Below are 72,089 nucleotides of genomic sequence, written 5' to 3' on the forward strand. Positions count from 1 at the left end.
GGAGGTGACGGTGCAAACACGACCAAGGCTTTAATGGCTGATAACGTTACATTCACGGTGGTTATTTACCGGAGGGTAGTTCATTTTTTAACGAGCTTAAACACAGAAAAACACTGCTCGGTCTTATGCTTATTTTTTAACGAGCATGAACTATGCGCTAAAACTGCTCGATCTTATGTTTATTTTTTAACGAGCATGAACTATGTGCTAAAACTGCTCGATAACATGGTCTAGTTTTGATTTTTTACCATAAATAGCTTTGCTTTTTCAAATATAGTACTGTACCCTCAATTGTTGCATCAAACTAGTTAGAAATGAATAACATTTGCTTGAAAATGAGATTAAAACACTAATATTTTACTTCGAACTACGTAAAAAGCTATTAAAAAGTGTTTTTACCTCTCATTTTACCATTTCATTTGAACTTGGTTTGTTGGAGCTTTGGAGGTGCCTCTTCCCCCTTGATTTTCATCAGCTGATTTCGGGAGATTCTGTGGACGATTCTCGACGCCGTCTGGACTAGGTAGGAGCTAAACCTGAGCTCTTTCATTTCATGGTTTCCTTTCTGCATTCTGTGCTTGATTTCCTGTTTTTCTGAGCCCCTGGGGTTTGATGGGGTCGCTCTGCCATCAGCGCACCTTGTGCACTCGAAACCTGCGCTGAATGTCAAGCAGCATGAAGGCAGTTTGACCTTCAACGCAGGTGGAACACTGTGCAGGTGCGCTGGGCGCAGAAAAGGATTTTGTTGCACAGTTTTTGATGAAAATTTTTGCCTGTTTCTCATCAAAACCAGGATCTAACTCATCTCATGTTTGTTTTTCAGAGATATTGGAGAAAAATGACCCTTACATGGTGAGAACGAGAACATGAAGAAGAGGACATGATTGCCCTACATGATCCGGTTACGGTGAACGCGCTGCGGAACTGTGGTCTGCTGAAGTTCTTCCGCATCTCTAGCATGAGACAGCAGATCAACCTACTGCAGTATTTGCTCGATGCTTGGGATCCTATCAACCAAGTTTTCTAGATTAGGGGCAAATCTATCCCCTTGACCGCAGTAGACATTTACTTCTTGACTGGCTTGTCGAGGTGGGGTGCCCCCATCTCTTTGTCAGGTTCGGCCCGAGGGAGTGACTCTGTGAGAGATTATGTCCACCAGTATTGCAGGGAAGGATCTCAGCCAAGTAAATACGGCAAGATTGTTATCCGTGAGGTTGCTGACAGGTCCCTTAGGTCTATCCTGTACACTATTGGCAGGATGGCCGGTAGTGCGTCTCTTCATGTAGCCAACAGATCTTATATGCAGCATGCCTTGGAGTGCCTCCAACCGAAAATATTCAACTAGTGTGATGCAGTACTTCTTCAGATGAAAAGTCAATTGACCAAGGTAAAGGACGGGAGGTTGAAGAACTTTGGGTTTGGTTCTATTTTGACTGCCTTTGCTTTGGAGAAGATACCACTGATGCAGCCACAGCACATTGCACTCGACTTGCCTTCTCCTACTGAACCACGCATGCAGAGATGGGTTGACCACATGTCTAGGCATGCTGGTCAATCTCAGATTTCTTTTTCTGATACCTTCTTCAGGTGGTTTGAGCGTCAGGAGATGGTCTATTCCGAGTATCCATATGTTGGTATGGACTTCCGGGGTGATCCAGATTTAGTACTGCCGGACGGCGAGCAGTGGGGCGCTATTGGTAAAATCTTCGACCATATCACTGTTTACTATTTTTATTTATAATGTCCTTGTGCTTTATTCTATCAAGACTTTAATCAAACTCATGTGTGCATGAAGATGTTGGTCCTGTTCGTCCAGTAGTTCGCCTGAGAGTGCCAGCCGCTGCCCCAGTAGGAGAGGCCGCCGGGAGGGTTATCCTTCATGACCTTGATGTGGCCGAGACCCTTACAGCTGTGCAGGAGCAGGTTGAGAGCCTTACTCTCGGTATTCCAGATGTGAGGATCGACGAGTTACCTTTACAGTTGCAGCGGCATACTACTGGTGTGCCTAGACGATGGACTCGTCTCTTACGCATGATCGCACAGGCTGTGACGTGCTATCACGAGCATCACTAGACTAGGGTGCCCCCTAGCATTTTGAGTTTTTGGGTCATGTGACCGATTTTGTCTTGGTTACAGAACATTATGTGTAAACCATAAACAGCTTATATATATATATTTTGATTTTCGGGGTTTTATTCTGGTTGAGTTATGTGATCCATATGTACAACATTGATGATGTGTTTTTTTTTTTATAAATGTCGCAAATGTCTATCTAACACATAGTTTGCTAATGAGTCAGTTAATGTGTTAAAGTTTCTGGAAATATGTTGGTATTGAATTAAATCAAATTGTCTTTCCAAAATTTTAACCCTTAGGAACATGCGATAAATGGCTGGATTTCGGACGGAATATATACCATTGAGTTGTAGTATTATGAGTTGTGAGTCTAGCCTGACGATTAGTCGGCGTATACCATGGGTGATGGCATCAGAGAGCAGTTCTATCAACGCGCTATACTCAGCGATGTTATTCGTTGATTGCCCAATACATACACCTCTGAAACTTACTAACTCGCCACTTGGATAAAAAATGGCCCAGGCTGCGGAGGACAGGTTCCGCGAACTACGACTCGCTCCGTCGGCATATCCAACACATGTCTCCAAAAGGTTTGACATCTGCAATAAATGTAAAAAGGTGGATTACTCGACCAAAACAAACACTTTAGCGAAAACAAAATACAACAAAAGCATACTGGTTACTATTAAGCATAGTAACGCTTGAGGTACAACCCATTACGGGGTTGCACCAGTGGAATTCCGTCATAATCCATTAACTCGTAGGCTCCTTTCACTAACACTCGTTTAACAATATAGGGGCCCATCCATAAAGAATTAAATTTACCTTCTCCCAATTTATCGGATTCTTGGTCGTAAAGCAAGACCAAGTCACCTTCTGAGAAGACACGGGGTTTGACATTTTTGCCGAACTACACCTTGACTCGTTTCTTATGGGCTTTGTTAGCCAAAGCGGCATCACGACGGGTTTCATCCAATTGGATTAATTCCAAGAAACGGGCCTCTTCTTCTGAAGTTTCGGGGAGGAGATCAATTGCGAGTTTAAGAGACGAGATTTCACACTGGACTGGTAAGACTGCTTCTAGGCCATATACCAGTTGGAAAGGCATGAACCCGGTCGCATTCCTTACCGACGTTCGGTAAGCCCACAAGGCTGAGTACAGGATTAGGTGCCACCTTCTTTTGTGAACTTCGATCATCCTTTGCAACATATGCTTCAGGACCTTGTTGATCGCTTCAACTTGTCCGTTGGCTTGCGGATAATACGGGGTAGAGCTATCGTGAGATAGCCCTAGCTTGGCAGCTAATTCAACCATCATGTGATTGTGAAAATGCGATCCATGATCCGTAACTATAGCCTGTGGTACGCCGAATCTGGCGACTACATGATTGAAAAAGAAAAGGGCAGCTGTTTCACCAGTGCTATCTAATGTAGGCATCGCCTCGGCCCATTTGGTAAAATAGTCAACGGCGACTATAATATACCCATGCCCCCCGGTCGAGGTGGGGTTACATGTCATGAAATCGATGCCGCATTTGGCAAAAGGCCCAACAGCAACTATTGGCTGTAAAGGTGTGGGTGGTCTTCTGGTTTTGCTATCAAAAATTTGACAAGCATGGCAACTTCTGACTGCGGTTATGCAATCTTTGAACATGGTTGGCCAGAAGTATCCTGCTCGTAAGATTTTTTGTGTTGTAGCATATCCAGATTGATGCCCCCCACACGCGCCTGAATGACACTCATTCAGGGCTTTTTCGGCCTCCTCGTGGGTGAGGCACCTTCTCAGAACTGTATCGATACCACGACGGTAAAGCGTATCACCGACGATCATGTAGTCTTTTGCTTGGTATCGTATACGTTTCTGTTCTGAGTGAGAGGTGTTAGGCCTAAACTTTTGGGTTTGGAGATAAATTATTATATCTCCGTACCACTCATTGCTTGTGGATATCAGAAACAAATTCTCGTCCACGATTGATTCTTCGGATGTTTCATCGTTGGACGACGATGGGAGATCGCACAATAATTCTGCGAAAACTAGAGCTTTCTTTGATTTGGATTTTATGAATTCCAGATCAAACTCTTGAAGGATTGCTATCCATTTTGAATATTTGCCCCCCTGCAACTGTCGCGACAATATATAAGTCATGGGGTTGCAATCAGACAAAATAGTAGTTTTCCGAAAGAGGACATAGTGTCGAAACCTTTGTATCGCTTGAACAGCTGCAAGTGCTAGTTTTTCAACATAAGAATATTTACTTTCTGTATCATTTAAGTTTTTACTTAAATAATATATAGGGTGTTCAATTCCATCGACTTCTTGAACTAAAACCATTGCGATGGTCATATCTGCTGCAGCCAGATACAGGTTAAAGTCTCTTTGATAATCGGGTGCGTACATTAATGATGCTTTTATTAAGGAATCCTTTAAAGCATCAAAGGAAGCTTGCACAACCTGATCCCAGACGAAGGGTACCTCCTTTTTCAAAAGACTTGTATAACCTTTAGCAAGTTCGGCGTAATTTGGAATGAACCTCCTCAGAAAGTTTGCTTTCCCTTGGAGTTTCTGAATCTGAAGCAAATTTGAAGGTGGAGGAAAATTGATGATTGCCTGGACCTTGCAAGGGTCGAGACGAATCCCATCCTTTGAGACTACAAAGCCAAGTAAACGACCAGAACTGACGCAAAATACACATTTGTGCGGATTGAGTCGTATCTTGTAGTGTCGGCAACGTAGAAATATCACTCTTAAATGCTGCGGATGATCAGTCCGCTTTCGCGAATGAGCCGGAAGGTCGTCGAGGTATGGTTGAATGATGTTCTTGATGTCATGGAAGGCATAATTCATTGCCCTCTGAAACGTCGTCCCTGCGTTCTTTAAACCAAAGGGTAATTTTCGATGTGCAAATGTGCCCCACGGACAAATGAATGCAGTCTTTGACTGGTCCTGTGGGCGGATATTTATTTGATTATACCCGGAAAATCCATCCATGAATGAAAAGATTTCACATCCGGCGCATTCATCAATTATCTGGTCGATGAAGGGTGTAGGGTAGTTGTCTTTCGGACAAGCTTGATTTACATCCCTATAATCGACACACACTCTAATTGTCCCTTGTTTCTTCATAACAGGGACAATATTTGATACCCAATCGGTTAGAGGAACCGGGTACATGAAACCAGCATGGAGAAGTTTTTCAACTTCTGCCTTAATGGTAGCAGCTTTCTTGGGGTGCACCTGCCTGAGCCGTTGTCGTACCGGTTTGACATCTGGATACATCTTAATTTCGTGTTCAACGATACTCGAGTCAATGCCTGGCATTTCCTCATATGACCAAGCAAAGACATATCTGAATTCGCGAAAAATAGCGTTATATATTTTCAGTTCTGAAGGAGAAAAACCTTTGCCGACATAAATATTCTCTACAACATCCGTTTTAGTCGAGATATTTATGGCTATAGTCTCTTCAATATTGGATAAGTTTCGCTCGGAATCCACCGTATTTACAGTATTTGATAGGAATTCAAAAATTGAAGGGTGATAAAGGTCATCTTGAGTATCTTCTTCATATTCTGGAAGAAGGGAACGATGGTGGCAATCATTCCATGGTGTCCCTTCAATCAACATTGATTGTAGAATTCCTTGGTCGGTTCCATGCACTCTCGACCAAGGATCTAAAGGGGTACCATATTCTCTAGACCTATCTACCCAAACGCTTGATGAGCGTTGATTTGGGTTCGCCTCCCATGCCAGAAACATTGATTGCTACAATATTTCTATTTGGCTTGGGGGAAAAACCATTGCATGATCCATGTCGATATCGTCTTTTGAGATCTTCGTGGAAGATATCATATTGCAGGTACCTATCGACGCTACTTCCGCCAAGTCGATTGGAGGTGGAAGAGCGAAAGTTCCCTTTAGTATAGGATCTTTTAGTAGGCCTACTCCGATATTCTGAAGCGAATGGGGGCTCCCATGGATCATGGGAATGCTTCCTGTAACTTGTGAACCATTAGGGAGGAAGTTTTGTTGGTTGACGATCCTAATTCCCCCTTGAAAGGGGAATGCAATCTTTCTAAAATAGGTCGACACAACAGCTGCCATGGCATAGATCCACGGTCTTCCTAGTAGGATGTTGTAATCAAGATTCCCATCGATGACTTCAACATCTATTTCTACTGTTTTTCCCCCTAGTTCAACCTTCAAGTTATTTAGGATACCATATGGGGTATATGTTCTTCCGTCGAATGCTTTTAATGTTGTCGAGGATCGCGACAAGGTTGGAGATCCTAAAGTTTTCCAGCACTCATCGACATAATACATGTAGATGCCCCCTCATCAATAATTGTTCGATGAACAGTTTTGTTGAGGGCTTTCACTTGAATAAGGAAAGCTATTTGAGCTGGTAACTGAGGATCGTATCCTTTGTGGTCGAAGGATACAAGATTGGAATCCTTAGGATCAACCCCACCAATGGCTGATAACAAAGCCTGCCTTTGGGATGGGCAATTTTGTAGTACTTCAAGAGTCAACATAACGGATGGCGATTGGGCCAAATCTTCCACTATGTTATAATGCTGCGCTGCTCTGGCGCGAGGATTAAATGTCGACTTGTGTACTACTCCCTTTGGCGGTTTTATTGTTAATTCAGGAATGATGGGTGGTACAACTTCTGTCGAAGTTGTTGTCGAACTACTCGGTTGATCTTTACCTTTGTCGTTCGACAGCTGCGGATTCCCGTAATCTTTGTTTCTTGTCGAAATCAAAGCATCATTTTGTTGCTTCGAAATCGACAACATTAGCACTTGCGACGGGGAAGAATTTCCACTATCAACCAGATTTGTGCCTGGATTTGGAAACGGATCAGTTAACACGGCTGAGTTTTGCGAACTCTTAAAGAATCTTTTAATCTCAGCTTTGTATGGACATTGTGAGGTCCAATGATCCTCATCACATATGTGACATCCCGTTGAGGCTGGTTTCCTATTTCCAAGAGGGTTTGAAGAAGTTTTTTCAGGAGATGGTTCATCCTGTTTCTTCTTCTTCCCTTTGCTTTGTTTCTTCTTGCTTCCTGGTGGTTTGGTTTCTTTGCCTTTATCTGCTGATACGGCGTTTACTTCCGAAGCAAGAATTTCGTCTTTTGCATTTTGATCTGAAATCTTACGGGCCTTCTTGGAGTTGGCCTTTGTCGATTTCGTGTTTGTCGTGCCGATCACGCCGTCACCGACATGAGAGTCATTGTTTGATTTAGGAGGAGGAGGAATTAAGAATTCTGGTCTAGGGGCGTCAGGTATTTTGTCGTAGAGCGTGCCAGACTGAGTATAGACCAAGTCTAGATATTGCGCACGAGCGATAACTTGCTCTTCCGTTACGACTCCCCCCTTCGCCACATCTTCCGTTATGGCAGGAAGTAACGACTTGATAAACCATTCAGCTAATAGCTGATCGGGAACGTACATTTTTACCATCCTACGACGACGTCGCCACTCATGTATATGATCAGATATGTGATTGGCCGTTGTCTGTTTGAAGTTGGTTAAGATTTCTGTTCCCGTTTCATACCTTATCGTTTATTGAAAATGGGTTAAGAAAGTCGTGGCTAAGGTGCTGAAATTGTCGAACGAAGCTCTAGGAAATTCGATATACCATTTTGCCGCTGGACCTGTTAACGTCCTCTGAAAAAGGCGAAGCCTTATCGAATCATCGTTTAGGGTGTTTGATGAACACCATAGATGAAATGTCATCACGTGATTCGATGGGTCCTCACCTGGATTTCCATTGAATTTAGGAATATCTGAAGGAAGTTTGTGAGGAATCGCTGGCCACCAAGGGGCATAAGCAATTGGATCATTTGTTAACCGGTGTAAATCGGGTAACTCTAAAGTTGCCATGAATGGTAACTGTTGATTCAGGTTAGGTGAAGCATACCCAGGATACGATGGGATTGCCTGAGCAGTTGGCCTTTGCATACCAGCATAATGTAATTGATGCTGGTATGACTGATACGGTTGGTGGACATGACCACTGTAAAGTGGTTGATTTTGACCGTTTTGAACGTACGGTTGTCCACTGTTCGCAAAGATCTACTGCTCAGAACCTTGGTATACTTGTTGGAATTGTGGTTGTTGATATTGCACCAACCATGGTTGTGAAGCCATGTTCTGTTGCGCTATACTAACCGTTGGACCAAGGTGTGGGGTAATTGTACCCGTTTGGACCTGTGTCGTCCCACCAGTTGGCGATTGTGGTTGAGTCACAGGGTCAAGGGGCTGTTGCATTACAACCTGAGAAATCTGAGGTTGACATACAACAGGTAACGTTTGAACTTGTGACACTGTTACAATAGCTGGTGTTGTAGGGATGTTCGACATAGGTACACATTGTTGCATAGAATACACAACCCTTGGTTGTTGGGGTAGTATAGGTACCCAACCACTTGATGCAATTCCAGGATAACCTGAATACTGTTGTGAACTCCCGTATGGATATCCTCCCGGAGGGGGTAATGAAAGGGCATACTGCCCCCCATACGGTGGCAATCCGGAACTCAAGGGGATTGTCTGCCCTTGGGGACTGGATTGCCCAAATTGACCTCCAAATGGATCAATTTGGCGAGTCTCAACATAAGAGTTGCCGGATATTATTCCGGAGGAACAAACAGGAACGGACCACACTGTCGAAATAGTCCCTGGATGGACTCCTTCTAGCGGTTGTGAGCTAGTCGGGACAGATGGTATGCCGGCAAACATTGTCGGAGTGACAGCAGGGAGTTCTGCTGTCGCTGTGTCATTCGACACAGTCCTAGATGTTGATGGTTGTTCAGACATTTTGAGTCTATCCAAAAGATTACCTAGCGATTCTACAGGAACTTCCACTGGTGGTAGACTAACTTCTGATGTCGAAGGAAATAGAGTGACCCCGACTCCAAAATGTGTTGGAGTACTTGCTTGCAGATCTTCTACAATTTCCTTTATCGCAATCAAACTAGGTGGAAGGGGAAGACCGTCAGGTCCGTAAAATATTTCTGGTGCCGAAGAAGGGGTTGAACCAACAGCGACAGATGTTTGAGGAACAAGACTCTCTGAACCAGTTACAGATGGAACTGGTTCAGTAACACAAGTGTTTGCTCTCAGACTAGGATCAGTATCACTGTCCCTCTGTGGCTGTCAAACTTCTTTTGTAGAGGCAGGGTTTCCAGAAATGTTTGGAGTAACCGGAATCTCAGATGTTGTTGGAACACTTGTTCTAACTTTAATGGGAGATTTCGAACCGGTTAAACGAGTTCGCTTTGTCTGTACTGTTTTCGATTCCGGAGACAAAGACGATTGACTCGTAAGCCTCCGCGAACGACGGGGTTTCAATTGACTTTCTTCCACGATTGCGGATTACTCGATCAACCAAAATACAAAAAAAGGGGAAAAATGTTTCCGAATTAAATGAATTTTAGACGCTTCAGACACAACTTGCTTTTTCAATTTTAAAGAGTCGAGAAAAAGTAAAAGATGACTCTAGTCTCCTTCGATGTTTTAACGAGCCCGAAGTGACAAATGCTCGGATGGAATTTTTCCGTTATAGAGTCTGAAAAAGGCCAAAAGGAAATGTTCTGGAGTTCTAGGTAGAGGGTGTGCCAAACTTTTCGCAAAACCGCAGAATACTTTTTTAAGGTACAGGCGATCAATCTTCCCGAATGCTGTGTTCAGTGCATTGCGATCAGTAGGGCGGCCGACACGGATTCCTAAGGATAAAGGTTTTATTCCTATAGGGGTCTCCCAATATATACTCGACGGTACGTGGGAGCACAATCCGTACTGGCGCTATCGTCTCTCAGGAGGAATCACCCAACCATCAGCGAGATCGACAGTCACCAGGTTTTACGACGCCGGAACACGTCTCTAGCCTAGACCTCTATGTTGTGCGTTAAGTTACAAAGCGTTGTTAAGTTCATTCAATTTATTTTAGGTTGATCTTTCTTAGAAGTTTTCCTTTTTGGATCACCACGAGATGTATGATACAATTCCTAAATGCAGTCTAAAGATGATAAGCAAGCTTTTATATCTTTTCAACAATGAAAATCCTAGCTACAAGGGGAAAAGGAAGACACAAACTTTTCTCAAAGAGCATAGAGCACACTGTAATGCACTTTTCCCTAAATCAAACCATACAAACTATCAATATGCAAATGCACAAATGCATGTATTTGTTTTCGCTTTCTTAATATTGATGCCTAAAAAGAAAGCTGTTGTACAAATTTGAATTCGATTTCAAGTGAAAACATTAACAAGTTCCTTTTTTGAAATCAAAAAGACGATTACGACACTTTATGATTTACTTGTTTCGACACTAGAAATGCATAAATTCAAACCAAACGACAAAAGTAAAAGCTTAATCAACTGTGAACAGCAAACAAACTCACTCCTAAGATCAAAACGACACTTACGACAGGTCTAGATCTAAGGGCGACAATATGACTAGTTTACTTTTGTAATGGGAAACTGCAAATGATGTAACAAATACACAAAGAACAAATACAGTTTCTTTATACAACTGAGGCAAAATTAAGGCAAAGAAAAAGGGGGTTTCAGATAGGTACACTGACTGATAACAGGCTGCAAAAAACAGAGATAAAACTGAGAAAAAGGAAGCAGGGAACCACAACTGCACAAGGCAAGGGCTGATCAATGCACCCTCAGCACAGAGAAACTGAACTTCAGCGTAGGTATCCTTCACGGGACCTGTGTTGAAATGCAGAACCTCTTCACAGAGTCTGCGCTGAAGCAGAAACGAGAATTGTTTCTGGGTTCTGGGTCACGGTTTGCAGTTAAATCTACAGTTTTTGGCCGGATAAAAGCTATCAATTAGGTACAATTAGGAGGATGATTTAAAGGAGGACTAAGATCTATCACAAAGGGTTGTTAGAGCACTTGTGGATCAGTTTGTTCAGATCATAAAAACAGGCCCAGTGAGCAGACTAGAGTGGCAGATCTCTACTTTGCATTTGAAAATGGCAAATGCATTTTGATTCGGCACTCGTGAGTTTATGAGAAGAACAACAATAGAAACACAAATAAACTAACAAGATCCAGTCCCCAACGGAGTTGCCAATTTGTTGTTGGGAAAAGTATCCAATTCGGAATGCCCCTATCCCACTCTAAGGTGTGATAGTGCCTTAGCAACAAACAAGGTAAACTAATTGAGTATTCTTCTTTATGGAATGTAAATGAGGAGAAAGGATGTAACTAACCTGTGTCTTCCGCTAGTTTGTCGATCCAAATCACTCCTCTCTTCAGTAGCTCCCAGCTTCTTGCTCCTTCACCGTCCCAGCTTCACCGAATTCCTGCAAGATCACAAGAGAGAGAAACTACACGAAGATACAGATATACATTCATAAAAAGCTCAAGATCAGATTAAGCTAAACATGTAAGCATAACAAAACATCATTGGTACACAACATGTAGGAGAAACTCAAATAGTTTATTGATATGATAATAAAGTCCAAGAGGAGATACAACCAAGTGAGTTCCGATCCAGCATCTACCTCCCAGCAAAGGAATCCCTTCCTCTCCTCCAACAAAGCATAAGTCACCCAATGTACTAATCTCAATCTCAAACCAACAGCAATTCTCTGCAAAGTACAAAATTCCAGCCTCCTGAACCTCTGGGTGAGAGATCCATATATAGATGTAAGCAGAGAGGATGATTCAGCTTATGTTTTGACTTGTGGCTTCTCTCTGTCAGTTCTTGCTTCCACTTGGAGGTTGAGAGCCTCTTACTCATCACTAGTCGAATTCATTGAGGCAAGTGTCATTGGAGAAGATTCTGGAAGCTTCCAGGGTCTTTCCACCTCGTTGAATGAGCTTGCCATTTGTCATTTCTCGCTCAGCGCACCCTGGTAGTGCTTCCACCTGCGTTGCATTGCACCTAGCCAGTGTAGTCTCTGCATTTCAACGCAGGCAGCTAGTGGAGCCTCTGAATTGATCCTGAATTGACTGTTTCTGAGTGGTTTTTGGTGGAGAACTTCTGGGAGAAGCTGTCATTGGTTGACCTTGTTCCTTTAGGAGTTGTAACAACATCTTTAGGGACTTTGGATCCCTTGAATTATGGACATTTCATGCTTATAGCTGTAAGGCACAAAAATGTCTATAACAAGGTCCTCTGTGGTCAGGCCATGGAAATGAGGTAGAGTAGAGGGGATTATATTCTTCATCTTAGTGTCCCCATTGGTTTCCCTGATGGGGAAGGCACCCTCAATTCTCTCTCTATTCCCTCTGTCATTTCAGTTTTCAGCCATTGGTTCAGTAGGAATGGGTTCCTCTTCTTCTTCTTCCCCTGTAGGTTCTTCAAATATGTCAAGTTTCTCACCTAAAGGTTCCTCCAGTTCACAACCACCGAAGAAGAGAGAAGGTTGGTTGTTGGATGCAATGGGGGTATTTGGAAAGAATTTCCCTAAATTGTCCCTATTCCTACGAGGCATGAAAGGAAATATTTTTGGGTTGGTTTTTGTAAGATTTTTTTTTAGCTGGAAAGTACTTTGCAGAAATGAAATTTCTGATTGAATGAAAACTACTGACAGAAAGAAAAGTTACTTGTTGAATTGAAATTCTACTTGCAGAATGGAAAGGAAAGCAGATAATGACAACTAAAAGAAAGGAAGTTGCTAGATTACTTTTGCAGAAATAAACTAATGGCATAAAATTGGAGACTAGAAATAGAAGAAAAGAAAGCAGTAATCACATTCTACTCAGACACCTCCCCAGCAATGGCGCCAAAAAGTGATGAGCGCCAGTATTGCAGCAAGGATGCTACAACTCCTGGGCCACCAGCTTTACTTATTAACCCGGTGTTTGTACAATATTGGAGGTGACAGTGCTATATGCACAAGTCGAAGTGAAGGTTCTCCTTGTTGTCACTGTTCATCTAGCGAGAGACCCCAAGGGTTCCAAGCCAGACTTCTATATGGTCAGAAGAATCTTGATTATTTGATGGAAGAAGAGAAAATCTATTCTAAAAGAGCCACTCTACTACAGTAATGAAGAAAACAACATGTAATGCTAAATCACACCATAGTAACCATTTAAATAGCTATGCTAAGCAGAATTGCTAAATCAACACTATCCTAATGCTGCTATCTAAGTTACAGAAGTAAAGAGCATCAAACCAAAGTAATGTGTAAGCAAGGAAACTAAACTAAATCTATTTTCACTCTTTTTTGGTTTTTTTGGTAAAATCAAGCATGCAATGTAAGTGTTCTTGTAGACGTGACATGCGGATGGAAGGTGGTTGAGGATGGCTAAAAGGTCTATGGAGTGGCAGCGTTTAAATGATACACAGAAAAAAGTTCAGGAAGGAGTCAAATGGAAGAGCAATCAAAGATCGAAATCAACGAAAGGAAGATGTAATGAAGTAGCAGTGCACAGGAACCGTTGGATCAGTCGAGAACAGTATGAGCGGTAGAGATCTTATCGCACGAGATTATGTGAATAGATGGACGAACAGGATTAACAAGAGATGAATGGTGGAGATCTTATCACGGGGGATTAAGTGAATAGATGGATGGATCGATCAATGAACAGGGTTAACGAAAGATAAGCAGTGGAGATCCTATTGCGGAGATTAAGTGAATAGATGGATGGATCACATCAAGTCACGTGTCAGCAGAAGGGGGAAAACGTGCGGAATGATGGAGCGGTCTTCGTAGGTGGTAAGCAGTTTCTCGCGTGCCCTCAAAGCTGTGAGTTATATTTCTAAATTTCACGCGATTAGCCTAAGTGAGTGACACGTAGCACGAGAAAACCACTTTTCTCGCGTGTTCTCGGTCAGATATCAGTCGTGCAAGAATTCACACAAGACTGTGCGATAGCCATTGGATCATGCGAGATTGATCAACAGTGGAGATCGGCCAAGCTAGTTGGCGAGCGGGTGACACGATAGCCATTGGATCAAGAGAAACAGATCAACGGTGGAGATGTGGAGTGCCTAAAGTCAAACGTTGAAATGAATATAGGTGGTAAGCAGTATCTCACGCGCCCTAAGAGTTGTAAGCGGAATTCCTAAATTTTACGCGATTAGCCTAAGTGAGTGACACATAGCATGGGAAAACCACTTTTCTCGCGTGCTCTCGATTAGGTATCGGTCGTGCAATAATTCACGCGAGATTGCATGATAGCCATTGGATCATGCGGGATTGATCAACGGTGGAGATCGACCAAGCTAGTTGGTGAGCGAGTTATGCGATAATCATTGGATCAAGCAAAATAGATCAACGGTGGAGATTTGGAGCACCTAAAGTCAAACGTTGAAATGAATATGTGACACGCAGTTAACGACGATTGGTCAGGTTTGTTATGGATCAGACGGTAAGGAGATCTATGAGTATAATCTTATTAAGACGTGATTTATTGGCTTCCGCATATATTATGCATAAAGAAAGTGTTGAAGGAAATGAGAATATGAGTGAGATCTTATTGCAGAAAGATAATGATGAAATGAACCAATTACTGAATCAAGACGACAAACTCCAAAGCTCATGCGAGAACTAGAAATCTGTGTTTTTGGGGCTGCTGAAGGGTTTCTTCCTCAAGTCATGATCCCAGAGGGAGGAGGTGAGGCCGAGACACCTGCTGACAACCTTATGGTGATCTTTTTCTCCTTGCTAACCTGCTAATTGAAATTAAGCACAAATGGAAGAAAACTAAAATGTAACCAATTTACGCTACACTGTTGTAATGGAAATGCAACTACTTAAGCAAATGAACGATTAAACCAAGAATCTATGTGCTACACTGTTGTAATGGAAATGTAGCTATTTAAGAAAATGAATGATTAAACCATGAATCTACGCTAGCATACATGTATAATAAAGAGGAGCCTTGGATACTAGGGTTGGGCCCTAACCCAAGAGCTTCAGCCCTCTGAGTTAACTCAATGCTGGCTCAACACAAAACTCGTTTTTATTATCAAAACAATGGATTACATTAAAAATTGTCACAAGTCTTGCAGCTCGAAAATAGAGTAAAGTTTTACAATCAAAAATCTGAATCCTACTAAGGTCCTAGGCCTCTCTACTTATACGTCTGAATTCTCCAACAACTTCCTTAAAATTAGGGAGGCTTGGCTCCCAAACTCGAGATAAATTGGTGCTTTGACTTTCACTTGCTCGACTGCCTTCTAGTCCTCATGATTTGGTTGTTTGCACTCCAAGCTGATGGAGGAATATTCGAATGGAGGGGTAGTAAATGAGGAGGATTTACCTCCTATAATTCCTCTCCCTTGTCCCATTCAAGTTTTGACCAAGGTCTTTGCCAAAATTCCTTGCTTTTATCCTTTAATCCTGCATTAAATGCACATTAGACCACAAAGCAAAATATCCAACTCTAACTCATCTCATAAACAAAATATAATCAAAAGTATGCAATAAGTTGTGAGAATAGTTGGTTTGACTAAGCTAGGAGGTGAATTAAGGCCCATATAATTACCCAATGATGAGGCTCATCACTAGTGAGCATGAAGACCCTATGTGTTGGTTGTAGAAGAACTTATGGTAAGCTAGAGGGAATATTGGAGAGATGAGTTCAATGGCATAAAGGAGTTGATAAATTTATAGAGGTGATGCTATAAAACAGAAGCGAAAGATCTGCAGTGTGTTCAGGATACGACAAAGTAGTTGTGATTGTCAACTACATGAGCTAGATCGTCATAGTATCATGTTCTTGTATTCTTGTACTAGTGGATGTATGAGGGTCATTATCCATAGTACGAGATATCCTTAGATTTGATACACTTGGATCAAGGTTGATACGATATATGATTTTTTTCTAATGATAGCAGAAGAAAATATGTGTCAGAGGGAGAAATACTAACTGAAAATATTTCTTTAAGAGGGAGCAATTAAAGCTTCTTCATGATTTTTTTTCTTTAGCTTTAAAGGCAATTGATCTCTGGATTCAAAGTAAATGATTTTTCTAGATAGTCAATACACTTTAATAAAATTAGTCGCAAAGGAAGCAACCAGGCTTTCCATGACAGAATCGGCTTCAAAAAGAACATCCAGTTAGGGTAACTTGAAAGTATCCACGATGATGGATCAAGTGAAGGAAGAAAGTCATTTTATGATCATTCCAAGACATGTGAATCAACATATGATGGAATACCAACATGGTACTGTTGGTCATGGCATGATCAATTATGATTTGAGAGATGTATTAAATAAAGAAGTACAACTACAGAGATTCACATTGGGAAAGGTGTGTTGAAGACATAATGAGTTTTCTGAATTTTTGACCGGAGAACCCACAGTAATGGAATTTTTACACCAACGTTTCGAATCCCAAATGGGATCCATCATCAGGGTAAGAGAAAGATGATAGAAGATGATAAAAGAAGAGCCCAGATGGAAGAAATAAATACTGATGAGGGATCAGTATTTATTTCTTCCATCTGGGCTCTTCTTTTATCATCTTCTATCATCTTTCTCTTACCCTGATGATGGATCCCATTTGGGATTCGAAACGTTGGTGTAAAAATTCCATTACTGTGGGTTCTCCGGTCAAAAATTCAGAAAGCTCAAACCACAGATCTCTGAAATCACATAATGAGTTTGTATATCACTTCAGTTTCTCTCCGATCGCATGGATGAGAAAGAAGCATACATATGTTGCACTTACAGGTCGAGTATGTTGCATCTTGAATGGTGATATGTGAAGCAGTATGACTCCAGCTTGCATGATAGTTTGATCAAGTGTAAATGACAACATGATGACATGCCAAGGAACCTTTAGGAGCGTAGTATGGCTCTAGTATTATCAAGAAGATTTTCCTAGGACAAGCTTGAAGTGGTTGAGTATGTCTCTCTCAACAAGAGGGAGTGATGAAACAACAACATTAGAGGAAAACCATTAGTACTATACCTATTAGTAAGAGAGAGTGTTGATATGATAAGCATCAAGGATGATAATTTTTCCTATATCAAATATGTTGACCAGTTGGGAAGAATGTTCCAGTATAGGACAATCAATCTCCCTATGTGAAAGATGTTGACCAATTAGTAAAATGGTTGTAAAATTCTAGGATTACTCAATTGAGTGTGTGGCTTTCAATATCAGGCTCAATCTCCCCAGATAGGATGAGGAGCTCATTTAACATTGACCCTAGTTTCTCATGTAGAGTGTGGACTTTCAAGTTTCACCATGAGTTAGAGATTGACCAAGATGGTGAACCATGACTAGTCTACGTTAGGGGTAACAATCAAGATCATGGGTTAGTGGTATCAGCAAGAGTTATGATGAATAGGTGATGCTAAATGTTATGCCATGTGTCAAGAGTACCGACCAAGATTATGGGTCAGTGGTACTGACTAGTTGTGGCAACTAATTGATGCTAATGATATACCATATGTTAGAGTTGTTGACTAGATTATGGTAATTGGATAATGATGTTATATGTTAGAGTTGCTAAGTTATAGATGATGTTGATAATAATGATGCCAGTGATGAATTGTTATAATTGTTTGTTAGAGAAATTTGTCAACATCAAAACATCTAAATAGTCATAATTAATACCTCCCTAGCTATGAGGGAGTTTTGAAGTTTATAGCTATGGTCAGTCTTCATAATTAACATTGTTAGCCCTTGATATGAATGTAACGATAAATGATAATCACATTATTCATATTGGCTCATGTTACCCACCACTTATGGGTAGTATCTGTAGGATAATTTTTTTCTCCTAGATGGTCCTTAGCCAATAGCCATCAGCCCCTTGCAGCGCCTAGATAGCTCGATGTGCCACTATCTCTACCACCTAAGCTAGCCAGATGCTCCCTCACCCATTTGTTATGATTGTATGTTTGAAGGTGGCCCTTCCAACCCCGAAGGTATGAATTTTCAATGTGTAGTTGGGTATTTTTACTTACTTATCATCGACACTTTTGGGTATGGATTGGTGGGGGGATTCGACAGAAAGAGTGGGCTTGGTTTTTACTCTTGTCTCCTTTGTCCAATTTGATGGTTAACCTTGTACCTTACTCTTGTGGGATCTCCTTTATTGGCTACTAGCTTTATGGTTGGCACTACATGGGAAACCCTGATTTTGGTTGTGTGGTCCCACTTCTCGACACCATATACATCACTCCCCTTCTTCTCATTATAATCTCATTCACCATATTTCCCATCCAGGTTCACATTTATCCATTGGGTCCATAAGGAGTTAGCTTCCACCTCCACCTGGCCACACTTTGGGTTAAGACAGGAATGATGCCCTGGAGGTTGATGTAGCTAAAAAAAGAAGAAGCATAATTTGGCCACTCTCAATAGGAAATGTACCATAAAATGCAAAATACCTCTAGAATATACAAATGAAGCATGTGGAAAAAATCCAAACATAAGCTATACCTCTATTATCATGGCCATCACCCTGGTTCCTAGGGTCCCTTAGATTGACCCATTTCATATTTAAGGAACCCATGATTGTCCCAACCCTGGTGGGCGATGAAATTACCCACATTAAGGGGGTATTCACTGTTATATCTTACATATCATGCTCTCATCCCTCGAAGCCCCAAGAAGTTATTAAATAAAAATCAATAAAAGGAAAAGGCATATGAAGAAGGGTGGAAAAGCAAAGGTCGGTGTAAATTATGTACCACAATTTCTCCCTCCTACATTCATATACCCAGGTGTGGGCTTCCTTTATTTTAGCTACCCCTGTACAATGGCATGTGGCTTGGAGCCTTCCCATAATGAAACACTCCATTCTATCATTATTTCACACACCACCTACCATTTGATGGATGTACCATGGACATGTCACCCCCTTAGAGGTTGAAACCACTAACAGGGTAATTGGTTAACCTTCTTCTTGAACTTGTAGATACTTGAACATTCTGAAGCCCATTCTGGAAGGGCATGCCACTATGAAATCTCCAAGTCTTGGTTCCATGATTTGTAAGTTCATTTACTCAATTTCACTAATGTTTGGTTGTAGTGGAAGGTGAGGGGATGCATTAGATCTTATATAGGATTACAGGTGGGTCTTCATTTGGGTTTTGGTCTCCCTATACAGGGTCGAAGCCCTTCAGAGGGTTATTGGCATTTTTAGGGTGAGCGTTGAGAGCCACGGGTCTAACCATAATAGAGAGAATATTTCCACTTCATGGGATCCTTTAGTCACTCATTGCTTGCTCACGTTGCACCTATTGGATGATGATGATGCACCTGGAGCACCATGCCCAACCAGCTCCGCTCCTGCACCACACACTTGGCAACTGATCCAGGGCCCAGATGGTGATTTGTCTCATCATGGGAGGCAATGGGAGGGATTTCATCATTCTTGCAGCCCTTACAAATGGGATATAGGCTTGTTCGGTCCATTTAGAGACCTAGGAGGATGTTTTGTGCCCCCATAGCTACTTGGGGACACTACAAGTTATTTGCTTGGATACCAAGGGTCCAACCCCTTAATCACTATGCTTGGATTCCATTCATTCATCTTGGAACACATTGGACTCCATTAGGTCCCCTCAATTGCCCTTCAACCTATTGTATCTATTGTTTTTCCCTCTTGGGAGGCTTATTTTGTATTACAAGGTTATCTTGGTGGGCTTGTCACCAAGGAATGTTATTTTTAAAAGTTTTTTTATTGGTTGGGGCATTATTAGGCCTTATTAGGAAAATTGAACCCCTTAGGGAGGATATATGTTGAGGTGATGATCATTTCATTTGATGATCACTTGGTTTTGGAATTGTATCCATTCTCGAGAATTTCGCAAGCCTTATTGATGGAGGAATTGGAATCTTGATGCCTTTAGATGTTTGGAAGAGATTGTCTTTAATCTTGGAGGTTTGATTTTTGTATCTATTGATGATTGGAATATTTCGCTATTCTTGTAAGTGTATTTTCATGGTTTATTTCTCATGGCTTGCACTAGTATAATGTATGGAAAAATTTCGCTCATGAAACTAGTGTAGCTGCCTTAAACAACATGCAAATTTGTTTACCTTGTCTTTGTGAGGGAATTTTCATATGTTCATGCAAAGTATAGTGAATTATTGTCCTAGGGTTATATTATTGTTCATAATTTCCTTGATAAGCAATCAATTGCAGCATCAAAGAAGTATAAATTTCCCTAGTAACCTAGTTGTTGCTTCTAGGGCCATACGAAGTTGTTGGGGAACTCCTTGATTTGGAATAAGCATATATAAATATTGAATCTCATAAACTCCATTATACTAATAGGTTAGGCACTAGTCTAGTCCTAGGTGGTCACCAAAATGAATATCTTTCTCACCTCTTTTTCTATTTATAAGCCCTAACCCTAGTAGGCTTCCTGGTAAATCACACAAAATCCATTGTATCCATCCAAAGATGATGAAACTTCATCAAAAACCTTGTTGGTGTTTCCTTTAGAGGTCCTCCAATTTTCAAGTCATTTCGATGGTGGACTCTCAAGTTATCCAAGACCCTAGCTCAGGAACCATTTCTCCCTATGCTTCCTTTGGTTAGCGACTTCAGTAAGGCTCATTGCATTGAAATCAAAGTCAAATTCTATCTCTTTGATCCTTTTCTCCTCCCTCACTTAGTCAAGTCCATTTGTTTGAAGTTCCATCCCAAACCCTTGACCTCGTTTGGGTCCATTAAGGATTCTTTCTGGTCTCGTAACCTTGTCACTCTAATTTCACAAGGATTGCTTAGAAACCCTATTCTTTTAGGACTCTTTGGTCTAGGGTACTTCTTACCGAAAGGTACTCTACAAACCTTAGTCTAGGTCTCCTTTTAGCCCTTCTTGGAGATCCGTTCATCTTGCTTCAAAATCAAGAAATCCCTATCATTAGAGTTGTTTCGCACATGGTTTTGGGCATGATGGTTTTCAACCCATGGTATTTTGTAGATCCGGTCAAAGGGAACTACAATTATGTTCTAATGCACGGTAAATGGACTAGGGTTTATGAATGCTTCGGTATGTATATATATGTGTTGTAACATTGAAAGGAATATAATGAAAAATCAATTTGGTAGTCCGGGTTTTGGGATACAGGGGAAACTCTCTATGTATTTGATTTGTGTTTCTCGCCATTATATATTTTCTGTTTTTAAGAATTTGTTTGCAGGTAATTTATGTACAGGGTTAAAACCTACCAGAGTCTCTCCTTTGAATAGGCTCTTGGAATCACTACCTTTACACCATTTATATATTTCCCCTAGTGATTTCCCTAATAATAAGACTCCTCCCATTGGTGAAAGTATATAAAGAGAAGGGAGATTTAGCTGAGTTGACAGTGGGCTATTGCTCCATTGTTGCCACTTAACCTAGTAGAGTCTTTATAGGAACCCCTCCTAGGACCCCTACTAGTTTGAGTGGTAACATGTTAGCACCATTGTCGCTGACATGAGATGTGTATCTTGTTCCTCATACAACAATATTGAAATATATATTGGTGACTCCGTTGGAGGAACAAAGTTCTAGTTCCTCATTGAAATTTGAAGTCAATGCTTGTAGGGAGAAACAATCATTAGTCCAGGCAATTTTATTCACCCTAGCGACTCCCACATTATCAATATATAAAGATCAATGGCTATCAAAATACTTCATGAATGGTTCCCTGATTTGGATATCACATGGGTCCCAAGATACCCAAATGGCCTGGATTGGAATTTCATGCGGAAAATGTCACAATTTGATGGTGATCCATGTACAACAATTGACCACATAAAAAAACTAATCGAGCATGCTTCCAAGATGAATGTGGTTCATCTAGACAACCTCATTTAATTATTTATTGCCTCTATTGGATATGAACACCGAAGTTGGCTTGATTCATGTGAGCCTCAAAGCATTTCATCCTTTGTCAACTTGATCAACAAATTCATGAAGTATAAGGGGCCAAAATTCCAATCTAATGAAGCTATTGTGAAATCCTAGAGGTAACCCTCCAAAGAGAAGGTATCATTAGTCAAGATGAATAAGTTTGAGAAAACATTGGGAATCTAAATGATGATCAGGAATATGAGTCTTCCCTGGGTCCACATGATGAAAATGATGATAAAGACAATCTTGAGAACACATGTGATGGGGAGAATGAACCTATGGTAAGTGAAGTTTAGGCCAAGGATATTACTCCTGATGATTCTCCCTTTGATAACCTTGGGGAAGGTGATCCCATTAGTCCCTTGGAATTTTGCATTAGGGATTACATCAACATTGAAAAGGAGAAATGGGAAATTGTTGTTCCTCAATTTTATTGTGCTCCCATTTACAACACCAACAAGGAGGATGAAGTTGACATTGGTCTTCTCTTAGGCATAATTTATGATGACATATTGATCGATACCCTTGGGAAGGAGGATCATTATTTTTCCTTGCATGAAAGAGGGCAAGTAGAAGCAATTGATTCCCATTTTATGGAAGACCCTATTTTTTATACTAATGATTATGAAATCGATAGGACCCTCGATGCTACCTCACTTCCTTATGATTCTAGGAGTATATTCGAATCACTTAAGGACCTTTACCTAAATGTTGATGAACCTTTAGAATGTGATTTTGAGGAAAATAATGTTTCTAAATATAATACTTCACCCTCCCCATCGCCTTCCTTTCTTGTTCATCATTTTAAGTCATCCATAAGCGATTCCCTCACCCCTTTTCGTATGATCTCAAAAAACCATGAGCCATTTTACCCTCCTGAGTATAGTATGAAGTAAGAGCCCCTCATTGGTTATATTTTACTTCCTAAAACACACCCTCAGGATTATGAGCACACCATGATTGCCCCTCTCCAATGTGACCATCACATTGAGCAGCATGTTTCTTGCACTCCTTCCTTCCTTTAGTCTTCTTTCCCCTCCCACCATGACCTTGTGGCATCCACAAAGCATAATATTACAAAAAATGACCATGATATGGAGTTCCTGAGTTTGGTCATACATTCATCCATTTTGTGTCTAAAAGAAAGGATCTTGATCTCTAAAAAGGTGTCCTTCCCCTCATCCAAGAATCATTTCTATGTCATATGGATATCATACTTTCCTCCTCCCACCAGCATCATCCTCCATGTGATTGTGTCTATGTTTGATTTGGGTTTTACCAGATGAGTAATAATTTAGGCAAACATATTTATATTGATCTAATGATATGTTGGTTGCACTGGCTCTATGATTACATTTAGAATTTACCTGAAATGATATGCATGTTAGGGCAAGGTGCGTTAAATATTTATTTTCTCATTAGAAATAACATCATATGATATTATCATGCTAGATTAGATGCATTTAGATTAAATTGTTTTCTTGTTGATTTTATTGCCTAATATTAAGTACGGGTGATCATAAGAAATGACAAAAAGATGCTTCCCTATCTGCTTGGTATTTCATATGCGCATGTAACAGGTTTGCAGCCCCAAGAGATTGTTGGTGTTCTCATGACCTCCCCATTCGAGTATGTTTGTGCACTCTTCTGAGATATCATGTCCCAATAGGAGCTAGATGTTACCCACCACATATAGGTAGTATCCATAGGAGATTTTTTTTCTTCTAGATGGTGCTTAACCGACAACGAGAAACCCCTTGTAGCTTCTAGATAGCTCGATGTGCCACTATCTTTGCCACCTGAGCCAACCATATGCTCCCTTGCCCATATGTTATGATCGTATGTTTGAAGTTGGGCCTACAAACCCCGAAGGTATGAATTTTCATTGTGTAGTTGGGTATTTTTGTTACTTATCATGGACACTTTTGGGCGTGGATTGGTCGGGGGAATTGGCAGAAAGAGTGGGCTTGGTTTGTACTCTTGTCTCCTCTATCCAATTTGATGGTTAACCTTGTATCTTAGTCCCATGGGATCTCCTTTATTGGCTATTAACTTTAGGGGTGGCACTACATGGGAAACCTTGATTTTGGTCGTGTGGTCCTACTTCCCAACACCATATACATAACTCCACTTCTTCTCGTTATAACATCGTTCACCATGTTTACCATCTGGGTGCACATCTATCCATTGGGTCCACAAGGAGTTAGCTTCCCCCTCCCCTTGTCCACACTTTGGGTCGGGCCTGGAACGATGCCTTGGAGTTTGATGTAGCTAAAAATAAAAGGAAAAGCATAATTTGGCCACTCTCAACATAAAATTTACCAAAAAATGCAAAAGATGGCTAGAACATACAAATTTAGCATGTGAAAAAAAGCCAAGCATGAGCTCTAACTCTATCATCATGGCCATCACCCGATTCCTAGAGTCCCTCAAAATGACCCCTTACATCATTAAGGAACCCATGATTGTCCAAACCCCTTTTGGGCGATGAACTGCCCCACCTTAAGGGGTTATTCACGGCTATATATTACATATCATGCTCTCATCCCCTGGATCCCCAAGCAGTGATAAAAGAAAAATCAATAAAAGGAAAAAGGCATATGAAGAATGTTGTAAAAAAAAGGTGGGGGTAACGTATGCACCACAATTTCTCCCTCCTACATTTATATACCCAGGCATGGGCTTCCCTTATTTTAGCTACCCTTGTACTGTGGCATGTGGCTTGTAGCCTTCCCCTAATACCCCACTCCTTTCCATCATTATTTCACATACCACCTTCCATTTGATGGATGTACCATGGACATGTCACCCCCTTAGAGGCTTAAGCCACCTAATAGGGTCCTTAGTTAATCTTCTTCTTGAACTTGGAAACACCTGTACGTTTTGAAGCTCATTATGGAAGGGAATGCTACTATGAAATTTCCACTTGGTACAATTATATTTGTAATCTCATTTACTCAATTGCACTAATGTTTGGTTGTACCAGAAGTTGAGGGGATGCATTGGATCTTATACAGGATTGCAGGTGGGTCTTCATTTAGGACTTGGTCTCCCTATATGGGGTCTAAGCCCTTTAGAGGGTCATATTGGCATTTGTAGGGTGAGCGTTGAGAGCCACAGGTCTCCAACATAGAGGAGATGAGTTACAAGAATGTAAGCATCATTTTGAACTAGTTTTTGTTCAGAACAATCCTTTGTTTGAGTTCAAGACAAACTCCCATGAATTGAAAAATGTAACTAGTATCGGTCTTCATAATTGTGTTTGAGTCACAATGTAATGTATTTGTCAAAAAAAGAAAAGTAAAATTGATTATAAAATAAATTGACTTATTAAAGCATGGGTTTCATGCTTGGGTCAATGATTTTTAGGTTAAATCCTCCATTATAGGTTTCTAGGGTTTATGCCAAGAGTCCTTGTCCTTGTCATCATGTAAAAGACCCTTCTTGGGATTTATCTATTAAGAAAGAGATTTATTTCAATGTAAATTAGGTCATTTAGGCCTCCTCCACCAAGTCAACCTCATCCAGGGACTTCAAGCTCATGGAAGTAGTATAAATAGAGGGAGCTTGATTCATTTGGAGACACACTCACTCAAGTTTGATCTGCAGTAGCTGGAAGCAGTAAAAGGGTGTAAAATTCAAGGAAGAAGGAGGAAATACTAGTGAAGGAGCAAGAAGTCTTTATCAATAAAAAAAGTCAATTTTTTTCTCGTTGTCTCACAAATGCAAAGGAGCTAAAGTTGTAGGAGGGCCAAAGTTGGAGACTTGAAGTTAGGCTGAAATTCTAAAGCAGTAAGGCCAAAATTCTGCCTTTGATACAATGTTGTTGTAGTTGATATTTGAATTTTTGAAGGACAGTTTGAGGGCTGACTTGTTGGAGGAGGAAGGTTATTTGTCTAGTCCAAGGTCTTGCTCTATCCTAATTTAAATTTGTTAGTGGAAGTGTTTGACTGGGTTTTCCCCTATAGAGGGGTTTTATCCCTGGCTAAGTGCCTACATCTAGTGTTGTTGATCTTCATGTTCTGATTTTGTGATTGCTTGATGAAAATAAAATAAAAGAAGAACATAAAAAGTCAATAAGACTATTATAACATCACAAGTAATTATCAACATAAGATAATATTTCTACCTTTCTTATTTTCTAACATGGAATGAGAGCTAAGGTGAAGGAGGAAAGAAAAAGGAAGCTTGAAGGTCTATTGAAAGAAGGGGTTAAGGAGGAAGGAACAAAAGAAGATCATCGAGGAAAGGATCATATAATAAGAAAAGCCTACTATCTATATCAAGTGAAGGAGATAATATAAATTATATGGAAACATCAATGAAGATAGAAAATAAGATAGAAGGAGCCTCCAACTATAGGACATGGAAGAAGACGATATATCTTATTCTTGCTAAGGATAAAGATTTGGATTTTATTTGATGAAAAGTTAAGAATCCTACAGATGATGCAGGAAAGGAGAAGTACCTAGAAACCAACATCTTGGCCATGAATCTAATAGTATATGGACTGAAGGAAAATCTAATCCCATATATTTCCAATATAGATTCTGCACAAGAAATGTATGAAGCCCTCTCAAAGTTATTTACCATTAAGAACATTGGTCATATAATAATAATAATAAAGATGATGAAATATGATATTGCTTCATCATATTTTGTAAGGATATCTAGAATAAGAGATGAACTCCAGGATATTGATGAAGTTGTGATATAGAAAGAACTCGTGATTGCTACACTTCTAGGTCTACCAAAATATTGGAGCTCTTTTGCATTAGGAATTAGCAATTGGAAGGCACACCAACCATTGAACAAATGTGGAATTTGTGCAGTCAAGAAGAAGCCCACATATCATTAGTAAGTGAAAAAAAGGAGGATGAAGAAAACAACACTTCAAATGCCTACTTTCCTCATCATAAAAGGAAGGGTGTTTACAAAAAGTTCAAAGGACCAAAGAAGAATGTTTATATATCAAATATTGAATGCTACAATTGTCATAAGATGGGACACTACAAAAGTCAATGTCCTAAAATTCAAGGAATAAGAAGAGAGAAAGAGAACATGCAATTTTTGCCAATGAGGCTCAACCTAAGAAGAACAAGATATAAGAATCTGACGTCAAATACTTATACTATTGAGTCTTCTCTTACATATCCTTCTAATTCTACTAATTTAAGTTTTGCAATGTTTTCTTTTATGTTTTGATTTCTAGAGTTTGTAGATCTAATATATCTTGTTAGAACTTGTTGGATTGTTTAAGTTGTAGGTATCCCTAAAAAAGACTAGATTAAAATGGAGACTTCACCATTTTACCAAAAGATAAATATATTATTCTTTGTTTCATCTTTCATGTTTGGTTTCCTCCTCACATCAAAATTGTTTGTATTATATACTCAAACATTTTTCTTTATTTTTTACTTGGTGGGAAAGCTTGCAGAATACACAAAGGTTATGGAGGAAAATTCAAAGGATAGACTTGAGTCATGAAAGAATTTTTTTTGCAAAGGAATCCCTTCAAAATGATACTCTACAAGTTTTGTTAAAGAAAAACTCAAGGTATTCCATAGACTACAAGATTTGTTGCAAGGTTTTCTTCATACAAAAGGTATGATCATTATTCTTTTGAAATTTTCTTTACACTACTAACATCTTTATGTCTAAGGTTTTGAATCATAAAGATTCTTGTTAGGGTGATTAATCATTAGATTAAATCTACCCCCATTATTCAATCTCTTGTCATTTTATTATTGTTTTGAAACCTTAACCTTTAGGGTTCACTGTAAAACCCTATCCTCTTGTTGCTAAGGGTATGGAAATGTTAATAATGAAACCCTAGTCTACTTAAGGGTTATTGATAAAGTCTAGAACATATGATGAAATCCTATTCTTTTGAAGTTTATGATTTTGATAAATGTCGTGGTAAAAACCTTAGTCCTTTAGGGTTTGCTTCTAATGTCTAGGTTATATAATGAAACCCTAGATTTTTAGGGTTTGGTGGATTAAGGTTTATGAACAAAACCCTTATAATAGCTAAAGTAAGATCCTAGGAATGAATCCCTAGGTGTATATTCTTCTGTATGATCAAAACCCTTTGCCTGCTTAAAATTGTTGTATATCTACCTTGGATGTTTCGATGTTTGTATATTGGGTTTACATAGTAGATATTGATATTAAATGCTAGTGCATGATAATGAAATCCTAGATATGTATATGCAAGTATGCTAAGTTGATTGTTGATTAATGAAATATAGGGTTTGTAACAAAACCCTAGTAGAATATGTTATGAACTCTAGTACATAATATTGAAGCCGTAGATGTATATTGTTATGATTGGATTGATCTATTGATTAAATTGTTGAGTCCTTCCCGGTCGACATAACCTTCCCCAAACGACTTCCTCTGGTTCAATTCCAGTGAGGAGAGCTTTCCTTGGTTCTTCCTTTGGAATGGTCACTATCACTGAAAGGCTAGGATGTGTTTTTCATTGTCTTAGACTTGTCACTTGAAGACTCTCTTGTCTCTTCCTTTCTGACATAGCCCAATCCTGCATATTGAGGTAATTCCCCCACTTGGATGGGATTCACAATTCCTTGGGCCATTAACACCTAGGCCCTTCCCTTAATACCCCATATTCTTCATTAGCTTCAAACCAATGCCTGTAGTGTGATTTTCAAAAGCACCAAAATAATCATCATAATCAGAACATGAAACTAAAGAATTACTGACACTTTTTACATCAATTGTCGATTTTGGACTGGGTGATGATGGCTTTGATAAGCCTTTGCTGCACTTCAACTTTTCCAATGCCTCTTCTATGGCTTGTAGCTGAAGTTGCAAGCCCTGTTGAGTTTGGTAGCTTAGGAGGTACTCCAATCCTTAGTGTTCGGTATTTTGGAGGAAGGGGCGCCACAAAAGTGGTTTATGTGCTTAGAACTCAAGGTGTGTGCTTTGCACCCAATATTATGGGTGTGAAGCCACAAGGAGTTTCATTTATTTGAAAATTAGAGGATGTAGGGGACACTTAGAGCATTAAGAGATGTCAAGTAGCTTTGGAGTTATTAATTTATTTTAATGTTGGTGAGTTTGCACAAAGAAAGAGTCAATTCGACTAGGGTAAAAGTAGCCTTTGACCAGTTTGTTGGCACCCATGGATTAGCATATAAATATAAGGTATGATGAGGCTCATTTGGCATCCAAGGTGCAACAAAACATAAGGAGTTTACCTCTGAATTGGACACAGGGATTTGCAGCTCAACAAAAGGAGTAAAATAAGACTTTGTATAGGGTTATTGTCTGTGTTTATTGGGAATATTCAAATCAGGTGAAGGGCTGAGTATTTGAGAGAGTTTTGGGATGATTTATGTGCCAATTTTATGGTGTTATTTCTCTAAAATTAGGTTGAGTCCTATTGTTGTATAGGAAAGAAGGTTGAGCCTATAATTCAGTCTTGGACAGGGTCATAAGGTCTAAAATAGGTGTTGGAAGAGGCCTACCAATTAGTAAAGGGAAGGAACTTGGTGAAGAAGAAATGCCACAACTCTAGAAAGGATTTTTGTAGCAGATTTGGGGGGTTGATGTGCATTGCAGGTGTGCCCTAACTAGGCCAAGTTCCAACATCAGAGTCACAATTCCATGAAGTTGTGTAATTTGGTATTCTCAAGTTGCTTTGTTGTTGGTCGATAGGTCCAGATTGGATAGATTGGTATTGGACAATTGTGGACTATTGGAGGGCAGTGAGAAAGTGGTCCAAGAATGTCCTAAGTGTAGAAATAGGAAGGAATATAGGTCTGATACAGGTGGTCTAGAGGAGAAACGTTCAAGGTTCGATCAACTAAGAAGAGCAAAGTAACCAACCCGAATTCAATATGAAAAGAAGGACCTTTGACAGTGATAGGTGGCAACCCTGAGACCAAGGCTTCCAAGACTAGTAACTCAACCCAAGATGTTACAGGGCTTCTAGAAAATTTGTACAACGAGGGCTTCCAAGACTAGTAACTCAACCCAAGCTAAGGAAACATGAGAACCAACCAAAAATAAATAATGAAAGTAAACCCACAAGTACCATGGCTATCTAGAAAATGGAAAGGCTAGGCAATCCACTCTCAATCCCAACCATCCTCCATGGCAATGATAAATCACAACCAAGAAACCACATGCATGTGCCATGCATGCCAAAACTAGTGAAGGAAATATACATGCAACTTAGTACCTGCAAGCAAATCTGATGTAGTTGATGATCCCAATGCCTTCTTGTGCTTTCCTTCTCTTCCTTTGCCTTCTTGCTCCAAGAATACAAATATGCCACACCCTCCAAGAGTGCTCCAAGCAAACTCTAAGTCTCCAAGAGTATGAGAGAGAGAGAGAGAGAGCTCCAACACTAGACTGACCAAGTCTTGTCCACTGATCCTCATAAGCCTTTTTATTAATGAGGCCTCTATTTTCTTCATTTTCCATTATTTTCCTTCAATTTCTTCCTCACATGCAACCTGTGACCTTTCACCTTCCTTTTCTCGTAATTTCCATTATTTTCATAAATAAAATTCTAATAAATGCCTCATGCCTTTCCAAAGTATTTGCCATTGCCTTTGCCAATTTCCTTAGCCATAATAAACCGAATCAACACCCATTAGGATGTTTCCCCCACCATTCGGCTTGGAATACGTGTCTCATCACCGTGGCCTTATATATTTTTACATGGATTTCTAACTAGGGCTATTACAAGTTCGGGGGCAATGCCCACAAAAACAAATTTTAGAGAAAATTTGCCTTGTAAAATATTGTAATTTCGTAGTCAATTTTGGTTGTTCATTAGACGGAAGATATGATGGTAGAAGTTAAGTTGATTTAGGGATTTTTTCGTTAGAAGGCAACCCTCATTTTATATTAGGGAATTGTATTGTGGATATGCATTATTCTATGTGAGGAAAATAGAGGATACAATTTGAGAGGGAAGATAAAGTTACAATGTATTTGTTGTAGGTTGTATCCCTTCACTTTGCCGGATAATATAAAATGAAGGACTAGTTATTTCTCCATGGATGTAAACCAAATTGGGTGAACCACATATATCCATGTCTATCTTGCTTTATTGTTTTCTATGTTTGTGTTCCAACAATATTTTATGTGTTCCACTTCTTTGTTATTTCAATTTTAACAGAGGGTTGATAATATAGATTTAATTAAAATGAACCTGCCTAAAAGGTTTAATCAATGCATTCCCCATTGTTGAAGAGTCCTCTTCATTTTGTCTATAGTCTTTGGCTAGACCTCAGTCTTCATATTTTTCTTGGAGATTATCATTCCCAAATATTTGAAATGTGTCCACTCCAATTTTCAAGGAACCTCGAATATTTGTGAGATGTGTTGGAGGATTATAGAGGAGTATTCCAACCATAAATGCTGCTCTTTAGCATGTTGAGTAGTCCTCCTAGTGCTTCAAGGAACTCATCCAAGGTGGTTTTGGATCTTCTATCCACAATGGGAGAAGCTCATCCTATTAATAAGGTGTCTTCAGCAAACTGAGAACATTTCATACTCTTTACTCCTTTGTTGTACAACATGAGTTGGGAGCTAGTCGTAGGGACATGTAGAGTCCCTTAGGACAAGAAGAAATAACAAATGGGGTAGATGGGAGAAAATCCTGAAAGAGATATAAAATTCCAAGTGAACATACAATGAAATGAGGTACTATACTAGATATTCCAGAGAAGAGGACCAACACCCATGAGCAGCAGCTTGAAGACACTCATAAAAGGCATTATCATCATCATCATCATAGAATAAGGGAAAAAGAATATGTACTAGAGGAATTTAAGAAATTTAAGCCTCCTACATTTGATCATGAGGTAAAGGAAGCATAAGATGTTGAATCATGGTTGTTGGGGATGAAAATGTTCTTCATAATTCATAATTTCTTTAAGAATATGAAAGCAAGGGTGGCAACCTTCAACTTGAAAGGCAAGGTCGATATCTAGTGGGAGAATCTAAATAATGTATAGGGCATAAGAAAAGAGGAGTTATCATGGAAAGAATTTGAGGAACAATTTAGGGATAAATACCTATCTGAAATTTATTTTGACAACAAGGCAAAGAAGTTCTATGAACTCAAAATGGGGCAGATGTTTGATGATAGTATGTCACTAAATTCCTAGAGCTACTTCTGTATATTCCCTACCTAAAGGAAGAAAAGGTAAAATTCCAAATATTTATCAGTGGTTTACCACAGTCCTTCAAATATAGGATTGAATTTGATGAGTCGCATACCTTGGAGGACGTAGTCATAAATCTAAAGCACAGTTACGAACAATCTAGGTACAAGCCAGAGCTTCAAACCGATCTAAATGAAAAATGAAATTTTGGAACTAGAGGAAAAAGGTAAGGAAATTCACGACATCAGCCTGGGAAGAAAGTAAGAAGCTTCACCACCAACAAAGATAAAACTCAACAGAAGTTCAACACAACTTATGAATGCTTCTTTAATTAGGCTAATGAAGGGTATGGGTCTCAAAAGAAGCTCATAGTATGTTGGAAATGTTGGGAGAACCATTTGTGTAGAGACTACCCCTAGATACAAAAAAAATCAACTGGGACTGCACATTGTACAAGAAGCACAGACAATGGAGGACGTAGCTCGAAACATGCCTAGGACCTAAGAAGTTGTGGAAATAGGCACGTTGGTCAGCTAGCATCAAATCACATGGTATGTGATTTGGCAGCCACGTGGGCGCCATGTGGTAGGTTAAGTTGACGTGGCTCAATATGATTGACCAAGACTTTAATCGACCATATCTCTCAATCTAACAGTCGGATTTTAATAAGTCTTATATCACTAGAAAGGTATTGATGATACAAACACAATGATGCTATCTATTTTACGTTTTCAATAAGTCATAAAAGACTGAAAAATTTACACCCCATTTCCATAATAGGACATTGGAGGCCAGGTTAGTTCAGTAATTGCTTCCTACTAACTTTGCTCGGGGTTGGGGTTAGAAGGGGATATGGTACCCCCCCACCCCCTATTGTTTTAGGTGTATACACCATTAATTGTTGGAACATCTATGGTATACATGTCTCTTATGGTATCCTAGAAGAGGGCAAAGTCACTATCCAATTTATGAATCCCTCCCTTTTTTCCTCCAAAGGTACAATCAAATTGAAATCACCTGCTATGATGCAGGGTTCATTAATGCATAGTTTGTGGCTATGAGCTACAATATCCAAAAAAAAAAAATGTGAGGTGTTGTGTTCTAGTCTTGGAACTCTATGTCGTTGGGATTCAATAGGATTGATAATTCCCCTGCTAATCCAATGGCATCTAGAAATCAAACTTGGCATCCCTTCCAGATTAACAAATAGAGGGTTTCCATGTCTTCACTAGTGCATTTTATTTCCTATAAGATTACAATGTTGGGATTTTCCTTTTAAATACAACTTTTAAGGAGAGGAGTGAAGAGAATGTCTCTGAAAGCAAATGAACCTTACTCGAGTGAGCCAAGAAGTTTCTCGCTTGTTGAATGAGTTCTTTGTTGATTTTTATAGTGCAATAGATACAAGCACAATATTTATGAAAACTAGTAATTACTTCTATAATGTTTATGTTCTTTTAATTTTTCCAATATATCGTTAAGTAATTATACATATGAAGACTCAATACTGGTTGTTGAGGGTGGGAGAGCTCGAGACGATTTGGGGGGCGACGCGGCGGAGAACCTAGGTTTTCCTCGGCCTTGATATTTGCCTGAGCCTGCGGCGGCGGGGCATCCGCTGGTGGGGGTCCTGGGGGCCTTCCGGCTGCCATCAGGTGCCTTTGCTTCTTCGTCGGGTGGCCAGCATCTTCATTGTTTTCGATGCAGGGCCGCGCTGCTTCGGGTGGGCGGTTTCGATTGGTTCGGCTTCGGCTCTATTTCCTTGCGCTGTGACTGACTTCAACTTCCTCTGCGGGACTCGTGCCTCGACTGGTGTTCCCGGGGCGGCTGTCTGCACGAATCCTCTGCTCATTATCGGCGGTGTTCCGGAGTATTTCTTAGTGTTTTAAGCAGCGCGGAGGCGGCGTTTCTTCTCTGTTTCATCGGCGGCTTTCTGCACCTCCAGACCCTCTGTCTTGGCGGCTACAACTTGGTTTTTGGCCCTTGCACTGTGCTGTGCCGCCGAACGGGGACTGGGGTTTCGGTCCTTCTGACTTTTTTCATGGGGGCGAGGTGGCTGGCCTAGTCGCCTCTGCCCCCGGAACCGGCCCGCCTCGGCTCTGATTGGGAGACTCCCTTGCTGTTGCGTGGTTTTTTTTTGGTTTTTCGCACGCTACCAAAGCAGCTATGGCGAGTGTTGGGATTCGTGCCGCTTTTCTATGGCTGTTGCTGGATAGCTTCTCTTCTGACTTCTATGGATTTTGGGTGGTTTGCATATACTGCTCATTCCATAGGAGCTTTCGTATGTTTACTGTATACTTTCTGTTATTTATTTAGCTTGTATGGGTAGGGTTTCACCCCTGTTGGGGTTTACATACCCACTATCTGACCCTGTTTCTGGAGGCCCTGTCTGAGGGCTGTATCTGCATACTTCCCAGAAGTATTGGTTATTGTAAGTGGTTTTTTACCACACTACAGCATATGCTTTGGCATCTACAACATGTAATCTCTATTATCTTCTTTTTAATAGAAATTACGAACTCTATTTTCCTCGGAAAAAAGTAATTATACATATGAAATTAAACCATAAAATAGTGGGACAATAAATATCACGATGCACAAAGAAAGTAAAATATTTAGCTTGGGAAAACCCACTTCTGGGAATATCCCAACAACTTTTTCAATAGATAAATTCTTTTTTTAAACAAGAGACACACTTAGACTTCTAGTCAACAACTAGGTCAAATTGAAGTTCAACAATTCTATGGTCAAACCTAGTCAATACCTTCCAAGTCAAGCCTTCGATATGATCCAATGAGTCGGCCTTATTGTTTTGCTCGAGGCCAAATTTCGGCCTCGCAACCCACTCATAATTTTGGCCCTGCAATCTGCCTAAAAAAAAATTGCCTTACAATTGCAACTGCCCAAGAAAATATGCAAATTGGAGAGAGATATTTCCTCCACAGTCCTCCTTAACTAGGGGGTAATTAATAGTGATTGTCTTGGATGTTCTCAAGCTGACAAATTTCTCTATGAAAAGGTTATAACCAATTATCATCATCATCAACCTAGTCAACAATTCTGATATAAGGAAAATCATCAGCCACAATTGGTCGCTACCACTGACCCATAATCTTGGTCAGTACTCTTGACATATGGCACAACATTTAGCATCAACTAGTCATCATAACTTCGGTCAGTACCACCAACCCATAATCTTGGTTGGTACTCCTAACCTAGATTAGTCTTGGTTCACCAACCCAGTCAATCCCTTTGACTTGTGGTGAAACTCTAAAGACCATACTCTACATGAGAAATTGGTCCCGATGCTAAATGAGCTCCTCATCCTATCCAGAGAAACTGAGCCTGATATTTAAAGCCACACACCCAACTGAGTGATTATGGGCTTCTAGGAACATTCTCCCCAACTGGTCAACATCTTTGACATAGAGAGAACGATTTTCCTTTATTGAACCATTCTCCCCAACTAGTCAAAATATTTGACACAGGGAGAATGACCATCCATGATGCTATCATATCAACGCTGCCTCTTAATGAGAGAGGAAATGTCCACAAGCCCAAGCTTGTCCCTTTAGTTTATTCCTCGTTTTCCATTCTTTCCTACACATTTCTAAGTTCTTTTTTAATGTCATTTTTCTCCTGCATTGGCTCTCTATAAATCGATTTTGCCAAGCATTTTTAAGTTGGTTTAATGAGCTTCAACTTTGTCTTCCATACATAGTCAGGAGATCCATTAATTTTAGGCTGCTAAGGAAGATGTATTAGATGTTTGGCCTTTTCATTGATGGATCAAAGGGGATTATATCAAAATGTTAGTGGTCCCAGATTTATGCTTTCACCAAAACTTAAGATAACAGGCTTATGATCACATGCAACTGCTAAAATGTTTTTAGACGAATTCGTTCCAACACCTATGATGAAGCTTGCATATATTAAGAATTGGTCCAACCTTTCCTTTATATTTCCTAGCCCTATTTCACTGTTGCTCAAAGTAAACTTTCCATTCTTCAATTTAATATCCATTAAGTTGTGTTAGGCTATTATGGCCTCAAACTTATCCCTGCTTGGATTTGGAAGAAATAAACCACCTTGATTTTCCCTAATGTTCATTACTAAATCGATATCACCACCTAATATGACATGTTCATTGCCTTTTACTTCTAGTTTGGTTGCTAGTGAGCTCCAACATTAGTCTTTGTATTCGTAATGTACAGGGGCATAAATGTTATATATTGTGAGGCCTTTCCTAGTGTCTTTATTATGAAAATTGGCATTGATCCAATCTTGATCCCTGTAAATACCTTATAGATCCATGATTTTTTGGTTCCAAATAGTGAAAACACCTCCTAATGCTCCTCTTACACTAATTGTTGCTTCTTTGAAGTTCCTTTTTATGTTAACTATCAATGTCATTTCTTCCTTGCTAAGCTTGGCATCCTAGAGTAGAATGATTACCGAGATTTCTGATATGATTAGGTATTTTAATACATTTGTTTTCGATGCATTCCCAAGACCTCTACAATTCCAGGAAACAAAATTCATAATTTACCTTGTGAGGGGGTAGCAGAGCCCTTACCACTCCTTGCCTGGGTTTGTATTTCCTTCATTATTGTTCCTTTGTCTAAATATGTGTCCATTTGTTTTTAAACTCTTATTTCCATATAATTTTGTGTTGCTTCATCTTACATCTCTTTGTTTGACTTTCTTCCATATTTCTTTTGAATCATTTTTGGAGATGCCAAACCCTCTTTAGCTTTAGTACTAGTTATAATACCTGCAAAGGAGGTCGCAAAAAGATTTGAAGGTGCACAAACTGATTAAGTTGGGAGGCTGGAAGGATTTATAGGAGCGAGATCAAATTTTGGAGGATTTGATAATAGAGGGGAGGATGAGATAATGGAATGGTCTAAATCAACAGAGTGAATATTATGTTGGATCGCATTAGGTTGATCTATGAGGGCCTCCTCCTCTTCATGCTCATGAGTGGTAGCATGGGGCTCATTTTGTTCTAGATCAGTGTGCATATTGGCCAGGGATTCAATGGAGTTGATGGAAGAGGATTGAGAGATCCAATTTTGAGGTAAGGGATTGACTAGTGGAGGGTAAGCGAACAGATGGAGAGGACCTGACATAAGTATGCATGGATTGTTTATAGGATTTGTTGGTATTATTGGAACTTTTGCATTTGATAGTTCCCAATATGCTTCTTGAGCCCCTTGTGATTCCTCTAATTATTGCTTTGGGAAATTGTTAGTAAAATTATTGTATTCATGACATACCTTACATTTGAATGGAAGTTTTTCATAGTCTATATACTGGATATGCGTCCAACATTCTACTTTAATATTCACTACCTCTGGTAACCCTTTGGCTAAAATCGACTTCTACGCAGACCCATGTGCATGCCATGTGAATTCTCCTTTGGTTCACTTCTATCAATGTACTTTCCAATTGCATTGCTAAGGGCTCTTACTGAATCATCTCCCCAACAATGAAGAGGGAGTTGGGGAACGCGAACCCAAACCAGGACTGCACTAGGTATGTTAAGTTCAGGATCGAAGTCTAGAGTCCATCGATTTAAATAAATGCCCCTTGAATCCATGAAGTATGGTCCGTTGCTGTAAAGATCGAATCATGATCTTCTTCGAACTTGAAGTAAGAGGTGAAATAACCTCTGCCACATAATTAAACTAAGATTTGGCCTTGAATTTTTGGAGCCCAATTGCCCTTTATCCATTTATGCATTGTTTTTTACAAGGCCAGAATCTCATGAAATGTCTAACCAATCCTTGTTTAGCAAGAGAGAGGGCTAGTTTGCGAGGAATTGTGGGAGGCAGATATATCTTAGGAATTGAATCTAGTCTCTTAACGAACATGGAAACTGAAGGGCGCTCCCGTGGAGGTCCAAGTGCGGTGATGAAGTTAAAGAAAGCACAAGCAGCGGGATTAGGTGGAGGTAGAGGAGAAGGAGCATGGGTTTACATTTAAATGGGATGTAAAAAGTAATAATATTACTAACAATGTTATTACATAATTTTTAGTTTTGCTTTATTGTAATATACTTTTAAGGATATTACATAGTTCATAGAAACTTGTGATATTTGTAGCAATGAATTTTTCTAGTGAAATATCCATGAAAAACTAGATACCAATTTGCTTTGGATTCCCCCTCCCCGGTCCAACCATCCCCCTTCTCTAATGGAGGCATTTGTTGCTAAGATTCTTCCCAAAATTTTGTTGGTTTCCCATCCCATCTATCCCATAAACTATACATTTAAATCAAGTCAAAGTGCTTCCTTTTATTGCCATAGATGTATGATCCCACAACCATTGATTCCATGAAAATGACATCCTCTTCTTTAATTCTCAAAGTCTACTTGCTTCTCTAAACTTGAGCCTAGTTTCCCATTTCTTTATTCAACCAAATATATTTTTATTGTATAAATGTGAACAAAACCACATGTGAGTTGATGCTTTGATATTATTTTGGTTTTTGGGGGGTTTATCTATAATATGTATTAAAACAAACATGGTAATAAAGACCAAATAAATCAAATTGTACTTACATATTCACATTGACAATTGAACTAATTCATATACAAATCACAAAAACACAATGGCACAATGCTTCAACACTAATAAAACAGAAATGCCATTAACAAAAATAGAATAAAATAAAATATTGTATAATATACATAGAACTAGAAATCAAAAGAGGTAAATTGTTCTATAATGGCATTAATATGATTAATATTAAGTTTAAGTAAATCAGTTTGCATTGCCACCTATCAACTTTTCTCTACAATTATATTACTATAAGAGGAGGCAAAGGAAGTGCCAAAGAATATGAAGACAAATTATTTATTGGACTACACCAAATTTCTCTATGATCTTATCTTATTTAAGTAGTTGTTGTAATGTCCAACTGTAACTTAGCACTGAGAACATGTGTAATGGTATACATCATTATGTGATTGAATGTTAGTGTCACCGGGTCATTATGCACTAATTGTGTGATTGAGTTATTATTGCAAATATCGCACAAAGTTTCTACCCACAATTTATGGATGTTAGTGTGAATGGGTCGTAGTGCAATAATGAGGCTACTAAAGTGTCGGTGCAACTATGTTGCAATGCTTTAAATTTACCCACGTATATGTGGAACTGTATAGAAGCTTTTTGTTGTTGACCACGATATGAAATTTCCACATGTTATAGTTTTATTCTTCATCCTTATAAAGTAAGACATAATTTTGTGTTGTTTGATAATTCTACCATCGTAATACCCTAAATCATTAGATCATTCTTAAAAGATAAATCTTAATAGTGACTATTTAAGGATTTTAACCATTTCACCAAAATTATACCATAAATATTAGCTTGTAAATTTCAAGAATGAAATAATGGAATGAGGGTATTATTATTATTATTTTAATTTTGACAGTTTAGACTCCTAGATGTTGAAATCTTAGTTCCACTATTGAAATAGTTTTCTAATAATTGATATAATATCACGGTTATATTCAAACATTTAAGCATAAAAATCTACATAGACGTCAAAGTTTCCAAGTGAAAATGACATTTGTTGTCTCTTGGTGGTGTATGAACTCACTTTTCCAATAAAAATATCAAAACAATATTGTTATTGGCTTCATTTTTGGGGCCAAAAGAAGAAATTGTCAAAACTCTAGGATGCCAAAATAATTCACAAGAAGTTTCTACACAAACTATACATATAACTTCTTGAGAAGTATAATAGAAAACTCCTCATTGATGTGGAAAGTGTGGTAAAAAGAATGCAAGATATGTCCTTCTAGTTGGTACAAATTTATCAAGTGGTGCAGTGACCATTATAAATGTAGTATTTATCCCCTAGGAAAGGCTAATGGATTTTAGGGTTCCTAAACACCATAGATCCAGTAGATTTGGAGAACTTTGAGTTATTTAATATGCTTTTAAGAAAGAGTTGTATGTAGCCAAATCACACAATTGGTTTTATGTCTAGCTAGTTGATCCATTACCAATTTTCATGGTTTTAGCTAAGGATGCTTAAATTGTTGCATTGTTCAAATATGTGTACTAGATCTCAGTCTCTCCAACACACTAAGAATATTCAATTTTCCAATTACAGATGGATTAGGTAATTTTTAAGCCTTGCGACCCTTACGAACGAACTGCCTTCAAGGAATAATCTATGATGATGCGGCGGGGTTGGTGAAAAACGGATGGAGAGATACCTGCCTTGCCGAGGATATCGATGTCATTATAAATTTGTTTTGTTATTCATCCATCTATGTTGATCTATGTTCGAGTTTTTAATTCTTAGCTCGAGGATGTTTTTGGTATACGTGTAATTTTATGACAACAAAAAAATTCAATAAATTATAAGTTTAAGATTATTAATTTTTACAACGATACACAAAAACAAACCTACTTGGACTCCAATTGTTGATTCTACAAGATTTCAATTACTAAATCTATGGGTTCTCGTCACCATCAAATCTTTGATTGCATACTACTTGATTACTTAACCATTATAATAGGAAAATATGACATCTTGATTGATTGTGTTAGAATAACTTAGGTTGATATTTTGGATCCACAATATGTGATCCATCTTTAAGATGCACACGCCTGCGAGAGAGAGAGAAAGAAAAGTGAGATGTTGCTAGTTGAAATTGGAGGAATCTCTCGCTTTCGCATTTCTAATTTCTCTCTCTCTCTCCCTCTCTCTCTCTCTCACACACACACACACACACACACATATGTTATTCTCACATATTGTTCATCTGAAACCATCTAAAATATCCAACACAACATTATGTTTATTTGTCGGCAAATAAATAAAATGGGGAAAAACATAATCACCATTTTTTTTGCCACAATAAAACATTAGCATGATATATTGTACTACAATATATCACGTGTAAGTTTTGTCGAGGTATCACACCATCACCTATATTGTTTTTATGTCCATGTTAACATGAAGAGTAATTAACATGCTAACATCAACATGGTAGTAGATTTGCATTCACATTTGAGATTCACCTTTGTTAATCCTATTTAAACAAAACATGAACACATTTTATAAAAACCATACATATTATTTTGTAGTCATTAAATTAAAATGTGAATATCGAGATCCTATTTTTTTCGAGGAAAGAAATGAGCCTCCTTCTGAGCTCAAGGGCTAGAGTGAGTTGTTGGTACCAAGCCAGCCCATAGGTATATGTAGGTTTTAACCCCGTACAAAAATTACTTGCATACGAATTCTAAAACATAGAAAATAAGCAATGCAAGACCAGAACACATAAAACACATATACATAGAGATTTTCCCCTGGATCCCAAAATCGGGACTACCAGCTTGATTTTTCATTATATTCCTTTCAATGTTACAATAAATATTTATACATGATGAAGCATCCAATACCATGGACCGAAAACCATCGCGTCCAAAACCATGGACCGAAAACCATAGGTAGGTTTGCCCAACCTAATATAGGGTCCAAAAAAAAATTTCCCGGGGTGCTACCCCCCCCCGCTGCGCAATCGGCATGACGAAGGGCGGGCTCCCCCCCCAACCTCTTGGTTCACTACATAGGTTAGTCATGGAAAGAATATAACACAACCCAACATTCTCCCACTTGTTGTTTTCTTTCCATAAGGGGCCACAGGAAAGCTTACTCATTTTTCCAACCCTAAAACTCCCATTGTTTCTCTACACCAGGAGAACTTCTCAGAGCTCACAGATTTTGTCAATGCATCTGCAGTATTCTTCAAAGTGTCCACCTTTACCAGCAACACCTTTTTGTCTTCTATCATATTCCTCACAAAGTGATATTGAACATCGATGTGCTTTGTCTTTGAATGGTGTGCAGGGTTCTTTGCCAAGAAAATTGCACTTTGGCTGTCACAATCTATCCTTATAGCTTCTTGTACTAAACCCATACTTGAACACAATCGCTGCAACCAAACTGCTTCCTTGCTTGCATGAGTGGCTGCCATGTATTCTGCCTCTGTAGTTGATAGTGCCATTACAAATTGTTTCTTACTCATCCAACTGACTATACCTCCAAATAAGTTAAACACATATCCACTTATAGATCTTCTCTGATCCAGATCTCCAGCCCAGTTTGTATCAGGAAAGCCACGAATATCCAACACTCTGTCCAATCCTGGTCTTCCTTGGTAGCACAAGCCATAATCAGTGGTGCCACGCAAATACCTGAAAACCCGCTTCACTGTTGTCCAGCGCTCCTTCCCTGGTTTTGACATAAACCTGCTCAATACTGCCACTACATGTGCAATGTCTAGTCTAGTACAGACCATTGCATACATCAGGCTACCAACTGCACTTGCATATGGATCACAAGACATATCATCTTCCTCTTCTTTTGTCTTGGGACACTGTTTAGCAAATAACTTTACACCTATAGGAATAGGAACCTTCACCAGTTTACTATCCTGCATATTAAACCTCTGTAGTATTGTCTCGACATACTTCCTCTGGTTTAACCAAAGCTTCCTCTTTGCCTGATCTCTTTTAATTTCCATGCCCAAAATATAGTTTGCAGTGCCAAGATCTTTTATGTCGAATTTGGAGTATAATTGGGTCTTCAAATCCTGAATAATTTCTTTGTCATTTCCAACCAACAACATATCATCCACATACTAGACCAGATAAATAACATGGTCACCAATTCATTTAAAATACACACAATAATCTGCTTTTCTTCTGGTGAAGCCAAGTGCCCGTATAAATGTATCAAATTTCTGATACCACATCCTTGGTGACCGTTTTAACCCATACAGAGACTTCTTTAACTTGCATACCAATTCTTTCTTACCCTTCACTGCAAAGCCTTCAGGTTGCTTCATGTAGATCTCCTCTTCCAGATCCCCGTGAAGAAATGTTGTCATCACATCCATCTGTTCTACCTCAAAATCAAAAGCAGCAGCAACAGATAAAAGTAACCTAATAGAAGTTATGTTGGCAACAGGAGAAAAAATATCACCAAAATCAATTCCCGGCACCTGGGAATAACCTTTTGCTACCAACCGAGCTTTGTATTTCTCCACCTTTCCTTCTGCATTTGTCTTCTTCTTGAACACCCATTTGCTACCAATGGGCTTCCTTCCAGCTGGAAACTCCACCAGATCCCAAGCCTCATTTTTGTGCAAAGGTGCCATTTCATCAACCATGGCCTCTTTCCAGAGTTTTGCATCCTCTGAATCTACTGCTTCCTTCACAGTTCTGGGATCATCATCAGTAATAGATAAAGAAAAATTTGAACAGAAAGCAGATGGACTATACCTTTCTGGCTGGCTTCTTTCTCGAATTGATCTTCTTACACACGGAATTTGTGGCTCTTCATCTTCTGATTCCTCCTCTGCTGTAGAGTCTGATTCTTCCTCCTTTAGCTCAAACTCTATCTTCTCAGGTTCCTTTTGTTGGACTTCATGCTTAATAACATCTTTCACCTCTCTGAACACCACATCTTGGTTGTACACAACATTCCTTGTTGCTGGGTTCCAAAGCTTATAACCCTTTAAACCATCCTTATACCCAATAAAGATGCACTTTTCAGATTTACTATCCAACTTGGTTCGTTTCTCCTTTGGAACATGTACATATGCATCACATCCAAATACCCTCAAATGTGAAAGAGAGGGTTTCTTACCAGTCCATACCTCTTGTGGAGTCTTATCCTCCAACACTGATGAAGGTGATCCGTTGACCAGGTAACATGTTGTCTCCACCGCCTCTGCCTAGAATTCCTGTCCTAACCCGGCACCACTAAGCATGCTTCTTGCCCTTTCCATCAACGTCTTGTTCATTCTTTCTGCAACTCCATTTTGTTGAGGTGTATATGGAGTAGCCTTCTGTCATGCTATACCACACTTCTTACAAAATTCTTCAAATTCCTTACTGCAAAACTCTCCACTGTTATCTGTCATCAGCACCTTTATCTTCTTCTCTGTCTAGTTTTCCACCAGAGCCTTAAATTCTTTAAACCTGTCAAAGACTTCAGATTTCTTCTTAAGGAAATATATCCATGTATTCCTTGAGAATTCATCTATAAATGATACATAGTACATAGACTTACCCAGTGATGGAACCTTCACAGGTCCAAACACATCACTGTGCACAAGCTCTAATATCTGTTTCGCCCTCTTACCACCAGAGGGGAAACTCACCCGATTCTGCTTCCCATATACACAATTTTCACAGAAATCAAAGTCTAGAGAGCTATTACTCATACCTTCTACCATACCTTTATCATGAAGTATTCGAAGGCCCTTCTCTCCAATATGTCCAAGCCTTTGATGCCACAGCATGGTCTTCTCTCCAAAGACCACTAGATTTTCTGCTCCACTTTCAGGAACCACAGAACTGTTGCACCCATCAACAACAGTGCTACCTTGCAGCTTGTATAGAGTTCCAGTCCGAACTCCCTGCATCAATACCAGTGCTCCCTGAACCATCTTGCAGGTATCCTTCTCGAACACTATTTTTACACCTGCATCATCCAACTTACTTACAAAAATCAGATTTCTGGCCAATGCAGGAATATGCAGAACACCCGGAAGTGTTCTAACCCTTCCACCTTGCAACTTCAACTTTACTTTTCCACGACCAACGATTCTAGCCTTCCTGTCATCCCCCAAGAAGACATCACCACCATCGTATTTCTCATACTCGCAGAACCACTCTCTATGGGGAGTGAAGTGAAAGGATGCACCTGAGTCAATCAACCATGCCTCATGATCTACATGTGTACTTGAAGAAGCCAAGTACACATCCCCACCTTCATCTGAGGTGGTTTTCGCCTCTACAGAAGGAGCATCATCAGATCCCTTTCCTTTATCAGGAGCTTTAAATTTACAGTCCCTTTTGAAGTGCCCTTCCTTTCCGCATTTCCAGCACACCACCTTTACAAGTTTTCCTAGAGATTTAGATCTCCCTCTAGATTTAGATCTCCCACTCGATGAATTATTTTTGTTTCTGTTCTGGGACCGTCCTCGTACAGACAAGGCATCACCATTCTGGCTCTCCATATCTTTCCGTCTCATCTCCTCCATCAGGAAGGATGAGACTATTTCATCAAAATGCAAGGCAGTTGCATTGCTACCTATTGCAATAACCAGACTATCCCACGAATCTGGTAGAGAACAAAACAAACTAATGCACTTATCTTCATCTGAAATTTTAATATCAACAGATTCTAACTGACTTACCATAGTATTAAATGCGTTCAGATGCTCTGTCACCGAGTCTCCATCTTTCATCCTCAATTTATACAGATTTTTCTGCAAGAACAGTTTATTCACCAGAGACTTAGATTGGTACAAAGTCCCTAACTTGTCCCACAAAGCCTTCATTGTAGCTTCCCCTGATACATTCAACAATACTGAATCTGAGATACACAATTGTATTGTGCTTTTTTCCTTCCGATCCAACTTCTTCCATTCTTCATCGGACACTCCCGTTGGTTTAGTACCCAAATCTACCGCGATCCACTGATCTTTATCCACCAACAGATCCTCCATCTTGAGTTTCTACAACTCAAAACTCTGACCATTAAATTTCTCGATCTCTATCTTTCCACTGCTCGCCATCTTCTTTTACCACCAGAATCGATCTCGCAGATCTCCCACTGAACAGGGTCTACCACAAGCCCGAGCAAAACCCCTCAGCAACAAAGGCGTCCCCTTGAAGCCAAAACAGCTCTGATTCCAAATGTAGGTGTTAACCCCATACAGAAATTACTTGCATACGAATTCTAAAACACAAAAAATAAACAATGCGAGAGCATAACACATAAAACACATATACATATAGATTTTCCCCTGGATCCCAAAACTGGGACTACCAGCTTGATTTTTCATTATATTCCTTTCAATGTTACAATACATATTTATACATGCCGAAGCATCCAAAACCATGGACCGAAAACCATTGCGTCCAAAACCATGGATCGAAAACCATAGGTAGGTTTGCCCAACCTAATATAGGGTCCAAAAAAAAAATTCTCGGGCTGCTGCCCCGAACCCCATAGAGCCTCAAACCCCCCGCTGCGCAATCAGCGCAATGAATGGGGGGCTCTGCCCCCCCTCTAACCCCCCAGTTCACTATGTAGGTTAGTCGTGGAAAGAATATAACACAACCCAACAGTATACACACTTAAGCGTTCACAAGGCTCGAAGCCAATAGAACAATATTTATAAGCACGAAGCCATTACAACAATATTGATCAATGCATTATATCTCTTCATGTCACTAGTAGGGATTTGAACATGGGTGGGGAGGATAATATTCATTCCCCCTAACCACCCGAGATAGCCCCAATTGAAAAATGAATATCTAGATCTACAAAACCACTTTCAATACTTTCTTTAACTTGCAATCACCCAAAAGTTTGAATTAATAATCAATACATTATTTATATTATTGAGTATAAAGTAAAATACAAGTTTATAATGCCACGTTTGAAACTTCTTTATCTTACATTCATTCACAAGTTTAAGTCAACTAGAAAACAACCAATTTGTTATCAATCCTTTATAAAAGATGAGTGGGCCTCGTGGTAAGAACATGTATTTCCTCCTAGGAGGACACTAGTTCAAATCCAGAGTGGGGTGGGGTATGTACACCTTTGTAGACTCTAGCAATCAAATTTCTATGTGGAGGGGGTCCTTACTGCCACAAACAAGGAGGTCGCATACATGAATTTGGTGTTTTGCTCAACCATGACATTAAAATTAAATTACTATTATTATTTATTATATTGCAAAGCTGATAAAAAATATGATTCTAAGATATAACATAGTTTTATCATAGTCAAAGTTTAAGTTTTTTTGTTTGAAGTTCGACATTATATTACTTCGAAAGAGGAATACAATCAACATTTCTTGGTGATCGGTGCTACCTTGCAAGGAAACCAACCCACGAGCACCAATTTAGAGCCTTTAAATTGCATATATTGCGTTTGATGAGAGACAGTATTGAACATATTTTTTGTAAAATTACAAAATGGCCATAGCATTGACTTTCGACCACAGAACTAGCATATACCGAGAAAATCATATTAGAACAAATAGACAAAGAGATGTTTAGGAAAATCAATGAGCTTGTTGGAGGATAGAAGGTCTGTCATTATACATAGGCCACAACCGGTGTTCCGAGGGTGGTCTACCAACAAAGAGTCACTGCTACAGACTCTGCCAAGACCCCAAGACATGGTCACGATCCATGCTTTGACCTTAGATTTCACCCAATAGATGCTACTTACAATGGCCATGCTGCAATCACTAATCACGATCCACGTTATGTACCTAAGTTGTAAGCCCTAAGCTACGACCTTGAACCTCTTCCACAGGACATGCACAATTTGTAGACCACTAATAACACTAATGATCATCTTCAAACCATGGTGAGCCTTCCAATTTGTTTAATATGTAACCACATGACATGGTAGTTAAGAGAATTCATCCTAGGGAAGCCTAGATTGTGAAGAGAGCGACGAACCAAAAGAGGGAGATACCCTATTTCGAGAATTGAAAATAGGCTTGATCCTCCGACAAAGACAAAAGAGTCTACTACAAAACAAAATTTAGTGAGCGCAGAATGCCCAAGAGAAACCACAGTGCTGGACTTGAGTGCTAAGAGGATGGCAAAGCAGTTGTCCCTGAAACTTAATGAATTTTCCCAATTGTAATTACACCTGCCATCAGTAAGATATTCCGGACATGAAAGTAAAATCTGAGTGCAAGGTCTATCTCCCACGGTGACCAAAAGAAGTTGACCGGACTTAGAGAACCCCATGTTTAGTGGACAACGAATCCAATCCTCCAAATGGGAGAGAAACACAATATTCCCAACATCGACGTTGAGGCTGATTGACAAAGGACAGAAACTATTATTGGCATGGTTGCGGATGCCCTCCATTTCCTTATTATATTGAAACCCTTTGTTGATCTCCATGTGGGTGACTCCTTGTAAATCCTTCCCACATGCACCAGCATTAAATCGCCATGAATTAATTTGATTCTGGTTGATCGAATAATAATAACTACCCATGATGAACCAAATATTGATGTACTCGTCGACGAGAGTGAGGAGAGATTGAGGCATAAGTGTATTAGTAGTTGTGTATGCCAAGGTTGGGGTTGACGCATGTCAATCCAACTGGAGCCTTATGCCACTTGAAGTAGTCTCTTCATTGAGACTCCCTAGCATTTGTACCTACAATGGGGGTAGATTCCCGTCTGGCAATTTATTTGCATGAAGATCTTAGATGCAAAGGAATTTACTAGGACCAGTTCATTTCCAATTCCATAAAATGAGAATCTGGTGCATGATTTTCCAGGAGATCGGCGATTTTATTACCTATGCAACGAACATGGGAGAAAATGGGAGCTTTAATCCTAGTAATGATCTCTATGACTCTCTGTAGATGAGATTTAAGCCGCAAATTTGAGGAAGCCCTGGATGGAGGCAATTCATTCTGAACCTTTTTAAGAATAGATATGAGCAGTAAAGAGTCTCCTTCAACAATGAGTTGATGGTAATTCAACTTAGGGAATTTTTGAGATCATGTTTTAGACCCCATAGTTTTACTTCATTGTTGGTTAGAGTAGTTAACAAGCCTACATAAATAAGAATAATACAACCTTCACTATTGTGGAGAGAACCACCATCACTAGCAGGATCAAGGTTTCCTCTTGATGCCCCATCTAAGTTGAGTTTTAAAAATCTAGTTGGGGGAGGGGATCAGGTTAAAGAGTTGGAAACCGAGGGAAAGGGAGTAATGCTAGAGGAAATAGAAGTATGTTGATGGATGTTCAAAGATTGGAGAATTATTTTTTCTTTGGGAGGACAGTCCTAGTCCTGAGAGTTCCAATGAATAGAAGTGATTGCTTCTCCTAGTTGAACAATAATTAGGTTCCAGGCTCTATCAATCGAAGGGGCTTGATTTTTGAAGAGTTGAGCATTATGTTCTTTCCAGGGGATCAAAAGAGTGAAACCAAGAGTAAGCTACTAGATTTTATTAAGGATGGGACTAATATAAGGTGGGGTATTCCATATTTCGATGTTGATGGGGATAAACTAAGGGTGAAGGCTTGATCCTTGAAATACTTGGAGTAAATGATCCCATATATTCATGGCAAAGGTACATTCAAGAAATATATGCTTTAAATTCTTCTCTTGGAAGCTACAAAAGGACACACTAAAGGGCCTATAAATCCTCTCTTTTGCACATACTCTCATGTTAGCATTTTTATTTTTGTGAAGTAACTAAAGAAAGAGGGTCACCTTCGGCCAAAATTTTAATTTCCATAAATCTTCCACACCGGATCGGCTTCCATATGATAGACAGAGATCAAGAGCTTGTATGCCTCTTTTTTATTATAGTTCCCATATTTTCCATATCCCCATCTTAAAATATCAGGCCTATAATAGAAAAATATGTTACGGTTAACCAAGATATGCTCCAGAAGTTGACATTCATCGTCTTGAGCCTGCTAGTGAATAGGGGAGAGGATTTTACAAGAGCGTCATTGAGATTCTGAAGAGGAATGATCCTCCCAAAAATGAGCCACGACATAAATACCTTGAGAAGAATGACAATTTTTTATATGGAGAGAGTGAGGAATAGAAAAAAGACGAGGCCACTAGTTTCAAGAGTCTTCCCAGAAAAGAGTCGTTTTACAATTCTTAACTTCCCAAAAACAATGGTCTTGAATTAAATATTTGTTGTTGTAAGTAGCTTGCCAAAGGTGGGAACCTATAAGATTCTCTTCCATTCGAACATGTTGGAATTCAAGAACACCGGGAGAGTACTTGTTTGTCCACATCCTACCCCAAAGAGTAGTAGGGTTCTTAAGCCATCGCCACCAAACTTTTGCACTTAAATGTTTACTGAGAAGTTCAGGGTCCCATAGTCCAAGTCTTCCTTGAGTTTTGGGAAGGCAGAGAGTGTCCCAAGTTACCAGAGCCCATTTTTTTTGAAGTGAGGCTCATTCCCAAAGAAATAAACGTTGGATACTACTGATTTTATTGACAATGGATTTTGGAGCAACCAGGGTAGAAAGTAGGTATACAAGCATAGATTTCACAACGACTTTTAGAAGAGCGAAGCGACTTGCAATATTGAAGGACCGAAAGGTCCAATTGGATAATTTGGCATCGAACTTCAGAAGAAGGTATTCCCAGACTAAGCATCTTAGGGGATTGAGTTTAAGAGGGGTACCTAGGTATTTGGCTAGAAGGGGGCTCTTTTGGAAACCGAAGAAGCGATAAATGTTTATCTAAACAATAGGAGGGGTATTTAAGAAGAAGATTTGAGATTTTCCTTTGTTGATTTCAGTGCTAGAGGTGAAGCAGAAGGTGTCCAAAAATTCCTTGAATGCCTTAGCTTCATTGATAGAGGGAGTTCCCATTAATAGTGCGTCATCCACAAATTGATGATGGGAAGTGCTTTGATCTTGAGATCCTAAGGAGAGGACTTTGATCTGATGAGAGAAGAGGGCATGAGTGATGGCATGGCTAAGGCCTTTTGCAATGAGGAGGAATATATAAGGAGAGAAAGGGTCCCCTTGCCTAATACCTTTAGAAGAAGCGAAGGTGGGAGATGGAGAGCCATTAATAAGAATGGAAAAGAAGGCTTTCGAAATGAGGGCCATAACCCATGAGATCAGCATTTCGTGAATTCCAAAAGCAGTAAGAGTCTGGTATATGTATTTGCAACTGATTTTATCAAAGGATTTGAGGATCATACCTGGATTTTTAGTTGAGTGGAGGGAGTGCAGTTTCTATTGGATGAGGATGATGTTATCCATCATTTTTCTTCCTTCAACATAGCCCATTTTCTCATGAGAGATGATGCTTGGGAGAAAAGGCTTGAGGTGATTGGTTATTGTTTTGGAGATGATCTTGTAGATCACATTGCATAAAGAAATGGGACGGAAGTCTGAAGGTGTACAGGATTTGCTGGATTTAGGCATGAGGGAGATGAAAGTGACATCAGCGGTAAAAAGAAGAGAGGCAGAGGTTCTTGAGTCTTCAACAACTTTCCAGATATCATTACTTGAGATGGACCAACATGCTTGATAGAATTCTGATGTGAATCCATCTGGACCGGGAGCTTTATTCCTTGGCATGCTCATGACCATCGATTCTACTTCATGCATGGAGATCAGTTTTAAGAGCATGACATTATGTTCAACAGTGATTAGCTTGGGAAAATGCTGAGTAATTTTCGTAATCGTAGGGATTCTATAATGAATGAGCTCAGATAAGAGATTGTTGAAATGTCCATATAGGAGACCATTCATTTCACCGTGATCCTCCACCCACTGATTGTTGTGTCCTAAAAGTTGATGGATTTGATTTTGATGCATGTAGTTGACCTTAGATCTATGAAAAACATTTAGTGTTTCTTTCTCTCTCTTTTAACCATTTGATTCTCGATTTTTGATTATAAAGAATTTCTTATTGTGCAAATATTTCTTGTAGTTGTTGCCAAAGGTTGTTTTCTTGTTCCTTTAATTGGGATGTGTTTCCTTCTGATACTATACTTTGTTGGACTTTTTCCATTTGGGCCTCGAGTGCAAGCTTTTCCTTAAATATGTTACTAAATTCTTGCTTGTTCCATTCTCTAATCTTACTGTTTAATAAATTTCATCCTTTGCTGGAATCGATACACGGATTTTCCTGATATTGAGATTGAATCTTACCACCACGATGGCATATTGTTGAGGAAATTAAGATGTCGCAGCCAAAAAGCTTCAAAGCGAAACAGTTTGTGTCTTCGGGATGTTGACCAGTATAATTGCAAAGTGATGGCCAGTGATCAGAGCCATAACTTGGGAGAATAGAAGCATCTAGCTTGAGACCAGATAATAAAAGCTCCTTTGAGGTTAGGAATAGATCCAGTCGTAAAGCAATCTGGTGTGTTGCTCCTCGTCTGTTATTCCAGGTGGAGGTACCATTTAAAGTCTGGACATCCACCAATTTGCATGCATCAATAAAGGAGTTAAAATAATTTGTCGCCTCCTCCAATTTTTTGATCCCACCTTTATTTTCCTGCAGGGATCTAATTATATTGAAATCCCCAGCCATAATTCAAGGTGCGGAGAAAACATTTGGTGGACTAAATAATGGTTGGAGATAAAGGGCCTATTTTCCTGAGGAAGAATCTGCCCATATACATTTGAGAGAAAACTGAATTGAGAAGAGCCAATTGGTTGGAAAAAAATCGTGAGAATTATTGGGAAAGGGAATCAATCTCAGATAGAAATTGTGGTCAGATTCCAAAGAATGGCTAGACCTCCATAAGTGCCCGAGGCACACTAGGGCACGAAGTCACAATTGTTTTAGATCGAAGGGATGGTCTGAGAGAGGGCTTGATGAGAACATTTGGTTTATTTCAATAAGAGAATGTCTGGTTGATTCACGGTGATTTGATTTTTGAGGACCCGATATTTGGATTTGTCGTTTAATCCTCTCGCATTCCATGAGATGATCTTGATCATTGGGAAGATGGTTGAGGAGGGAAGAGGGTTTTCATTGGGCAACTCATCCTAAATTAACTAGAAATTCTCCAAGACCTTGCAAGAGCTGACTGTTGGATTTTCGACCCTTTTTCTTGGGTTCTTTGAAATTCGAGAGAAATTCCTTAGTGGAATTTCATTTTATTCATTGCATTTAAAAGGATGATGATGGGGAGGTAGTAGTACCTGAATTATTGGCTTGTTGGAGAAGCACATCTTGGTGTCGTAGGAAGGATCAGGCTACTAGTTGTATATGGTCCTCTGAGATTGATGTTGGATATTTGCGTTGCCAGCCTTCTGCAATTTGATGCAGATCCATTTCTTGCAGCTCTGGATCCTGAAGTTCTTCTTGCTCCACTGGGGACGGAGGCTCTTTATTAGGTCCTTGTGCACTTTGAGGCAAATTTGATGGTGTCGTAATTTCTTTGGCCTTATGATATGGAGAGATGGTTGTGTCATTCTTGGTTGGGTCGAAAGTGGGTTCCTCTGCTTCATCAGATTGCAGAACAAAGAATTTGTTGGCATTCTGAATGCTAGAAGGGTTTGAATATTCACCCTTCTTTTTATCAGTTCATTTCTGACCTAAGACAATTTTGAAGCCTTCTCCTATAGGTTTGGTGGTTGCATTGGTGTGATCTGCTTCTAACGATGTGGGTTTCTTGGGACAGTCCTTGAAGAGATGTCCATAGGCATGGAAATGACGACATCTGAATGGGATTTTCTCATAATCATTTGCTTTCTCCCAAACCAAATATTCGTAGCTGAGATGAATGTTGTCTTGGAGGGTATTTGTGAGATCCATGTAGACACACAATCGGGAATAGTAGGTATAACACCTTGTCTTCGTGACATCTGATAGCATCACAAACTGACCCAGTTTGTTTCTGATGTGGGTTAAAATTTCTATATCCAAATACTCGTGCAATAAGGAATATAATCGGATCCAAACCAGAATATAGGAGAAATCCTCTTTCTCAAGGTTGGATATCGGAATCCATGGCTTCATAAAGAGACCAACAGAGTTCATGAATTAAGGTCCTATTTGCAGAGTATTGTCCGTGTCTTCAACATAGTTGAATATAACTATAAAGAAACCCCTTGAGCCTAATTTTAATTTCGCTTCACCTTTAATGGCCCAATTTCTCCTTAACCAATATAGCAGAGTCTTTTAGAGGGCCAAGGGCCAATAAATTTGCAGATCAATGTTTGCTCCATTCGTCCAATAGTGGATCCAAGTTTTTCTTTAGGGATCTCGAGAAGAGGAATGTCTTCAGCTTGAGGATGACATGGGCCATTGTTTTGCGTTGTTTTGGCAAATTTTTCCCGAGTAGATCCATTGGTTGGCTTGTGGAGGGATCCGGCTTGTGCCGCAGAGCCTCACTGCGGAGGGGAGGAGTGAAGAGCACCAATTCGAGCAGATGGATGTGTTGAATGGTTGGCTACAACCGCTTTGAATGAGCGATCTCCATTATCCCCCTAGGGGGTGCCATTTGGGATGCGACAGGATCTGCAGAACATTCCAAAACCAATTAGATCAGATAATTTTATGAACCTTTGGATATTGATGACAGTGAAGCACTTCACCTTATGGTGATGGTTCATAGTCAAAGGTTAAGTTGGAATTTAGACTTTTTACTAGTTTTTCATCTCTTGAACTATACATGTTGCTTCACGTTTTGGAAATCATTTTATTTTATGAGAGATAGGTGGTATTTTGTTTTTGTTTTTTTTGGTGGGTGATGGAGCATAATGATAAGATGGGCTTGTCATGGGCTTGTCATGCCATTTCTTATTTTTTTAATTATATTATTTTTAAATAATTATACTTTATGTATTTTTGGATACACATATGCTTTTGCATAAATAGAAAGACTCTACACATTCTTGGGTTTGAACCTGGGTTGTATGTATGGTGGTGCCCCATACCAAACTTTAAATCACAATATGACATATCAAACTAATCTTATATAATGTCATTATTATTATTTTATTATTTTTGGGGAAGTAATCTTGTCAGGGAAAGGGATGCTTCTTCACATTTGTGGATGGTGTCTCCAGTGAACCTATGGCATAGGCTAGCCCACCTAACCTATATGAATTTGAACCAAGCACTTATCAGCAAAAAACTAGACAAGTGCCCAATGAAATTGGTGACAACCAATTCAAACAAAAGACATCTAACCAACAATTTATCATTTTGAAAAGATTCTCAAGCAAGAATGACACCTTCCTTCATCAATGCTCTCTTACACATTGACACTTTTCTCCCTAAGATGTTGAGAAGTGGCTACACCACTTTGGGTTTTGATTAGTCAAAAACTTGACTTTTATTTATCACATAAAAACTTAGTGATATAAGCATTTGTTTTTCCCCTGTGCACTTACAAATTTGTCTTCCTTGTGTTGATATTTTTCCATTTACACCACCTGTAAGTAGTTATACCACTTTGGACTTTGAACAATTGGTACCTTGACTCACTATATTACTCAATAACTTAGTTGTACGTGGATTGATCTTTCTCCCATGTAATTGAAATAGCCAAACTTTGACAATCTACATGGTTGCACTGATTTTAATTCAAAGATTCTAAAAACCATAAGCATATTATTCCAACTAAATATGCACATGTCATTGATAATGAAACCAAGCATTAACATATATTTCAAAGAAATGGGAGGAATACGTGAAGAAACAGTGTTAGTTCTTATCATATAACAACTACTATGCTTGTACTAATAGAGGGATGAAGCAAGACAAAGAAATTAATATATACTTATTTTTCAAAACTTCACATTCTAAGTGCCAAAGTGGCATCTTCAACAACATCTTCTCATTTAAGTAAATGCTCATGTGGCAAGGTTATCAATTTCCAATATTGTTCTCATGATGTTTATCTTTAACTTTTTCTCCTCCACTTGGGGCACCAGTTATTGGGGTAGTAATATTTGTTTCCATGTGCACAAATAATGTGTTCATCCTCTTTTGCACACTAAAACTCCATATAACCTTAATGACTCCAAGGCGATTTTTTCTCCAATTATTGCACATTTTGGTTAGCTTTGCTCAAATTATTTTTTATAATCCATCTCTTCATATGTTTTTTTTAAACAAACAATGGTAGAAATTTTATTTTAGGAAAGGATGCAACCAGGGTTTGCTAGCCTTAACTTTCAAACAAAAATGTTAGCTCATTGTTTTCCATGTACATAGAGTTCTTGAGTCTTCAAGAATTTCATCCTAGTTGTTCTTACTAGTATATGTTTTGTAAAAAAATCATAAGATACAAACTACATTGCAATACATAACATTTAATGAAAAACATGATAGCATTGTGCCTCTTCCAGTCCCAAATTGGTTGGATTTGGTTCTTGGTTACCAATGTCCATGTCTTCAAGCATTTGGTGCCTAATTCTCTCTTCTGTGATGGATGTATAGAATTAACGACATCCTAAAATGTGACTGATTTCTTTTGCTCAAATTGTGGACCAAATTCCCGAGCATCTTACACTCCACTTCTAAAGAATCGATTTGTAGTTTTTTCCATGCTAAAATTGACATAATTATGGACTTATAAGTTGAACAATAGTGTTCATTCTCATGAAGCTTTGTGGTGACTAAGAAATTGGAGGTTCTATTATAGTGGATGGACCCTTATGGCCTAGGTTTTATTACAACCTAGGAAGGTATCTCTAAATGTCTTAAGCCTTCTTGTAATCCATGAAACTGGTAAAGAATGGGCCTACTAGTATTTCTCATAAAAGAAGTTAGATTTGGACACCAAAAATACATTGTTTCTTACCCAATAAACCAAGAGGAAAACTCAAACCAAAGGACCCAAAGAAAAACATATTGGAGTCACCATAACCACCAAAAAAAAAAGTACCACTCACAAATAGGAAAATCATCCACACTATGGACGACACATGAATAGAGTAGACCTTCAATCTTAAAGACACAACCAGTTCTCATTGCCAAGCAAAAAATTCAATGTATGTGAGCCAATATCCAATAACTAGAGCATGGAAACCTAAGCCATACTCCCTTAAGCTTAAACTCTAGAGAGTCATCCACGTATAAGGGTAAAATCCTACCAAAATGTTATCATTACTCCTATTTATAGAATGTACAGCCATGACCAATTCCATTATCCCACCACAATGACATCCACATAAAACGTTCATAGAGCATGACAAACTTAAGAGTGTGCACATGAAAGGATGATAAAAAATTCTTGTTGGATCCTTTCACCTCATATGCAATCTATCTATCTTGATTGTGCACCATGTGGTTAAAAAATGTGAGGGTACAAGTATGATTTGATAATGAGAAAGACTTTAATTATTGTGAGGGTAAAAATCATGATTTGATAATGAGATAGACTAAGGGATGGGTTGAAAATATAACATCCCTCTTTTCCTCAGTATCCCTTCTTGAAGTTATGAGCTCTAATTGGCTTAATTTTTTGTTTGATAGTTTTGACCTTGATCCCGAAGCCCTTGGGGTTAGGCCTTGCTAGTGGGTCGCGGGGCTAGATTCCCTTCGAGGTCGATCAACCCAGATTTTTCCATGGACGTAGCGACCACCCATTGACCAAGTTGTCCGTGAACCACAGCAAAAAAGAAGAAGATAGTTTTGACCTTGAGGAACTTGGAAGATAAATATCTCTTGGAAACAACTAGCTTCCCTACAATACCGAGCTATAATGGAGGTGATCCTATTATCAGATGGGAGGGATTTCAAAATCATTAGATTGATTATTAAACTAAAATACCCAATAACTAGTAGACTCCTTATTCCAAGTTAAAATGCAAAGAGTAGGCCCTAAAGAAGAGTGCTACCTTCAACCCAATTATTCAAATATTCTCTAAGACCCCATGCAAAGTTTGGTTCTAGGATTCCTCAAGGATGAATAATGACCCTCTCCCCCCTACATGCAACCCCTCCATCTTTTAGTATAGTTAAAGACATATTTATAAGCTTTTGGTCAAGTGTTAAGAACTAACAAACATGTCATATGAACCCACAGGAGATTCGTTCAATGAACCTCTCACATATCACATGTGTTCATGGCATACTAAACAATACTCGTAATTGAATACATATTGGAAAATACCTCTAAAAATCAAATTATTTAACCTCCTACAAATATGAACCCAATACACCTTCCAAATTTAAAAAACCCCTACTTTCACTAGATATTGTACCCCAACATTTTGTATACACCTTTATATGTTTTCATTAACTTTGAGCTTCATTTTTTAATCCTGCCAATATAAAAATCCTTTACCCCCTAATATATGCTCAATATATTATATCAATTTTTTCTTAATATACATCCCCCAATATGAACCCACGTGGTATGGTATTGCTCCCCAGTGAAGCCCCCATGTATGAACCTTGATGTTTTCATATCAAGGTTCTATAGCAAGTATATTTTATGGCATGTTCGTTTGGCGCTTATGAATTGTTAAAGCTTTTGTAAGAGAAAGATAATTTTATAGTGAAATTACCTTTTCTTCTTCTTCTTCTTCTTTTTTCTAGGAAATAGGTGCTTGAGGAAAGCCCCCAATGTACTTCTCCTCATTTGGAGGATGGTACCCAAGGTAGACATCCTCTAAGGTTCTATAGAAAACATATTTTATGGCATGTTTGTTTGGTGCTTATGACTTGTTAAAGATTTTGTAAGAGAAATATAATTTTGTAGTGAAATTACCTCTTATTCTTCTTCTTCTTCTTTCTAGGAAATGGGTGCTCGAGGAAAGCCCCCAATGCACTTCTCCCAATTTAGAGGATGGTACCCAAGGTAGACATCCTCTAAGGGAGATCCTACAGTCTTAATTGATCGATTAGCCCAGGAGAAACGTGTCACAATTGTGGGATTTGAAATTGGGTAGATATAGTAATAACTTTTCCTTGCCCAACAACTTGAGCTAAATCCACTAGATGAAATGACCTCATTTTTTACCATAAATTGATATGCATCTCGTAGAAATTTCAGGTACTAGAATTTATTTATCAATAATCAAGGATCATTGCATGGTGGAACAATGCCCTTAGGGGTTTTTCCCAATCCTAAACTAACCAAAATAATAAAAAAAATTAAATAAATGATAACTTTGAATTTTTTATTGTCAAGTACTACAAAAAAATTATTACAAAATTAAATAAGCCCACTTTTATATGAACAATTTTTATATAAATTTAATTTTACACATTTTTAATAAATTAATATATCATAGTTATATATGTTTTAATATTTTTTAAAATAGATAAAATTTAATTTATAATATTATGTTATTATAGAAAATATTTATTAAATCAATTTTTTTTATGTCAGCGAGTGACATTTATGATATGTGTTGTAGTAATAGTTTGATCGTACAAATAAAATTTAGAATAATTATAATGCTCTTTGCAGAGTCCACTTTAGTTTTAAATTTTTATGTGATGGCTGACATCGACTCTGCTCATTACCGCTCCAGTCCCATAGGATAGACATCAGCCATTCTGCTACTATTTAATGGTAGGAGATATGTAATATACCAACGATCTGGGCGTATCAACCATTCAATGTCGTGGAATTCTCACAAAACTCGAATACCCACAGCAACAACACCATGGAATGTTGGCAATGCTCATACGAATATGATGACGGGGAGCACTCAAACGTTAACGCAGCCTCTAAAGCTACTCAACTACTCTCTCTATCTAATTTCTTTTGGTACTAAAAAGGAGCCACCCCACCTTCTTAAACTACAATATTTTCTCCTCCGAAGTATGTGTTCAGGAAAAGAGGCCCAGTTGGTCTGATTCAGTGGAAACTACACGAATCTGGATAAAGTGTGTTTAATGCCTGATGTGATTTGTTCTCATTAATCATTTTTGTCAGAGGCCAAAGTAAGAACAACGCCGATGAGATTCTTTGTAGCAATTTTTAGGCTTCAGATACCTTGTCTACTAGCCTGCCTTGAATAATCTGAATCAACAGTCACAATTTCTTCAGAAGCAAGATTGGCAAGATCGTGTATTCTGGTTTGAAGGCTTGAAACAAGCTCCTCATTTAGGATCTTCCTCAGCTACCCATGTTGTTTGAGAGCAGCGGGAAACATCAAGTTTTTCAAGTAATCTAGGCAAAAAAGAATTGGCAATGCAAGAAGACGTAGGCAGACGCAATGAGAAGCTTTCACTTTACTCTTTTCAAGATTATTCAATATAGTTTGTGTCATGCAACTCAAATCCGAATGGGAAAATTATCATTAAACCCTCCCCAGAGAGTTTGCAGGGAAGTGAGACAGTAGCCCTTCCTACACGACATGTTATGGAGAGACATGGTAGGTTAATTGTTACAATGTGCAATAGCTGATAACCTGAAGTCAAGTGAGTCCCACATTGCATGGTGGTACAATTCCCTGTATTGTTACAAGCACTGTGATATATACAACTATTTGTTTTACCGGTAAATATTATGAAGTTTTAATGGAAAGGTGAAATCAGAACCTCTTAGGGATTACTATTGAAACATAAACTTTCTAATAACATTGTCAAATTCATTCCGCTTAGCATGCATTTTGCTTTTATTATTTAAACATTTTGCTTTTATCTTGCTTGCAATGTCTTAATTATTTATTCAAAATGGACAATCATGATGCATGTGTATACGTTGGCATTTCATTACAAAAATATAATAAGAAATATGCAATATCAAATGGTTTAAAAATAGTCCCATAATTAGAAATGATGAGCAAAGATGAGTTTTAGTTGAGGATTATCGTTTTGTACTGAGTTGGAAATTTGAGAACTCTCTATTGACAAACTTCAGTATAGGTTCTGCTACAACATAAGGGATATCTAGACTCTCGTCAACATTGTTTTTTTTTTGATATTGTGTTTCTCTTTCACATTTTACGTTTAGTTCTCTAAATCATTGCATTGTATTTTGTCTTTTTAAATTCGTTTGGGATCTTGAGTTAGATCCATATTTTAACCAATACCACCACAACCCTTGTAAGGGATCTTTTTATCGTATATTTCTACCATATCGTTCGTTGTTTAGGTTGGAATTAGTCTGTTATAAGCATCAAATATATGCATATGTTAGAAGCACTTATCTTTTATTAGTATCTAGTTATAAATTTCAAAATAAAGGTCAATAATATTGGGAACTGGTCTTTTTCATTTTTTCAGCTCATCAGCTTATAGTATGGGTTTGATCCCCAATATGGTCAATTAGTAGTTGCCATTTTGATTTTGTTACTAATCAATCTGCATTGTCCATTCATCAATATATGGTTTGGGTTCGATCCTTGGTATGGTCGATTGTTAGTTTTTTTTTTTTGTTTATCATTCATCGGTCTACAATTTGGACAATGGATTGTTCTTGTTAAAAATATATAGTCTCAACCATGGGGAAGTTCATGCTTATGTTGTTCTTAAAAGATTATAGTCTAGACAATGGGGGAGAATTTTGATTGGCAAAGTCCTATATTACATGCCTAGAATTCAAATAATGACTAAGCATATGGAAAACCATGAATTGAGTTTCACTAGATCCATATATTAAATTAATATTCCAAAATTTCAACTACCCAAGAAATTGTTCTTTATGTGGGTTAAACAATATAATTTATAACATTATGTAAAAGTATAATTATTTATATTGATAAATGATTGTTCTAAAATTTAGAAAAATATTGAACTTGATGAATAATTATGGAGTATGGGGAATCAAATTAGCCCCACAAACCATAAAAACACATAATTGTTTGCCCAACATTCTATGGTATGCCTAGCTATTAATTCACTTGTAGCTATTGATCCAATAGTGAAAAAGCAAAAGAAGAAAAATGTTGTGTAAAATGACTTCTTTGTAATATGTTTTAATCCACCGATAAAAGAAGAAGAAAAAAATTGCTACATGTAAATGACTTCTCTGTAACATATTTTAATGTCAAGCAATACATTTCGAGGGTGGCATACCATGCTGTGAAATTTAAAATCGCGTAAACTACTTTACCATATTTTGTTTTTAGATTCACGATATAAGCGGTCTACTTATTAATTAAGAGTAATGTTGACCAATTTTATTAAGAAATAAGTGAATCTTATTGAATAAACATTTCTTTTGGTTTTAGTGTAAAATATAGTTATAATTATTAAAAAAATATATATAGAAATTCATGGTTAATCCTCCCAACTCCATCAAAAAAATTCTTACCAAACAAATTTAGAAAAAAAATAATAGAGTAATCTTTTTAATAATTATAAATATACATATTTATGATTTTCTTTTTGATATTTTATTAATTTTGAGGTATAATTATTATTCAAGAGGTTAGTTCTTCTATATAGATTAACAAATATTTATAAGTATTTAAGGATAAATATAAATAGAATTATAAATATAAATATGCTATTTATTATAATGTTAATAAATAATGTCAATAAATATTATAATTTTAAAAAAACTTGAGTAAGAAAATTTATTTAATAAAAAAGAATTTTTGTGTGTTTTTTAATCAAATAAGAATATAAGTAAATAAGTAAATAAAAATGAGCGGACTCTAGTAATCTTGGCTCTTCAATCAAGATTGCGATATTCACATGTAGTGGCGCTATATTAGGACATTGATGCACAATTATTTTTTCTTTATGTAATGTGAAATCGTTAAAGAAGTAACTTACTTCTCTTTCCATATTGTTCTAGTATAAAAAAGTTGAGATATGGCTAATATCTGCGTTTTTTAAATCATTGTATTGTTCGACTCGGTTATATTATTTTCTTCTTAGTTGAGCAGAAGTGAAACTCATTTTTTGTAAATGCTTTTTAGTTGTTTATATCTTTGAAACTCAATGCATTGAACGAGAGTTTTTTATTGGAATCCCTACAATACTTGCTTATGATTCATAGAACACTAATACTAAGCTTTCAAGTTGCAAATGTTTAAATTGCTATTAGAATCTTGTGAAATAGAAATTTTAAATCTTTAGTAGGTTTTCTTGGATTTCAAATTTAGAATAGAATAGAAAATCATGTGGTAGTAAAAAGATTATATTTACCTTAGTCTTATATAAATTAAATGTTGAGTAAAATAGTTATAATTAGTTCAATCATTGTGACTAGTTTAATCTTATAAATTAAATGGATAGTGAATGTTTGTTAGGTGATAGATATTAAAATATTTGCATTATGATACATTTCACATTGTTAAAGTGCAATATCATTAAATGAGGTGCATCAGTAATAGGTATTTTATGGCTCTTTTATGCACAAAACTCACCAGTAGAGAAAATAAGTGACATGCCACCACATGGCTCTTGTTTTAATATGTATTTAAAGCAATTTCAAAATAAATTTAATATTGCCTCGATCGGGGTGAGAGCCAGACGAAGGGAACCGGTGGGATCTATGCCATGGTTAGGATAGTAATGAGATGGAATGGCGGGTTTTCAGACGACTTCCCTCACACATACCTCCCCAAGTGCAAGGTAGTGAGGTTGTTTAATGCTCTCAAGTATTGGCACTTGAATAAATACACAGGCATGATCTCTAGGTTTTATGTGGATAGTCCATAACGGCTTGGTCGAATTAACATATGCTCCATAGGATCCTTTAGTCAGGGCCTCATCATTCGGGTGGTAGCATAGGAGTCATTCCAGGGTAGGAAACTTGTTGCAGTTGGCATAATCTCTCCTTCGGACGTTGTAGTCATGAGTATGTTCAAATTGTTATTTTTGTGAATGCCTCGCTCTGTGTGTTTTGTTAGTATCTCATAACTCTGTTGATGGATGTCTTTGGGGCATTCCTTTGGCTTAGAATAGAACCCTCCTATAAAGTATGAGGTGCAAGGGCCGATTTTTTCGTTGGTTTGTTTGGCATTTTGTGGCCCTTAATTAAAATGCTTTCTATCTATTTTAGTAACTTGTCACCCTTGGCATGCATGCAACCTAGGAATTTGCTCTTAATCGCGTTTTAATCTCTTGCATAAGGGTAATTGTTCCTTCTTCTTCTTAGAAGGACCCTCTGATTGGTTTGATATGGGGAGGGTTTGCAAGGGTATTCCCGAGCTTAGCTATTGTCTCCCATTTATGGATTTATTATGACCTCTAGAACACCACTATTGGATTATCTGATCAAACCCATGTCACTGGGGTGGGGAAAGCTCAGTTTCATTGTTCTACCGTTTATCGTTCTATTGTATATTGTTGTCTAACTTTTACAGGATCATTTCTTCACTAAGTCCGCTGGGCCATCTTCCAGCTAGCTAGTTTGCACCCTGGTCGAGGTCTCCAGTGGTGGCAGTTTTTGTGTCCGAGTATTATTGTCAACCTTATCCTTGCGACTCGCAACAACATCATATGGCTCAGCCTTCCTAGAATAGGGGGAGAAATGCAAGGGGTGGTCATGGTCGTAGCGAGGTCCAGCGTCATGGTCATGGAAGACATCAATCTCAATCTCGACCAACCAGAAATTAAGGTTTTAGAAATAACAATGACTTAAACCTAGAAGAAGCCCAATCTTATGAGACTAATGCACATCCTTTGGCCCACCAAATTATCTCGGGATGGGATAATGAATTGAAGTAGCATGCAGAGGCCAATGGTCCAGAATTAGATGAATGGAAATATCTCGTGCCAAACCCGGGCCATTCTAGAGACCGATACACCCTATTTCAGCAGATCCTCTATCTTTATTGGATAATGAAAAATCTCTTGGAAAAACCTTTGACTACCACCTCTACAGGAACCTCGAAGTGAGTTAGACAAATACAAGAAATCCAGAGGGAATTCAAGCTCATTCAATGCCAGATTCAACAACAAAATTCTCGTCTAAGTCGTATTCAGAAGCATATTCCCTACCTTCCACAAAATGAATTGCCACGATCCAGTACCAAAGACCTGATGCCAATAGAATATTCTGATGATTAACAATTTGCTTAGCATAGTTTGGATATTTAATTTTGCTATGTATAAATGAATGGTATGCAAACTTTTTGTTTGTTATAAACATACAGTAAATATGACACTGAAATAAAATCAAGTTTATATAGCCTTGCTAAAAATTCTCATACTTTTCAGATTTTGGATGGCCTATAATGTTGTGAGATGGCTAACAGACCTGGTTTTCCAATGCGAAGGTTGACGTCCTCTGATCATGGATGATGTTTATGTAAGATGTGACTGTTTTTGAAATGGAATAGAAAGGAACTACCAAGCTTACAAAAAAAATATTATATCATATTTATTTTCTACAAAATGTCATTTTATGACATCTTTGTAGTAGGTTTAATAATTTATCTTAAAAATAAATTATGTGCTTTATTTTAATCCTAACTAAATAATGGGTTATATATATATATATATATATATTATATATATATGGACATATATATGTCCATATATATATACATATATTAAAAACGGGTATTTTTGGCATTATAAAAAACTTGTTTGAAGGTCGGAACCTTATACAATGTATGCCATATTCTTCGGCTATTGTCCAAAATTCCCGCAACATTACATAATGTGTATTCCCTAGACTACATACTACAATTCTGAAAATATTGATTCTCCAAAAAACACCATTAAATATTTCATATTGATATAACATAGCAAAAAAACTAAGGACTTTTAAAACTAGAGATCCTCCATGGAAGGAGTGACTTAGAATCCATTTGCTTGTTGAGACTATCATGGATCTTTCTTGGTTCCGTATTATTATCCTCCTCCATCTACATCCTGCCATGCTCTCGTTTCTTCCAATGCGAAGGTTGAATCCTGTTTTTGAAATGGAATAGAAAGGAACTACCAAGCTACAAAATGTCATTTTATGACATCTTTGTAGTAGGTTTAATAATTTATCTTAAAAATAAATTATGTGCTTTATTTTAATCCTAACATGGACATATATATGTCCATATATATATACATATATTAAAAACGGGTATTTTTGGCATTATAAAAAACTTGTTTGAAGGTCGGAACCTTATACAATGTATGCCATATTCTTCGGCTATTGTCCAAAATTCCCGCAACATTACATAATGTGTATTCCCTAGACTACATACTACAATTCTGAAAATATTGATTCTCCAAAAAACACCATTAAATATTTCATATTGATATAACATAGCAAAAAAACTAAGGACTTTTAAAACTAGAGATCCTCCATGGAAGGAGTGACTTAGAATCCATTTGCTTCCCCGTTGAGATGCTCATGGATCTTTCTTGGGTCACCAACAACAACACTATTATCCTCCTCCATCTACTCTGCAATCAAGAACTGCTCCTAGTCTTCTTCATTCACTGGGTTGTGCACCGCTACATCATTCTCTTCTACAACCCTCCCCAAATTATCAGCCTAAAACTCAAGAATTTTGAATGCTAGTTGTAGGTGATATAGTTTTAACTCCAATAGACCCAACCGATGAAAGAGAAGCTCGTTACAAGCCATGGATTCTACCATGAACATGTTAGCATTGCGTGACATCAGGGTAATTATAAAATCCACAGACCCTGCCATCCTGGCCATCAGAACATTGATCTCTTCCTTTGTTTCTCCTAAGTGTGTTCCATATCTATCAATGTGTACTTAAATTCCTGACACAACAATATGAGGAATTGAATGGTCTTTCACTACTTACATGGTTGCCCAAATGCTCCATATATACTACCAAGCCATCCTTCTTGATTGCATTCCTGTAACATGCAACATTGATGTCTATAGTGTTCACCAAGGCCACTTGCATCAAACGATTAAGTGGAATGCACAAACCCAACCAATTTCGATGTAGTACCCACCGCTAAACTAAAATTTCGATGTAAAGAGTGAGAATTCACACATTTGAACTGCCCCATATAAAAAATCCTCTTTTTTCAAATTGTTTGTGCCTGTTTCAATCTCATGTTGTCACTCCAGGTGGCCATAATAACACAAATCTCCATATCATAATGACCCCACTCCATTATCTTAATTAATGTAGTGCTCAGGTCAAAAATATCTAGCATTAATATAGTGCTTGCACATCATTAAGGAATCACCTTAAGTGTTGGATCCTCATTTTCCACCCTTAATTCTCCTGGTTTTAATTGAACCCCTTGATTGGCCATGGTATCCACCTCTGCATTGAGGTTCCTCCTTATATGATAAAATTTTATTTTATCAAATTGGTCTACCAACAACTTGATTTGTGGAAAACTAGAGGTATAAATTGCTCATATTTTTCTCGGCATTTAGTCACATGTTGGATTACTATCTTGGAGTCTTCGAAGATTGTAAAGTGTCTAGGCTCTATGGAGTAGGCCAATTCCAAACCTTGCCATAATGTTAGGTACTCTACCTGATTGTTTATTGATACATCAAGGCCCCAGGCGAATTTCAACTCATTTTCTTCATTGAGGTGAAAAACAACCTCTCATCCTCCTGCCTCCCTAAAAATTTAGTTAATATTTAACTAATAAATGAAATTTTTTTTTATACTCAAAATAAATTGTGTTTTATTTTAATCTCAAATGAGTAATTGGTCATATTAAATTTTAGTTAATACTTATGGATTATGGCATAACCTAACTAATAGATGAAATGATTTTTTCTATCTGAATTAGATGATACAATTTCAAGCAAGATTGTGATTTTTTATTGTTTAATATACATTTTTGAATGCATATCCTCAAGGCATTTTGATTAAAATTAACCCAAAAAATGTCGAGAAACAAATCATTTCATATATTAATTAAACTATGTTATGGATTACTATGAAAAACACCTATTTAATTTCATTATTTTAATGTATGCTAACATAATTCAGAATATTGTTTATTAATCGAATATATCGTATTTTTTCCCCTGAAAATGTAGTTTTGAAAATATCTATATTAAATTTGTAAACCTCACCTTTAGTGGGAGCAGCCTTCATGAGAGGAACCAGCTAGCCAGCAGGAGGAAGCCCGGAGGCAAAGAGACACAGCCAACCTCAAGACTGAGCGAAGCTCCAAAGCCATGGCCTCCGGAGGGGGTTGTTAAAATGAAACTACCTTGCCACCAAAGCTAGCCGCATTCCGGGATCTGGTTGGAGCTTGTAATAAAAGGCTAGCATCCGAAAATCAATAGAAGTTTGTGGAAAAAATGGCAACTATCCCCATAGTTTCTCTGCTTATTAAAGATCCTTTCAAAGCGGCACTAAACCTAGCAGAAAGAGGACTTAATGGCTAGTTCATAGGCTTATGGCCCTCACCAAAAGAGGTTGAAGCCTGGGTTCAAAGGAACTGGCGTCCATTGGTCAAAGAAGGAATAAAAAGCCATTTTGTCGACAAAGGCTTCTTTGTATTTGTATTCAAAGCAGTGGAAGATATAAACCTAATATTCAGAAACGGCCCATACTTCATGGGGCCTCAGGGACTATATTTGAACCAATTGACTCTAGACTTTGACCTGACCCAAGATGTGCCCTCGACCGTTCCGGTCTAGGTGAGATTGCCCCACCTTCCTCTCCATTGCTGGAACCCTAAATCCTTGGAAACCATAAGCAACAAGCTAGGTAAATACATTGACCGAGCAAAAAGAAGAGACTAGTACTCTTGTGCTTGAATTTGTGTAGAAGTGGACCTGGAGGAAGGTCTCCCTGAAGCCATTAAACTCACGGTGGCTGATTGGTCACACATACAAGTGCTATATTATGAGAAACTACCATTTAAATGCAGAAACTTCCATGGCTATGAATACTTTGCCAAGTATTGTAAAAAGAAATCAGAGGAGGTAGTTGAGAAAGGGAAGGGAGATCAATGGACTCAGGTTTAGAAACCAGGACCATCTCAGTAGAGCAACAGGAACAAAGGGAAAGCCGCCTCCACTGGGAGGGTTGCTCCTCCAGAACCCCAAGCAGAAGGAAGCTCAGTCCCTCCAATAGTAGACATATCAACGAATCCCTTTGATATTCTCAGCACACCAGAAGAACCCCAAGATCCAGTAGATAAAGAGAATGAACAACAGGCAAACAACATGGAAGAAAACAATAGGCAAGAGGAACCAGTCCAAACCCCAAAAGGTGTCTCTAGTTCCCCAACCTATGCAAATATGACAAGAAAGAAGACCCCCTACACATCGGGATCCTCGGAATATGAAACAATTGAGAGGCCCTTGAAAAGAGTGGGGAGGAAATCTCACAGAGAGGCCAAAGAAGAAGAAGCAGAGAGACAAAAAATGCAAGGCAGTCAAGCCACTATAGATATGACTATCAGAAAAAAATACTAGAACCAGGCCTCCTAAGGGAGGAGCTGCCCCAACCCCTACCAGTAAATAATGTGATTAGTCTCTTGGAATTGCAGAGGACTGGGGAACCCATCAAAAGCTGAAGCAGTCAAGAGCCTATTAAAGTCAAAACTTCCTGAGATCCTCATGCTCCAAGAGACTAAATAGAAGGAAAAGCCCTTCTGGAACTCAGCAAAGCAAAATGGAAAACAAAAGCTGAAAAAGCGGTAAGTGCTAGAGGTACATGCAGTGGGTTAGCTACTCTCTGGGAGGGTGACAAATTCCAGCTTGAGAGCTCCTTTCAGATGCAGCACTGGATTTACACCAAACTCCAACACCTTCCAAGTAAGTGACGCAGGAAAACCATCGTATACCCACAGTATGCATATAAAACGCATATATTCTATTTGCCCCAGGAATTTTAAACTCTCTGTCGAGTCAAACCTTCTTTAAAGAATGGTTTAAGGCCCCCTTAATTACTTCACATGCGAAACTATTCCATAAACTAGCCTAGTCTTTCCATTAATTAATTCTTTCTATCGGGATGTTATTCAACCCTCATAAACCTTCATTAAACTTTTATTTAGTCCTTAAGCCCGCACATATATAACCAATCCCCACTCTTTATAACTATGGTTATATTTGGACTTACCACATTAAAACCTTTTATCGGCACTATTTCTATTATAAACCATTTATAATAGAAATCCACATAAAACATATGTAAACATACCTTTTCGCGTTCCTTCATTACTTAGCACATTTCTTGAGGCCTAGCTTTATCGCAATAGCAATCCTTCACAGGTCACACCAACATACATTCCTACTTCGCATCCAATATGCGATAACATATCCGAACTTCAAATACAATAAACCCATGTCCATTACCTTCTCGGGTCCATTCTCATCGCATATCACAATACTTATCGAGTCCACTCACATCACACCTTCGCATATCGCACTTGTTAAGGGCACGGTACTCCTACCTTGGAATGTTGTGATGCGATCTAATCGTCGACCGCATCGGACTTCGCATATCGCACTTCCTTAAAGCCCAAGGTCCATCCACTCACCATTGAGATATTGCAACGCAGGATTTATTAATGATTCACTACCATTGATCAAAACATCTGATCCAACAGTTAACAATGATATCGCTTATCGCAAATCGCAATCACTTAAGGCCGCTTCACTCACTCCCAAATTATGTTGCGATGCGATATTAATTATCCCGTTCTCTGCGACTTAATCCTGCCCGTTGATCATAACGATCCAAAGGCTTCTGTGCATTGATTCTTTACTCCTTCATTCTTCTCTTCACTTGGTTTTACACCATTTCTTCAGTGGTTTCTGTGGTTTTGGGTTACTCTGGGGTTTCTTGTCCTTCCGCTGTTCCGTTGCACGACTGCCTCCTGAGCCTAACTCTATGTGTTTCTTTAATCAATGTCACTCCTGGACATTACCTTAGTCCTTCAATCGTTCAATGATCCATTCTGATCCTCTGTATCACCCTTCTCTTTGTGTTTCGCCTAAACTTTGCCTGCATACATATATTATGCAGAATCTCTAATACATACATAATTTATCATTCCATATTCGAATCACACATTTACACAGTTTCGGAATTAAATCTTTGTACATACATATATGAACAAATGATTACATAATGAGACTCTCTATCTCTCCGACCTGATTTTCTAATGTCAGTGGCCTCTATTACACAGTTTGCTCGTAGGCTTACAGTCACACTCTAATTAGCTTTATTATCTAACCAACTAACCTATCCAACCTCTGATTATGCCTTTTAGGCTTACATTTATACAAAAGGATTCTACAACCAATTCCTGGTTTAGATCCATAAACTCCTCAACAAAATCTTAAAATCTCTTCCTCATCCCTAAGGATCCTCTCCAATCCACAAAATCACGAACTAACTCCTAATCTGAGTTTTACAATTAATTCTCAAATCCCTCAATCTTCAACTATCCTAAATCTCTCATATTCTCCTACATTCGAGAATATTTACAAATATGTCTCACAATATTCAATTAATTCATATTCTCATTAAAATCACTCAAAAGCCTAAATAATTACATTAATTCATACTTAGGAAACCAACTTCCTTGAAAACACAAGACCCCCTATGTCTACTAAGATACAATGATATTGTTGAGTTGATTGCTCCTGAATCACACTCCCAAAGTAGAAAATATTCATGATCACCTGATCATGTGTCTTGATATGTTGATAGAAAAACCTCCAAGGTCCCAAAATTTAGTTTATAACTGCCCAAATGCCTTGCACCTTTGATGCTATTGTTTGTCTGATGTCTTCTATTTCACTTTCCTTTCCTTGTCAATCAGGTTCAAATTATGATTGATCATCCTTCTTGTTGCTATCAATCTCCTCCATACAGACTGTTTCATCATTAACTGCCATAATTCTTCAATCTCCATTTCCAGCACATCCTTGGACTGGTCCTTACTTTGCCACTTAATTTTTCCTTTTTCTCTTTGTTTCGGGTTGTTGCTACTATCCACTAACTCTTCAATCAGTTGTTCTTCTTCTTTGAAGTTGTCAAATTCTTACTGCCTCCCTTTAATCTTTACCCTCTTTCATGGTTATTTCTTTCTGCATTAAATCCTTACTTTCCAGCTTTCGAACATCTCTGTTCCATGGATTAAATTCTTCCACAAAATCTTATTCTTTCATTTTTATTTGGTTGCTCATATGTGCCAACTTTCCTCCAGCATCCACAACTAAACTTGTAATCATAAAACAATTGTTAAAATAAAAATCATAGAGCTTTTGCGCCTTTTCTTCCTTTGGCAACAATTCAGCTTGTTGCTCTAATTCTTCCTCCTCTGTTAGCACATCAATATGCTGTTTTGAATTCTCAGTAGAATTCATGAGACTGTCAGCTAGTCTCTCCTCCACACCATCTGTTTCAATGATGTCTTTCTATCCTTGTCCACTGTAGTGAACTTCTTCATTCTCATCCAGTTCTGACTTTACAATCTGAACACTTACTTTTTGGTTTTCTAGCCTTTTCTCCAAAAGACTTAACTCATGCCACAAATTTGCCATTTCACTTGAAATTTCTCCCAAAAGCTCTATACAATCCTCACTATCTTCTTCTTTGTCACAAGTATAACTTCTCGTTGACACTAATTTTTCCTTCTTGATTAGAATAAAATTTTGATCCTCCATCTTTGTGATAGTTTTAGATGTCTATTCATCACTCTCCCTTTGGTCATTTAAGAAAAT

This window comes from Pinus tabuliformis, chromosome 4_1 (genome assembly GCF_031772625.1).
Source record: "Pinus tabuliformis cultivar Carrire ecotype Pingquan chromosome 4_1, CPIR1, whole genome shotgun sequence".
Lineage (NCBI taxonomy): Eukaryota > Viridiplantae > Streptophyta > Pinopsida > Pinales > Pinaceae > Pinus > Pinus tabuliformis.